Source organism: Hibiscus syriacus, unplaced genomic scaffold (genome assembly GCF_006381635.1).
Source record: "Hibiscus syriacus cultivar Baekdansim isolate YM2019G1 unplaced genomic scaffold, ASM638163v2 tig00110763_pilon, whole genome shotgun sequence".
NCBI lineage: Eukaryota > Viridiplantae > Streptophyta > Magnoliopsida > Malvales > Malvaceae > Hibiscus > Hibiscus syriacus.
Window position 1 is genome coordinate 7,544 of NW_024062851.1, and position 64,431 is coordinate 71,974.

The 64,431-nt window shown below is 33.2% G+C and overlaps 4 protein-coding genes, 1 non-coding gene and 4 pseudogenes across 5 annotated transcripts; 5 read left to right on the forward strand and 4 right to left on the reverse strand.

Annotated features, from left to right (window-relative positions):
- The first annotated feature begins 6,046 nt into the window (after positions 1 to 6,046).
- Positions 6,047 to 8,971, forward strand: LOC120139580 (annotated as a pseudogene).
- Positions 8,972 to 9,907: 936 nt separating this feature from the next.
- LOC120139582 lies at positions 9,908 to 13,396 on the reverse strand (annotated as a pseudogene).
- A 2,211-nt stretch (positions 13,397 to 15,607) lies between these two features.
- LOC120139586 lies at positions 15,608 to 21,134 on the reverse strand (annotated as a pseudogene).
- A 2,985-nt stretch (positions 21,135 to 24,119) lies between these two features.
- LOC120139587 (protein LURP-one-related 10-like) lies at positions 24,120 to 25,984 on the reverse strand. The gene is made up of 3 exons (XM_039154751.1): positions 25,650 to 25,984; positions 25,315 to 25,554; positions 24,120 to 24,260 (listed from the first exon to the last, which is right to left on the reverse strand). Exons 1-3 carry the CDS (start codon positions 25,944 to 25,946, stop codon positions 24,120 to 24,122), a joined length of 678 nt encoding a protein of 225 aa, XP_039010682.1. The 5' UTR covers positions 25,947 to 25,984.
- A 9,384-nt stretch (positions 25,985 to 35,368) lies between these two features.
- LOC120139581 lies at positions 35,369 to 42,013 on the forward strand (annotated as a pseudogene).
- Positions 42,014 to 46,435: 4,422 nt separating this feature from the next.
- On the forward strand, positions 46,436 to 53,503 carry LOC120139594 (mitochondrial proton/calcium exchanger protein-like). The gene is made up of 14 exons (XM_039154756.1): positions 46,436 to 47,119; positions 47,229 to 47,541; positions 48,478 to 48,624; positions 48,714 to 48,802; positions 48,911 to 49,003; positions 49,675 to 49,801; positions 49,926 to 49,990; positions 50,117 to 50,291; positions 50,549 to 50,743; positions 50,867 to 50,914; positions 52,176 to 52,316; positions 52,413 to 52,495; positions 52,635 to 52,750; positions 53,345 to 53,503. Exons 1-14 carry the CDS (start codon positions 46,527 to 46,529, stop codon positions 53,428 to 53,430), a joined length of 2,271 nt encoding a protein of 756 aa, XP_039010687.1. The 5' UTR covers positions 46,436 to 46,526; the 3' UTR covers positions 53,431 to 53,503.
- A 419-nt stretch (positions 53,504 to 53,922) lies between these two features.
- LOC120139588 (probable indole-3-pyruvate monooxygenase YUCCA11) lies at positions 53,923 to 55,080 on the reverse strand. The gene has a single exon (XM_039154752.1). It carries the CDS (start codon positions 55,078 to 55,080, stop codon positions 53,923 to 53,925), a length of 1,158 nt encoding a protein of 385 aa, XP_039010683.1.
- A 3,085-nt stretch (positions 55,081 to 58,165) lies between these two features.
- Positions 58,166 to 58,237, forward strand: TRNAD-GUC. The gene has a single exon. It is a non-coding gene; the product is annotated as a tRNA-Asp (tRNA).
- A 1,390-nt stretch (positions 58,238 to 59,627) lies between these two features.
- LOC120139596 (acyl-coenzyme A thioesterase 9, mitochondrial-like) lies at positions 59,628 to 63,554 on the forward strand. The gene is made up of 5 exons (XM_039154758.1): positions 59,628 to 60,422; positions 60,606 to 60,783; positions 61,934 to 62,403; positions 62,886 to 63,014; positions 63,378 to 63,554. Exons 1-5 carry the CDS (start codon positions 59,778 to 59,780, stop codon positions 63,528 to 63,530), a joined length of 1,575 nt encoding a protein of 524 aa, XP_039010689.1. The 5' UTR covers positions 59,628 to 59,777; the 3' UTR covers positions 63,531 to 63,554.
- Positions 63,555 to 64,431: the final 877 nt, after the last annotated feature.

Consider the following 64,431-nt stretch of genomic DNA (forward strand, 5'->3'; position numbering starts at 1 on the left):
TGTTCGATGGAGTTTCGCAAACATGTGTGCGAACCATTGTACCTCGTGATGACCCAAAACATCGTGCCTTTGATTTTTCGACACTCTGATCTTCCACTTGCACTCTGGGCCATATTTTACACACTTTGCGTATAGGGTTTTCTGGTTGGACTCTGCAACATGGACATCAACATGGCATTTGATGCAGTACTCTTTAATCGCCAGCGTAGCTTCATTTTTTCCTCTGAATTGCACCCCAACTGAAAATTCACCAGAATTATCGAATGATTCAGTCATTTGGTACGGAGGTAAATGTGGCATGTCTGGGAATTCAGGTGCCCTCATTGCATCATAATCTATCTCGTACATGTGAGGAGTAGCTTCATACGGTGTCGGAACTTCATCAATTGCACCTCCACCAAAAATATTTTCGTCGCCGCCCAAAACGGGTTCTTCAGTTTCTTCATCTTCGCTTGAATCATCATGAATTTCTCCCCATCGATTTTCAGCGTCATTATCAACAACCAATTCCGGTATGTTTCTCGTCTCATACTCTGCTGCTGTAGATGTCCCCCCGACTTCATTTACACTTTCCAATAGTGCCATAAAACTGTTCGGGAACCTGTATGTCGGCTCCTCAAACTGACTATATAAAGCCATTTCAGATGGATTTTGAGCCACACCTCTTGATGACCAGGAACATCACATATGTTACGCACATCAACAAATAATTCAATAACTGCTATATTGGTTGACTCATGTAATCCAACCATGGTTCCAATATCATCATCTTCTTCAAGTGGAACTGCAGCATATCTGACTGGGTTAGAGCATATCATAAACCTATACCTCAAACCATCAACTGCAGCTCGAATTTTTCTTTCTATCTTATGCTTCATTTCTATAAATGTGATGTCTTTTTTGAACATCATATTTATTGGTTTTCAGACTGAAAAACTACTCCGACCTCATTTTCCATAATCTGTCCATTATAATGGACAATCGTGAAAAAGTTGCTGCTCATTTTCTCTACAAATAAAAAAAAATTAATTTAGATTAAAAATTAGATAAGATAATTTCATAAATTATTAATATAATAATATACTATTATATTAATGATCAAATAAAATTTATTATTTAACTTGATTGATTGCTTACTAATAAACCTAATAATGATTTGATAATTACTATTAATCTAATGATTTGATATTTAATGATTTAATAATAATATGATTTAGTCATAATCACTAATAATTATTTATTATAATATTTAATGATTTTGATTTGATACTAATCATTTAGTATTATTACTAATAATAATGATTAGTTTGATAATATTTTTATTTTTTAAAAATATCAAACAAATTTGTTAGGCAAAACTGTCGATATACTGTTCTCGAAATAATTATTTCGCGAGATAATGCGTTGTCCGGATTATTTCATTCAATTAATTTTTACTTCTTACTAATATACACATACAATGTAAATTAAACAATTATTTTTAAAACAACACTAAATATTTTAAACACAATATTTTTTAAAACGGAAATTATCTCGCACAAATTAGTTTATATAAATAATATAAACTTACTAACTAACTAATTTACACATACACAACAACAAAAAATGGACAACAAAAAATAAATTACTCACGTCTTTATGCCTTCTTCCTTTACTTTTTTTCCTGCCTTGTTTCTTTCTTCGAATCAATCTGTACGTGGGCAAATATTGTGAAATAATGTCATGTATGTGTAAACAAAATATTTATTTAAACAACAATAGCCCACAAATTAATTTTATATAATCTAATATATTATAATATACCTTAAACTAATAAACTATTTCTTTATTATAATATAACTTAGTTAAAATAACAACTAATTAAGCACTAATTAATTTTTTTATAATATAACTTCAACTTCAACGAAAACCTAATATACGTTTAAAGACACATACAAATTAATAAATATTTTTTATATTTAATAACTTAAACTAAGAAACTAATTAACTAATTTTTTATATAATATAATATATAACTTAAACTAATAAACTAATATAATATAACTTAAACTAACAAACTAATAATTTATACTAACAAACTAATTAACTATTTAATTTTACCCTAAACCCGAAACTAACAAACTAATAATTTCATATATTAAACTAAATTAAACAATAAAAAAATTACCTCACGAAATGTTTGAGCCTTTATCTTCTTTTCTTCTTCTTCCTTTTCTTTCTCTCGGCAAAGTTTATATTTGCCGGTTCTGCTTGTGCTTCTACCCTAAACACCATATCCTTTATATATAAAGCAACTGAGCGTTGGACAGAGTCATTAAATTTGATTGTTGAAGCAAATAATATTAGCATTGTCGTCTAACTATTGAGCATTGAAAGGCTGACAGCTAAATTAACGCTGCAATAACGCAACAACACATACAGCTACGGGTGCAGGAATCTCAGCTATGATGCAACGCATGCATGCAGCAGCTACGGACCAGACCTTGGTCGCCGAGACTCCATGGCGACCTACCGACCACGCCGCCGTGACCTACACCGTTCGACGTGCATGGCCATGCACAGTTCCCACGTCCCATGCACAACATGCATCTGCATGACCATGCACAGCATGCATCCCTCCCCATGCATTCCCACGGCCCATGATTTTTGCAAAATATGCACAGGCGCCATGCAATATACCTTGGAGGTCGCCCGGATTGCATGGCGACTCCAAGGTCGCCTGGATTGCATGGCGACCTCCAAGGTCGCCTGGATTGCATGGCGTCCTATGGCGATCACTGTAATTCACCCCATTCCAGCAATTAATCTATGATGTGCACCATATCGTGAAAAAAAAAATTCGAGAACATTATCTCGTGAATTTACCCATTATAAAATAGTCATTAAATTTTTTAAATTATTACAAAATGACCCTTGAACTTATTAAAATTTATATTTATTTTATAATGTGCATGACTATTTATAATAGTTTGATGAATTTTAGGTAAACTACCTATTTAGTCAGGCACGTATCATTCTGATTCTATTTTGTGCTAAATGACACTAGGATAATTAATGAGTTAAGTAGTTCATGAATTGCTCGAACTCGATTTGATTAAACTTTGATCAACATTTGATTCGAACTATTGTGCTAGGATTTACCTATTATTAAAAAATCATGTTGAGTTAATTTAATTTTTTTTTTTATATATTTTTAATTCCTATTAAATAGTTTCTAATATTTCGCATTCTTTCTCATTATAATTAGGGATGGGCATAGGACCCAAACCCGATGAGTTTCGAATCGATCCGTTCGAGTTAGGTCGGGTTTTTTTTAAAAAAAATGGGTTCACGTCAAGTCGGGTAGGATTTTTTATAGGTGATGTTCAGGTCGAGTCAGATTCGGCTTTAGGGTGAAAAATACCCGACCCCGAAAAAATATAATTTTACCTTATATATTTAAGAATAATTATAATAATACTCCTCTATATTATTTCTTTCAATTAAATCATTATTTTATTGAATAAAAATAATATTTTATTAGGTCGGGTCGAATCATATTCCGATTTTATCTAAAAAAAATCAAGTCGGGTGGAAGGTATATATTTTTTAGGTTGAGTTGGGTTGGGTCGGATGAAGGATATAAAATTTTCGGATAAAATCGGATTGGCCGAAACCCAACCCATGTCCATCCCTAATTATAATGGTATTAAACTTTTACAAAATCGTGACATAATTTGATACGTGGGGCACGATTGGGGGCATTCATTTACGTAAAGATGGAGGTATTGAAATTAGGGATGGGCATATATAGGAAGCTGACGGGTTTCGATTTAATCTAACTTGTTTGAATCGGATTTTTTTTTAACAATCATGTTCAAATCGGATTGAGTCGAGTTTTTAGAGATTATATTTGAATCGAGTTTGGTTTAGCCCGGAGCTTTTTCCGAATTGAAATAGTTTTATTGTATAGTATTTCATGAGATGTTAATTTCATCCTTTCCTAACTCAATTATTTTTTAATTTTATTTGTTCTTAGTGCTATTAATTTAAAATTATGTCTAAAATCTGTTAATCTATCGGTAAATATCTATAAATCTAACAAATGAATGAACGAACAAATAAAATTTAATTTGTTAAACATAAAACAAATATAATATAAAAAATACTCTCAACAATCAACATTTAATTAAATAATTATTTTGATCTTTGTTCTCCTTTAACATTTTACTTTTAAATAAAATGATATCTAATGTCTAACTAAATAATTATTTTAATCATTTTTTCTAATATTTATCTCATACCATTTTTTTCTAATGTTTTAATTTCACATCCTCGTTTGAAACTGTTAGTATATCTTTTGATCATATTTCATCCTTTTTTACTTTTGGAAATTTCTATTAGAACTGTGGATCAAATGAGGAGAGCACCGCAGTTTACTTCCAAGCAGAATTGAAGTTTCTACATGGTGCTTCTCTGCTAGAATCTTGCAACAGTTAGGGCACTAGAAAGGGAGAGACGATTCAGTCTATGCACATATACAGTAGCACTGCAAAACTCTGCAAGTAAGTTAAATATTAGCTGCTACAATCCATTTTTTATAACACTTCTTTTTGGAACTTAATATTGTTTAGCTAAAAAGTTTCTTTCAACATGGAATATTTTGTTATCGACTTCTTTGGGTTTTTTCTCACCTTTTTATCTTTGTTTGTCTGTTACTAATTGATATTTCACCATGAATACGAGAGATTAAATGACATTGTTGCTGGTTCTTTGGCCTACAAGTGTCTAGAGGTGGTTTTATACAAGTTTTAGTAGTTTAGTGATTTAAGGTGTAAGACTCCGTTTGGAGTTCTCAACTCTCATAAAGAGAGTGATAAAGTAGTGTATGTTTAAAAATATTTTAATCTTTTAACCGTAAACATTTAAATATTCTTGTATGGGGGCCAAGGGGAGTCTTGCCCCCGCCAATTATTTTTATAATTATTAATTAATTTAATTTTTTTTAAAATATTTTTTTAATTATCTATAAAATTTTAAAAATATCAATATGTTAAATAATTTATTATTTTACAAAATCAGAAAATTCCAATTAAGTTAGTGTACGAATGAATCGAGTCAGGGTGATGATAGAATCCTTTGAAAATTTTATTTTACATAAATCGAAAATAAATTCATCGTAACTAAAAACTTAATTAAACTTCGTGTTCTTCACATTGTTTTCTAACGGATCTATAGGTGAATTATTTTGAGCAAGTCACACGGGTGGCCCTTTATTTTTGATATGTTTTATTTTGGTCATAGATTTTGGAAAAAAAATAACGTGTTCATCATCGATGTTATCAAGTAATTATATTTTGGTTACTCTACTGTTGACTTTTGTTAGTTTGACATGATATGTTATTAAAAGAGATTAATTTCTAATTTAATCCTTTAACTTTTAAATCTTTGTTTTTCACCCTCTTCAAACAAAACAAAAAACTCAACCCCCCAAAACTTATTCCTTTAACCTTAACTCTAACCCCAAGCATCATCCTTGATGATGTTGCCGCTGCCGCTGCTGTTAGCCACCACACTCCCCTTGTCCAAACCCCAACCTCTTCGTACTCTCGTTATCATTCATCTAAACCTCAAAACACAATAACCCCTCGACTCCCACTAATTTATCACGTCGTCTGTCGCAGTAGAACACATCAAACAAGTCTGTTAGCATTGTAGCACAAGTGTACACAACAACCGAAAGGGGACAGCATTGGTTGGACGAAGTGGGTTAAAAAGTGCTAGGGGTGGTGGAGAAGCTGGGTAAAAGGTGAGTAAATGGATGGAGATTGGCATCAGTCGTCGCATGCGCCTTTTCTAAACCCCAACTCCTTCATACTCTCATCATCGTTCCTCTAAACCCAAAACTCTAACAACCTTAAACCTCGACGATCCCGCAACTCCCTCTACTTTACCATGTTGTGCATAGTAGCAGAGCACATCAAACAAGCCATTGGCATGGCAGTACCGACACACATTACAACCCAAAGGCGAGGGTGTTGGTTAGAAAAACCAGGTCGAATGCGTGATGGGATTGAAGGGAAAAGCTGCGGTTGGCCATAAGATAGGGGTGCTGGAGACGTTAGATAGAAGGAGTAAAAGGCCAGGGTAAGAGCTAAAGGCTGGTGTTCACGGGTTGTTGGGGTGCGACATGCACCATGGGTTAAAACGATCACGACCTGTTGATAAAATACAATGATGTTCCACCCGAGACCCGACCTAATATATAACTTAAAAACCCGATCTGACCCGAAATAATAATAAAAATATTATTTTATTCAATAAAATCAGTGACTTAATTAAAAATATAATATGTAGAGAGGTATTATCGTAATTAATAAAAATATATAAGGTAAAATTATATTTTTTTTCGTGTCGAGTCGGGTCAGAACCCGTCAGGTTCGGTCCATGCCCATCCCTACTTGAACATCGATTGAAGGCGATGATGAAAACAACGCTGATGAGGGTTAAGGTTAGATAACAAGGATTTTTTTTAGAGAAAAATGGATTTGGGTTTTTTTGATTGAAGAGGGTGGAAAATAAATATTTGAAAAAGTTCATAGAATAAATTAAAAATTAATATTTTTTATTAATATGTCACGTTATCGAACTAATAAGAGTTAACAACTCAATGGTCAAAAATATAATATATTAATAATGTAAGTGACGAACATGTTACTTTTCAAAAATCAGTGGCCAACATAAGATAGGCCAAAAATAAAAGGGATTGTTAGTGTAGTTTACCCAATTAATTTTTGATAGTATAACTTTACTTTTATTTCTAATTTGGTCATTTAACTTTAAGAAAAACTCAATTATATCACTAACATCCCACTTTGAATGGTGGGGAATTAAGGGAGGGGGACAAAATCAATACATCTTGATTCCATATTAATTTTATAGTGGATATTAAAAATCAGACTAATATATGATCAAAGATTTTATTATGGTTTTATTAATTTGCGAGAATTTCAAGAAAAATAAAACTAAAAAGAAAAAAAGGAGAGAATGTTTTAATACTAAGTATTGTAAGTAATGGACGTTGATGATCGAACAACGATGAAAAAAAAAGAGATTCTAATTATAAAAAAATGAATGTGAAAATTTTATGAAAACTTCAAAAATAAAAGACCCAAAAAGAAATAGCTTGGCTGTAACATTAAACAATCGGATGACCAATACAAGTGAAATGCTAAAGTTTCATTATAAAATTTAAAAAGCATTTACTTAATTTATATCTAATGGAATTCACTAGCAATAGATAGACTGATTCCTACAACTTCCTACTATAACATTTTTAATTTGAAATAAAAATTTAAAATACGATTTAGGATGGGTGCAGGTGGCTAAAATTCAATCATTCCTATATGATAGCATGCTGGTTTCATTTCTGAAGCCATACAAGTAATCACCAATATTTGGCGTCTCCTACAATCTTCTTCCCCTTTGATCAAATTGTCAGGATTTCCTCGTGAAGATAACGTCACCTAACATTCCATGTTTTTATTGACAGGGAGTTGGTGGAATCATAGAATTGGCCCCAGGTTACTTGCCTGCTGTTTATAGCACCATAAAGAAAGCTGGAGGTCTTTGCATTGCTGATGAGGTTCAGGCTGGCTTTGCTCGCACAGGAAGCCACTTCTGGGGATTTGAGAACCATGGGGTCGTTCCTGACATAGTGACAATGACAAAGGTTATAAATTCTCTCATTTTCTTAGTTATGAAAATCTCCTAGCCACCTCCCTTTGCTAGATGTGCATTATAACAGTAATCTTACTCTGATCTGATGGTAACAATTTTTTTTTAAAAAGAAAATTCAATGAAGTACACCACTGGTCCCTGGAATCTGTTTTTGTGTAGCTTATCCATTTACTTGCATCTAACTTTTGTGCATCGACGTGTTTCTTTTACCACATGGACAGGGCATTGGAAATGGCATTCCTCTGGGTGCCGTGGTAACGACCCCTGAGATTGCGACGGTCTTGACTCGCAGAAGTTACTTCAATACCAATGGTGGGAACCCTGTATGCACCGCTGGAGGGTTAGCTGTCCTAAAAGTAATTGAAAAAGAAAAGCTTCAGGAAAATACATTTGTTGTTGGGACCTATTTGAAAGAGAGATTAACCGCACTAAAAGATAAATATGACTGCAAGAACTTATCCTTTCTCCTGTATATTCTGCTTTAAACATTCTCTAAACCAATGGTGACTGACATGGCTGATTGTACCATGTATGTCTGCAGTGATTGGTGATGTGAGGGGAAGAGGATTAATGCTCGGAGTCGAACTTGTCACTGATCAGAAGCTCAAGACTCCTGCAAAGCTAGAAACTCTTCATATATATAATGGACCAGCTGAAAGGTTCGAGTTCTTCCATTCCCCACAATAATCATATACCGTAGAATGTACTTCGCTTCAAGTTGCTAACAACCTATTTTTGCATTGTTCTAGAAACCGGAGTATTGGTGGGGAAAGGTGGAATTTATGGCAATGTATTTAGAATCACTCCCCCTCTCTGCTTCACTAAGGAAGATGCAGGTAGGCACGCTTCTTCGGATCGGTTATCATAGAGTCGAGTACCATTTGTTTTTAATGAACGATGATTTCTTCTTGCAGATTTCCTTGTAAACATCCCTATTGTAAGTGAAGAAATAATAAATACAAATGCTATTTAAAAATAATGATAAATACAAATAGGTTTCTGCTTCAATAAAAGCTTAAAAGGGTTGGTAGCTATGGTTTGGAAATATGCTATTTATGAGTCAACAACTCGTTGCCTCTCCGGTTGATGTCGTTTAATCCTAACTATTCAATGCCTTTATGAAAAATTATTCACATCAAGGCATTTTGACGAATAAGACCATTTTGAATCTTGCCAACGCATTGCTTGTTTAGTATGTGTTCATGAATGCCTTATGCAGTTGTTTATTGCAATTTTGAAACAGATTGGATAAAATCGATTGCTTGATGTTTAATACTTTGATTTGCTGTTGTCTAATTCGTATGTTCGTGCTTTACGGGTCAATATTAATTAATAGACTGTCACTGGACTACACCCAATTACCCATTATTTTAAACATGTTGGCTTAAATATACGCCCGATCCCTGAATTTGTACGAGGGATGGGACGAGACACAAACTCGATAAATTTTGATTTTGTTGGGTTTATTTATTTATTTTTAAAATACAAATTGATTTGAGTTGGGTTACGTTAGGTTGAATTTTTTTTAAAAAAATAAGTTCAGATCGAATTGGATTCAGGTTTAAGATGAAAATACCTGACTCAACATAAAAAATAATAATTATATCTTATATATTTAGAGATATTTATAATAATATCCTTTTCTTTATTATTATTTTTCAATTAGATCACTATTTTATAGAATAAAATTAAGAATTATATATATATATATCTTGTGTGATTAGAAGATAATATAGGTTCATAATCATTTTTAGCTATTGACAACACACATTTTACAGACACAGTTACTCGAATTCAGGACCTCAATAAAAATCAACACTCTTTTTAACCATTTACATCACTCAATAAATTCGATAATTTTTTCCATCTTTCCAGATCATGTTTCATACATTAAAAGTTATTTGATCCAAACTTTTGTTTATTTATCTATTAATGATAAAATATTATAAGATTTCATTATATGAGCAAACTTCTTAAATTCGATTTGCTCAACTTACAACTCAATCAAACCCAACATTCTTCAAATATCTAGTATTTTATTTCTGAACTGATAGTTAATTAGGTCATATTTTTGATTGAAGACAAATTATTCTTATGGAACTAAACAAAATCATTTGATTGATATATATTTCAATAATTAAATTAAAAAATGGGACCAAATTGATATTTAAATCAAAAAAGGAATCAGCTTAATTGATGAATCACCCGAACTACACAGATGAATCCAAAAGACAATTCCATGTCCATCTTCATATGAACATATTATTACTACAAAATCCAAACATCTCTACTTCCTTTCACCAACCATGCTTTGGGTAGAACTAGAAGTAGTGCTCTTCATCTTAAGTCTTCCATCGCCATTTCCGAGTACATTCAAATCCTCAAACAATCTGTACGGAGGAATATAAGGCTTCTCTGCCAGCATCGGAGTCCCCCAAACATCACCATTGCTTGCGTTCACGGGGAATGAGTTACACATATTTGCACCAGTGAAATAACCTGGAGTATTCGCCCATTTAGGAAGTGGATACCCAGATGTGTATGGATGATACTGAGTTTGTGACTGGAACTCTTGTTGCCCTAAAACCAGTGGATTTGAGTGGTTCTGTGGTTGATATTGTGGTTGAACTTGAGGCTGAGCCCATGGAACAATGTAACTATCGTATGGAAGTGGTCCATGAGGGACCTGAGCTGGATGGTGCATGTTTTGGTGAATTGCAGGTGGTGAAGAATTAGGGGTATGGGGTGGTGAAGCTGATGATGTTGACAATGTCACGGTTAGAACATCAATCAATTCTTGCTCTTTGTGGTGTTTTCTTGTGCAGCTGATTCCGACGGCAAAGATAACGCTTTGCAAAGATCATCAGTGGCAGAACCAGATGGCTCATATGAAGTTGTCACAACCGGTTCATTGACAGGCACAAGAGAATCCTTTGTTGCAGCAGATGTGCTCTGAGATGACCTCGACCCTGTTTTCGAACGCCTGAAATGCATATCGAAAAGTTAACCGATCGAGAACCGAGCGACACTCGTATTCGACACATATTCAGACACACCTAGTCTGTACGATGGAATAGAGGTTAGAATATGAAACCTTCTAGTTAGCTGTGCAAATCTTCTTCGTCTTCTTCGATCAGGCTTCTTGTCACAACAGCAACACTTGCAGGTTGACAGATATTCAACGGCGGGCATGAATTCTTTGCCTCATTTGATTTTTCGATTGTAATTGCTTCAGTTGGCTTGGAGCTTACACTAGTAGTAACTTGAATTGTCAATGGAGAACCTGAACATATGGCATCATGTTTCGCAAGTAAGCTTTGCAGTCCATCATTTAGCTCAAGGCCCCGAGCTAATAGCTTCTCATCCCTGCCACATGATATCCGTTAGGAATTCGAAAACAGAAAAATAACCAAAACGACGTAAAAATAAAATAAATGCGATGCGACTCAAAACGCGTCTGAGTTTGTTGCTAAATCATGAACATCGACACTAACCCGGTATTTGTAAGCATCTGCATTAGCTTTTTTTGGTTAGAACGACATTGGTTGACAAGATCAACTATAACTTCATCTTTCACTGCCTACACATACAAAACAGAAAGATTATCAAAATTAAATGACAGAAAAAGGTTATATTTTGTAAAATTGAATTCCATTTTTGTTGTTACCGAATGGTCCCTAGGGTTTACAGCCTGCAGCATGTCACCTAGAGATACATAGCATCCTTCATAGAGTCCAAGCTTGACAAACTAAGATAAGCAAAAGGAAAATTTTAGAGAAAAACATATATGCAACATCTCTGTAAGTAGAGAAATGTATACCTTAAATTTCCAATGTGAGTTTCGTCAACCCTTTCAGAAGAATTGCTTGGCGTTCCATAAGCAGGATGACGCTTAGCCAGTGGTGCAATGATAGGGACCGCATTTGGTGACGACTCGGGAAATGATACGCCTGAACGCTGACATTTGTTCACTCACATAATTTTACTTCTTTTTTCAAACATTCCACATATAAACAAATATTATACTAGTATTTAATAAGTCTAACAAAAGGGATAGTTAATTGTGTTTTATTGACTCATTGATTATTAAAAGCTACAAAATGATTCTTTAATTATAGTTTATTATTTTGTTGAGTCTTTCGATTATTAAATATTATAAAATGATCATCTGACTATCATATGTTTCAAACTCGTCATTTTTTATTAAAAATTTGACAACAGTCTGAGCTGAACATTAACCTACTGACTGTGATAATATAATATCAAAATCTCAAACGACTATCATATCTCAGTCAACAGGTTAACACTCAACCTAGATTGTCATAATTTTTTTAAGAAAAAAATGACAAGTTTAGAATATATGAATAGTCGGGTGATCATTTTGTAATATTTAATAGTCGATAGACTCAACAAAGCAACACCTTATAATTGGGGACTATTTTTGTATTTTACCCTCATATTTAAGGTTAAACTTTTAAGTTTATAATTTTAGGATTATTTTATACATGTATATATATAGAAGATTAAAATCAGAAAGGATTAAAGGAGATCGGCCGTCTCGATCTCTTATTAAAAATTTTAAATTATCATATATTTTAAATATTTTTTTGTTATTAATTTATTTTCATTCCTTGAATTTTATAAGTTTGTCTCTCTATTAAAATTTTAAAAATTCTTCCCCTTCTCTAACTAAGATTATCTATTTATTTTTCTCGTAAATATCCTCTTATTTTTATTGTTAGTTTAATCTTGCATTTTCACTCATATAATATTTCTTAAAAATATATAAAATTAATTTTTTTTACATAATATAAGTAGACCTGTCTCTCGATAAAAATTGAAAATGAAAAAAATAAAATAAAATTATAACATAATAATTTAAACGTATTTGGGTATTAGCTAGGGTTACCTTTAGGTCTTGACATGCCCAATAGTACTGAGGATGTTCACCCGTACGACCGCCGAATTCCTCCTGCCATGACTCTAACAATCCCAATATTTTATCCCTCACTCTCGTATCTGCCTTCTTTTTCACCATTTTGATCATATCCCGCAGTACTTCTCTCTCATCAATCTGATAATGGACAAAGTCTCCACAATTCTTCACCATTGTCTCCAAAAGCTTCAAAATTAATTAATCCACATGAAACATCCCCCTCTCTCCACAAAAATAAAATATTTAATTTCCAATAATTAAAAGTTACCGTCAGAGCAAGTAATTGCACTTTATAATTCCTGTGTTGCAACCTTCTTTTCACTGCCTTTAAAAAATCCTTTCTTTGCCTGCAAATTCATCACCATGAACAAATGTATAATTCAAAGGGACAAATTTTATAATTTATGAAAATAAATTATAAAAAATATTTTCAATATATGATCATTTATAATTTTAAGGAAGATGACTACCCGATGTATCCCAACATCCATTAAATATATAAATAACTTAACTTTTCATGTTACATTAAATATTTAACATATACATTTATACAGGATAATATATTAAATATAAATCCAAACCCTTTTTTTAAAAAAAGAGATTAAAATATTACCTGGGATTAGAATTAAGAGAATCACAAATATTAATGTTGAGAGTCCAATCGGGAGTGTTTAGAAGTTCGCTGGTTGCCTTGTCGACTGCCACTGCAGCTGAGGATGGAACTGGTTGCAGTATCATCATCTTTTCTCTTTTTTTACTGGTCAATAATTCTGTTTGTTTCCCGAGGAAATTCAAACAAAAAGGAACAACAGCCTATAACCTTCCCCACAAAGAAAGAAAAAAACGCACACCACCTTTTCCTTACCTTGTGTTTGAATGCCTAGAAAAAAAAAATAAGGCCTAAAGAAAAATATAGAAGTGAAATTCTTTCTTGGTCTTCTTTGCTTTGTTTGTAATTAATTATCAGTGAAATAATGCATTTTCTTTATTGCTATTATTTTATTCATATCCGGTGAATAGAAGGAGCGTTTGAATTAATATAATCACACTTGGTTTACATTACTAAAAAAGTTCATTTCCCCCCACTTTTCTATCAACTTTTGGCCATGATCTTATCATAGAAAGGAAATTCTTTTTCCTCGGATTTCTAAAACTTTTGGTTAAAAATTTATCCTCGTTATGTATCGACAATTTATAAATTTAAGGGTAAAATATATAAATAGTCTCCAAACTTTTAGAATTTTGCATTTTAGTCACTCAACTTTTAAAATAATGCAGTCATCGAAATTTTAGTTGGTTTTCAGTAAGTGCCCTGCTGCTGCTGCCGGTAGTTCTTGGGGGTGAAGAATCGAAGCACCGGCCTCGAAAGTTGCACCGCCAATGGAGACAGTGGCCATTCGACCACTGACGACGAACCTGCTTTCGAAGATGATGATGTTGGGAGGGTTGGGTTAGGAAGGAGTGAGGTGGAAGTAGTTGCGTAGGAAGTGGACGACGGAGTAACCGCCGATGCCACTGTCGCTTCCGACGATGCAGACTGTAGACGGAGCGGATGCATCGGTTGATAGGCAGAAGATGAGAGGTTGTATAGAAAGGAGGAGGAAGATGAGGAAACTAAACTGGGTTTGGGATCGAAAGCCATGAACTTTTGATTCTGGGTTTGTTTTGAACTGTTCCTTGTTGATGTTAAAGGATCCAACGGAGGAAATCTCAATCCATTTCCATGGTTACAGTATAAATATATTCATTCATACAGACACTGCAAGCTCTAATCGAAGGCTAAAATATTAATATTTTATCATGGTTGATTGAAAATTTTGAGCTTGGATTTCGAGCTCTATATGTTGGTTCTTTTGCTTACTAGAATCGCCATATAATATTTAGGGATAATGCAACTCCCCGCGTTGATAACTTTTATCAAGGTGTTTTAGTTTAGAGACAAGAAGACTTTTATCAAGTGTTTTAGTTTAGAGACAAGAAGACTTTTATCAAGTGGTTTTAGTTTAGAGAGGAGAAGAAGAAGAATAACGGGGTTAACGGAAGTTAAATGTCACGTCATATAAAACTAATGGAAGGTAACATCGGAACCTTACTAAAAACGAATAAAAAGTTGGATAATTGTATTGCAAGTTTTACAAGTTGAGTGATTAAACTGCAAGTGCCCTAGAAGTTCGGGGACTATTATACTTTACCCTAAATTTAATTGACTTTTTTTTTCAATTCCAGATTTAGATTAATAATAACAAAATAAAAATGTAGCCAAATCATCCCAAAGGAACTTATATACCACATATATGACTCAAAATCAATCAAAGCGACTAAACATAAATTTTGATCTAATTCATACATCTAATTAGTTTTAGTATTTAGTTGAAAGCTTTAAATTTCCAGTTCACTTGTGAAATTAAATAATTTTTATGTCTGTTGAAATTTTAGAACCATTTGAGTTAAAACCAAACCATAATTGTATTTTTAAAATCTTAGGACAAAATTATCAAGAATACAAAATACAATTAAAATCCATCTAAAATGCCAAATTTCAATAAACACAATTAGTACCAATACCAACAATTAATATCAACATTGAACCTTGAGTATTGATATTACAGGCTACATTGTAAAATTTTAATGTTTAAAACAAAAATCTATCTCAGTTCATCATCATGAACTCTAATCATGTTCCTAACATAATGTCAATACATCAAAACTTAAAATACACTTAAATGTCATGTTTGACGATAAAAACACATTAGATCATAATTTGAACATATGATTCATTTTGAGTCATTTTCAAACATATTATGCACTAACACTGCCATTTCATGCATCATAAGTCATTACGTTATTCCAACAAGTTAGATTAATCTTATTCATCATATTAAACATGCCCATGACATCAAGATCACACAAACACATTGATTAACATACTATGTCTTTAATCATGATGGTAAATCAATTATTAAGTTTGTTAAAGAGTTTCATGTGGTTTGTTTCCAAACGAGCTACCACTGACAAACTCCCATCATTTGTTGGGCTTGGCAGTATCACAATTTTGCCTTCCTGGACAATATTTGCTGGCCCCATAAAACTGGGGCGACCCCATCCGAAATCTGTATCATAAATAGACAACCGCACCTATGTATTTATACTAAGGTTTGGGCTGCGGAAAGTATGTGATCCTCTAACCAAACTGCTTAAATCAGACAGTGTCTCAGTGTAATGAAGAGCTGATCTCAAATATTCATTAATCTGATCTAATCGTTCATGGATCCTCTTTATAGTATCGGTAAACGATTCGGTTTTCAGATCACCAGCTTGAGTAATTAGTGCAGTTATAAAGATTGCATTACCGAAGTATCCTGCTGGGAGAGGAGGACTTAATTTCGATCGACCGTCAACCGGAATGTATATCTTGGTAGGTTGATCATCTGAGAGACCCCTGACTTTACTTACACAACGCCATATATGTGCAGCCAGTATGTTGAAAGTACTATATTTTGTACCATTATTTGCACCTGCTTTGGATTTTAGGAGATTCAATTGATCAACTGTGAGCTTGAAGGTGGAGACAATGGATGGCTGAAGATCATCCGAGTGGGAAACCATAGTCTTCAATGGTGGAGAAGGATCATATTCAACATGGTGAAATTTAGGCATCGGTGGGACTCGAGCACGAAGAAGAGTTCGATTGATGAACGGGGCAACTGCAGGCGACAAGCCCCGTGTGGTGTCAGCCCAACTATTGATGAAATGGCGAACCGATGTAGCATCTCCTAAAGTATGTTGCCTGTAACCCCCAGACTGATGCGATAACTCGATCCGATTTGGGTTGTCACATTAGGGCCACCGGAGAGACCCACGTAAAAATAGCGGAAAATTTAAAACTTTTTATCCGAACATGTAAACTTATAAAACCATTTTTCACTATTTAAAAATAAAACAGATTTCCAGACTCGTATATAAAACAAATAAATTACATGCCCCCTAATCACATGTACCATTCTATGAAATCAACGCCGGAAGAACTCCCATACTAATGACGATAGTTGCACTGGTACAATTCTTTTAACCTGCAATGTTGAGTAATAGAGTGAGCTTCGGAAAGCTCAGTAATACAGAACTACCAGATGATGCTGATGAACGTGCAGATACAGATAAATATTTATATCCTTATTGTTTCTGAACATTTACAGACTTTTATGCTGAGCAGAGATCCTACTGATATTTCAGGTGGTAATGGACAATGAGCTTTCAGTTCAGAGAAATATTTCGGATGACTAGTTCAGGAGATCAGAATAGGTTATCTAGTGTGTTCCCAAAAACCATGTAACTTTTCAGATCTTTTTAAAACATATATATATATATATATATATATATATACCCCTATCCGTCATGTACAAAATGTGTATGTTCCCCAGAACCATACAACCCCGTCACGTCCAGTAAGGCCCTAAGCACACAGCCGATGAGCCGACAAGTAAGGCCCTGAGCACAAAGTCGAGGAGCCTCCAGGTATTCTTCTTCAATAATACCCCCAAATAAAACATGTTCCGTCCGTAAACGGATATATCAAAAATTAAAGCATAATTCATGTCAAATATCATATCAAAATCCAGGTCAAGTATCAGATCAGAATCCAAGTCAAGTATCATATCAGAATCCATGTCATATATCATATCAGAATCCATGTCAAGTATCATATCAGAATTCAAGTCGAAAATCATATAAAATATTCATGTGAGTAGGAAACACACCAGAATTTACAGATATTATTCAAAGATATTAGATAATCTTAACAGGTAGAGGAACACATATCTTCTGTATACCGATAGAACATCGGAATTCAGAATCACTATTGGAAGAGTTCAATAACTGACGAAATCATCAGTTATTCAGAATATGACTTGAGTCGGTAAGAAAGAAATGAAGATTCAGGACATTTACATTCTATGTCGATTATTCGGATTTTCTAACAACTCCAGATGAATAGTTCCCAGAACTAATGCTTGTCAACTGGTCAATTCATTATCCTTTCAGGGTATTTACTTTTTAATATCAAAAATTCTTATCTATATATCATCTTGGAATCATCGCTGAATAGATCTTAAAGAAACTAACAAATATACCAATGCTCTTAATTTCATTTCCACGCTTCCACGATATCATGAAATGCTGTCGTGCTTGATTTGTAGTTCATAACCCATAAGAACATTACATCATGTATGTTCATTAACGTTTTCAGACTCATCCAAATCACTTATTTAATCCATAGTCATTGAGGTTACTTATTTCACTTAGCAGTCAAGTCTATTTCAGATACTTCGGGGTTTTCCAAGGTAATTCAAACATTTCTGAATTTCGGATACATATTGTACTTCCGTTCAATTCAATTTGGTCTTCGTGGTTGATTTGTCTAACAAATATCAAATTCTTACTGTTGAATGCGATCTAGAGTTGAGCTGAGCTGAATACTTCCAAAATTATCATCGAGCCAAACTTGAGAATACAAACACACATTCAAGTGACATCTATATCGTTCAGGTACTGATATAACTAGCATTGGTTTCTCGGCTTAATATGTGATCTGTAACTTTTAAGAGCAGTACCACATCCATGTTTATTTGGATTCCTTAATTAATCCAATACATTTCCTTAGTATATGCCATAAGGGTATTTTGGTCATTTTGTGTTCAGTTTATTCCAATCATTACAGCTCAAGGATATCTAATCATTCCTGATCTTGGTGATATTCTTGAGTCATTTCCATTACAGGGGTATTTTGATCATTGTACAGATTCAGTGTAATTTAATAATTTCCTTCCGTCTGATCTTACTATTAAATTCAATCTTATCATTTATTTCAGTCCTTTCGAACAATTCCGACAACAGAATAACCCCGACAAATTATTCTGCAGGTATTTACTCATAACTCGGATATTTTCGGGTCAAGTGTCTTCTCAGATTTTACAAACGGAATATCAGGAAATTTTCCTGCACTAAATCAGGATCTTAATAATCAAATCCGTACTTAATCAAGTTAAGTATGAATCCTCTAAGTATTTTCTTATTCAGGGTTAACTCAGATTATTCTACCTCTTAAGGGTATTTCCGTAATTTCTTAACCAGATAATTTCGATATTAGCTCTTAACGAAAATAATTATAATTTAGAGATCCTATGATTAATTGCTTTCCCGAACATTCGCTGATCTTGAAATTATTCCTTAACAAACTTCTAGTATCTTGCACGAACCCTTTTTAGCGATAAAAACCAGTTATCCAAATTTTCTAAACAAAACTATCATTTCTTATGCACATCTGTAATTATATTAGATCAATATGTCCTTTCAGAGTTATTAACCAACTTCCAGGGATAATTTTGACATCTTACAACATAAGGGTATTTTCGTAGTTTTACCCTACCGAAGTATTCTCATAATTTCTCATCCAAATACCTTTAACATTTAACCTTTGATGATATAAATATAAGTTACAAATCCAGGGCTGATTTCTTTATCACCAATTACAAACTTGTAATTTAATTCTAACAATTCCTCAATCTCTTATAATAGTCATCTAAGCCATATTCAGTTATCTACTTGCTACCGTATTCGTATCAAATTTAGATATTCATTAATTACACATATGAGACCAAACATTTCCATTCATGCATTTACCAATACCAACATGTTTTATAAAGCATAAAGAGGTAGTAAAGTATTACCTCGATTTTCGTACAATACTGATCGACCATAAAATTCCATTCGAATGCTCTCGATCTTGAAATCATCTTCCAATATTTCCTCGGATTCATACCAACAGAAATTACATAAAAACGGAGATTAATTATGAAAAATGGATCGAATCGGATGATAAATCAGTGAAAAACAGCTAACCGGGTTAGAATTTGGCAAAACGGGCTTCGGATTCAGATTCAGGACGTCGAAAGCATAAAATATGACTTTTCGAAAATTTGAAATTTTTGGTCAAAATCAAAGTCAACGGTTTTGATTGGCAATTTCAAGGCCTTATGGTCTGGATTTCGAAAAACGAACTGCGGAATCGGATTTGGAACGTCGAAAATGTCAGGATAAGTATACTCGGTCAAAGTCAAAGGTCGTTTAATGCTCGGTCAAAGTCGGTCAAAGTTTTGGTCAACAGTGGTCAACGCCGATCAACAGTCAACGCTCAACGTGTCGAGTCAAGTTATAACCGGTCATTTTTTTTACTTCCCCACGCGCAGGCGCGTGGGGTTGCGTGAACAGTACTCTGATGTCGAAAAAAATCCTAAAAATTATTTAAGCGATTTTGAGATATTTACAAAGCTCGGTTCAAATTTTTGAACGGCGGAGAATTCGATTTCAACGAATCGGAAACTTTGACCGCTTCACCTCCTCACGCGCCGCCGTCGACGGAGACCAAGGATGACACCGGCAGACTCGGAACGATGCAAAGAACACGATGGTACGGGAGGTGTCGTAAACGGATGCTCGGATCGTCGTGAATCGATGAAAATCCAATTAAAATCGGGTTATTACCAACGATACTTCCGACTAAAATTAACGACGAACGACAACGATTCATGACGAAAGGTTTGAGGGGTTTTGTGCTTCGCTCGACAAAGAACACGATGGTGGTTTCAACTCGTCGATCGGAGGTCGGACAACGAATAGATCGCAGTTAAAAGTTGGGTCAACGGGAGAGAAAAACTGGGAAAAATGAATTCTGCTGCACAGGAGGGGTTATAAATTCTCTCATAAATAAAATGGTTAAACTATGAGTTTAGTCACTGAACTTCCTGTCTTTCTTAAAATGGTCTGCCAACTTTGAAATTTTACAATTTAATCCTCTATTTCCTTCCAAATTCCAATTAAATTCACCACTTTATAATTTCTTAAATTTAACCCCTAATTAGAGTGTTACATTGCCACCCAACTCCGAGACAAACCCCACCACATTTGAATTTGGTTACCTGATAAAGCATACACACAATAAATCAATCAACTATTAGTCATATAATCTCTTATATCTTTTTGCCTATAAAATGCTTACAGATTACCTGCAACACAAGAAGAGAATAAGAAGAAATTCCTCCAGAATAGTCAACCTCAGGAACTAATCGAAGAACTTGAGAATTATCAATAAAATCACCAATCAAATGATCCATAGCTGAAAGAGTTTGAGCTTCAACGAACAAAACTCCTTCATCGTTGCATGATATTTCAAGTCTTCCATTTTCATCATATCCGAACCTTCCAGCAATAGGGTAAAATGACACAAGAATGTTGCTTAAAGCCTCCTTAAGCTTTCCAGTATCAAAGAAATCACAAGACCCATTTGGCTTATAATAGTATACCAAAGGTACGTGGTATCTTGTAATCAATAGATCTAAATTGGAGTTCCATAGACTTTTTCTGCCAGTTTGTTGAGCAGGACGAACTATTGCAGACTCCTTTAAGCTAATCTCCATAGCTGAAAATTAGTTAATATAACACTAAGAATCAAAAAGAATAAATCCGAGAACGAATTTTTCTTAAACGGGAGAGCGTTAAAATCATTGTGTAAAGCAAAAGTTCTTCTCAGAAACACTCCTTCCAGAAATATTAGAATCAAATTGAAATGAGATAATAAACAAAAGAGTATGACAGAAACCATACCTTTGATCGTAGTAGAAAGAGGGTTAGAAATGAAGAACAAGCATGGAGATGGTAGAATACAATTTGTAGAGGTTGGACTGCCGATTATGAAGTCTTCAACATATAAGCTTATTTTATAGATAAAAATTCATCAATCAAAACATAAAAATAGATTTATTACGTTACACATCCCTAAACTATGAACCTTATTATAAGTCAGTCTCTAAACTTTTAGTTATTCCAGTTTCATCCCAAACCTATGATCCTTAATCTAAATTGGCCCTAGACTTTTAAATATTATAATTTTATCTTCAAGTTATCTTCATATTATAATACATCCTATGTTAATAAAATCATTAAAAAATATTAACTACCATATAAACATTAATGTATTATGAGTTAATTTTTCAAATTAGTGGTAAAAAAAGAAAACTCAAACATGAGTGACTAGTTATGCAGTTAAGCCAAAATTAATTAATAATATCATATTCTATAATTAGATCTAAGAGCATTGTTTGAATTAGGATGGATTGCCTTTTAAAGTATGTAAAACACAAGAGCTGGGGGGCCAAGCCTAGCATGCCAAGAAGCCAATACACAAGACCTATATATGAACTGTCAACAATCTTATCACTCGTAATATATCCTTATGCTCATGCACGACTGGGATACGCAGTAAGTAAAGACCTCACCCCTCCCAATCACCTGTCATAGGTCTTGAATCAAACATTGAGTGTTGCAAAACAAAACAGAAAAATCAAAGTCCGAGATTAAACTGAAATTGAGGAACATATAAAACCTTCTTAAACCAAAGAAGAAGAAAGACGAATGTTCCCTGAATAAGCAACAGGAACAACTGAATTATCAGGTAGAAGGATCGTGACACCTTGAATTGGAGTCAAAGAATCAAAAGATCTTTGATATAACAAACATGTCTTGATACTCCTGAGTCTATAATCCAACATTTGTTAGTATCGAATGAACGCAAGCTATTGATATAGGAAACAATCTTGCCTTGCATCGAAGGATTGATAGAGGTAGAAGGATGGTCCAAAATTGGAAGCAGACTGTAGCTGATTGGTAACCATGGCGATAAGGTGCTGACTCTGTTTTGTTGTCAAAGAATCACTAGAAATGACTTAAGAAGAATTATCAGAGGAAACAACGGCATTTGAATGAGCCAATGATGGATTCTTGGAACGAGCATGATAACCAGGCGGATAACCATGAAGCTTGTAGCATTTATCTCTGGTGTGGCCCAACATGCTATAATAACTACATTGTGGTTGAGATTTCTTTGTAACCGGAGAAGCTTTAATAGCAAAGGTAGCTTCAGCAATGGGAGAATTGACAACAATGGAACTTTGATTTTCTTCTTGAAGAATCCAAGAAAAAAATTTAGTTATGGAAGAAAAAGAGTCCATTAATAAAATCTGGGCACAAATGAGAGCGTAAGATTCATGAAGACCCATTAAAACTTGCATGTTTAACTCTTTTTTTATGTTCATTTATCATCTTCTGAACACTACCACAAACAACCGCTGTCGTTAAATGATAAAGAAGATTCGCAGCAATGTCCTTCGAAACCGAATTCAAGATCTAAGGGTTAACGAGATTATTAGCACGTGTCCAAGCATTGAAAAGAATTATCGATGTAGAAGCAAGTGCAAGAATGGATCCATCAATGAAATCAGTCTTGTTCTTGGCTGATTGAGCCGTCAACATACAACGTTTCCAACTGTTATAATTGTCATTGGTGTGGGGTTGCATGACCAGGATCATCCCTGGATTATCAGATTGATAGAGGTAGTAGGGATTACCACTATTGTGGAACTGATCAGAAAGACTAGAACTATCGCCCATTGAAGAAAGAAAAGAAAAGTTGCAGAGAAAGCTTAAAAGCAACCAACAACTGATATCATATTACGATAGATTTGAGAATGAAGAAGGATTTTATTCATACTTCAATAAATGCTATAGCCTATAAACATGCATCTACAAATCTATAGAATCTTACTAAGCTTAACAGTCTAGTTACAGTAAATAATTAACTTGTAACTAACCCTACTAAACCGTCACCATCCTTAACAGTCTCTCTTCTTCTCTTACACGATTCATCATATTCAACTTACTTAAAAAGCAATCGGCTGCGACTCTCTGTATACGGCCACCATTACCCCCACAGTCTATCATCAACAGTTTCCCAAGCCGTGGAAACTGAAGAATCAATCAGACAATGGAGATTTCATCAAATTTATAATGAAAAAAGAACATAAAAGAAACATCCAATGTTAGAGAATCGAAGAACAAAAAATAGTAGGTAGTGATACCATAGGATATTTCAACCACAAACCAGAAGACAAAAATAAAATAAGTCAGTAGCATATGATAGAAAACTATTTGAACGAGATTAATACAGTAGTATACAAACAAGAATGTCGTTTCATGGTTGTTTTTCCGTATGGCTCTGGAGTCTCGAAATCTTTTGAAAGAGAGAGGAGGGTTCGAGCAGAAGGTTGAAGACGGTGATTTTTTTTTGGGAAAACAATAAAAGAAGATGATTTTCAAGATGTCATGTAAAAAATAAAATAATGATTGTCTTTCAGTATGATTTTATTTTAATTTATTACAATGTTTACATTAACGTCCACCAATGAGTGATGGATTATTTTCAAGTATTTATTATCCATCGTGATTGAAAAACAAAAGACAAATAGCATCATTAATCCATTATCTCGTGGTTAAACAATATTGACATCTTTGACCACAATTTAAAATCTACCCTCATCCAATTATAAAAAATTTCAACATCAAGATTTGAGGTTAAAATTCAGCCGTCGCCATTGCGATTTATTTCATCAAGAATCACCACCAGTGCAATGATGAATGCATAATCAACATTAGGGTATGCAGTTATTTCATAATTATCTGCGTTGATAACCAGGCTTTTTACACTCTGACTTTTGTGCATCTGCATTCATGTCAATAATATGCTTAATAATAATTCTTTATAGTAATAACATAGAAGTTCTAATCTTCTGGATATAAAAATTAGAAATGATTCAATCATTCAAAAAATACTTTAATTAATGAGATTGATTTAATAGTGAGAACAAGTTAATTACCGAATTCTTAGAAACTATTGATTTTTCTCTAAAATTTCAATTTAACTTATATTTTTATAGTGAATTTTGAATATTAAACTTATATTTGACGAATTAATAATATACTATTTTCTATGTTATCATTGAATTAAATAATAAAAAACATGAAAATTAAAAAAATATATATACTATTTTCCTTTGAAATTTTATTTTTCTAATATATTGATCCAAATGTGAGAGAACAATAATACAATTTATCCTTATTAAAAGATCGAGGACAAGTATTTTATTATTTTCTATCATGTGTCATCAATTTTTTTCTAAAAAGTAATAAGATGGTTTATATAAGTTTTTAGAATTGTCTGCTATATTATATTAGGATCAAATTAATAAAAAAAATAAAATTAAAAGTTCAGAAGAATATATAACAAAAATTTAAAAACTGAAATGACTAGACTAATAAATGTCAAAAAAATAATCTTGTCTTAATGTTGAATCGAAATTAATATTATATTTTAGCAATTGAATTTTAATTAGGCAAAACGATATATTTACCTTTTATGTTTACAAAAATAATCATTTTGATCATTATTTTTCTATTAGTGTTTTAGATCTTAATGTTTTAATTTTTTTGTCAAAAAATTCTTAAAATAAATCGTTAATTAATTAACAATCAACACATATTAATGACATAACATTTCACATGTGTTTAATTATTTATGTAATACATGTCAATATAACTATTTTAGATGATATACAAATTATTATTTTAAATGATTTTAGTTTAGATGACCTAATCCGTGTATATATATATATCACTTCATCACTTGGTATATTTTATTTATATCATTATCTTATTAATTCAAAGGGCTTTACGTTGATTATTAATTCAATTACCACGGCGATTATTAATTCAATTACCTCGGCAATGATGGTATCTCCATGGAAAACAGTGCAGTTACTGCGACACCAGTTCTCTATGATCTTGAAATCGGGGCGTGATTCACTCGTATTGGATGCCAAGAAAATATCTAGCGACGTCGCCGTCCTGGTTTTCATCCTCCGAAGAATCAAAGACGATTTCTTCACACTGAAAAGAAAATCAACCGCTCCCTCGCTTTCTCCTCTGAAAACTTTCCATCTCCTATGAACACTCGATATCTAACCAAACAACACTATATACATATCATAAATATTCATTTATTTGACTTCAAATATCACAGTTTTCTCAAGCAAAAAATGGACGCAAATTTTACCTTCTGTCTGAGAGAAACGAGAGGAATTCCAGCGGCGTCAAACAAAACGCGACGATTATGAACGCTGAACAACTTATCCCTAACCTTGAAAATAGGGTTACCATTATCGTCAACGATATCGAGGTAATTTTCAGCAATTGTAAATACTGTTTGTTGTATTTTGAGTTCCACTGGGTTTGGGACAATGAACTTTTTACCGATCACCACGATGGGATCACTATCCGCCGTATAGAAATTGGCTGGGGATGTCGCTTCTGACGCTGGCGGTGGCAGCTCCTCTCCGATCGCAGCTGTCATTGGATATCGATCAATCTCTTGTTCAGAGAAAATCAATGAGGAAAATCTATAGAATATTTGGTTCGGGATTGACAATCATATACGTATTCTGGATCAAGTTCAATTGCCGTTCACTTCTTTTGTTTCGAACGAGATCAAACTTATCAGCCATGAAATTTTTGTTTCAACGCTTTCTCATACTAAGAAACAAATTAGACTTAACCATTTTGTCTCCTATGAAGAAAGAGAGAGAGTGTTGTGAAATTCGGGTTAATTTCCACCAATAACAGATTCACCGTGAAAACTATTATCTAGGTGACTAGTGTGAAAACGATTGTACTAAAAATCACCCCAAGGTAGATTCCCAGGAAAGAGGAGGGGTCACAATGGTCCCTCTTAAAACCCACTTTCCTTAGACAGAACTACCAAGACAAGTAATTTTAATAGGACAATAATTGACAACAACTATACCCGACAATAGCTATTAAATAGACATAAAAGAGAACACCAAAATATTTCACTAATAGAGGAAATATTACAAAGAGAGAAAGAATACAAATAGCCTTTAAAATAGAAGAAGGCTTATATTTGTGGGATAATTAACTAAGGAGGAGGAGGGCTTTATTTATAACAAAAGAATTTCCCCTCCTCCTTATACACAACCAATGTGGGACTTTTGCCAAAAACCAACAAATCTCCACCTTGGCAAATTCCACACACATCTCTAAAAAACAATCTTTTAATTTGTAACAATATTGACCAAATCTAAACAATGTTTAAACTTGACCGCAGTTACCACTTTTGTCAACATATCAGCAGGATTCTCAGTGGTCCGAATCTTCTGGATTATGACTCCACCTTCTTCTAGAATCTCTCGTACAAAGTGATATCGAACATCAATATGCTTCGTCCTTGCATGGTAAACCTGGTTCTTTGCTAAATGAATAGCACTCTGACTGTCACAGTGCACTTTGATGTGCTTTTGTTCTATTCCCAATTCACCAAGCAACCCTTGAAGCCAAATTGCCTCCTTCACAGCCTCTGTAACTGCCATATACTCTGCCTCTGTAGTAGACAAAGCCACTGTTGACTGTAAGGTGGACTTCCAACTGACTGGTGCCTTTGCAAATGTAAACACATAACCAGTAGTTGATCGACGCTTGTCCAAATCACCTGCATAGTCTGAATCACAATACCCAACTACACACTGACCATCTTGTTTGTCCTGCTGAAAGACCAAACCAACATCTACGGTGTTTAGAATATACCGCAGAATCCATTTCACAGCTTGCCAATGCTCCTTTCCAGGATCATGCATATACCTGCTCACAACCCCAATTGCCTGTGAAATATCGGGTCTCGTACACACCATTGCATACATCAAGCTACCAACAGCTTGCATACGGAACCTTTGACATGTATTCCCGTTCTGCATCATCCTTAGGTGACATGGATGCACCGAGCTTGAAATGAGGAGCAAGAGGTGTACTAACTGGTTTGACATCTCATTTATGCCAAAACGTTTTAGTACCTTCCTCAGATATTCTTTCTGAGACAAACAAAGCCTCCCAATTTCTTATCCCTTGATATCTCCATGCCTAGAATCTTCTTCGCTTCACCAAGATCCTTCATCTCAAACTCCCTGTTCAATTGAGTCTTTAGTTTCGCAATTTCTGTCTGACTCCTGGAAGCTATCAGCATATCATCAACATAAGAAGAAGATATATATAGGATCCGTCTTCTAGCTCACGTAAATACACACAATGATCATATTTGCTTCTTGTGTACTTCTGCCCTATCATAAACTTGTCAAATCGCTTGTACCACTGCCTTGGAGATTGCTTCAATCCGTACAACGATTTTTCTAATTTGCACACCATCTCTTCTTTTTCAGCAACTTTGAATCCATCTGGCTGAGTCATGTAGATTTCCTCATCCAAGTCTCCATGTAAAAATGCAGTTTTTACATCCATCTGAACTAGTTCCAAATCCAACTGCGCTACCAAAGCCAACAAAATTCTGATGGAGGAATGTTTTACAACTGGAGAAAATACTTCATTATAATCAACTCCCTCCGTTTGAGCGTAGCCTTTAGCCACCAATCTTGCTTTGTAGCGGATGTTATTCTTGTCAGGAAATCCATCTTTCTTTGCATATACCCACTTGCACCCAATTGCCTTCTTTCCCTTCGGAAGACTAGCTAGTTTCCACGTCTGATTCTTTTGAAGGGATTGCATTTCTTCATTCATGGCAATCCTCCACTTTTTATGTTCTGAACTTTGAACTGCTTCATTAAAAGTGGCAGGAACGTCATCAATTGCAATTGGTGATGCAAAGAGACCATATCAGCATAACGAGCAGGTTGTCTAATGGTCCTCTTTCCCTTTCTGAGTGCAATTGATTCATGTTGCTGTGGAGGTTCTTGGGTCTGAACCTCTTCTTCATCTGACTCTTCTTCTACCATAGGAGAGTCAACATCATTTCTTTACTGGTTGGGACAAATTTGCTTCCTTCAAACTCCACCTTTTGGGAGTTCCATCTGTCTGCTCCAATTTTTCTGAAGTCACCTTTCTCAACATGGTAGATTCATCAAAGGTAACATCCCTGCTGAAGATTATTTTCTTTGTTTCTGGACACCAAAGACGATAGCCTTTCACACCAGAGGTGATCCCCATAAAAATCGCCTTCTTTGCTCTTGGATCCAGCTTTGACTCCTTAACATGGTAGTATGCAGTGGAACCAAACACATGTAAGGAATCATAATCTGTAGCAGGTACTCCAAACCATTTCTCTAATGGTGTTTTACCACCAATAGCAGTCGATGGTAAGCGGTGACAAGGTGACAAGCATAGACCAAAGCCTCAGCCCAAAATTCTTTGCCTAACCCAGCATTAGACAACATACACCGAACCTTCTCCACTATGTCCGGTTCATACGCTCTGCCACTCCATTCTGTTGTGGTGTACCTCTGACAGTGAAGTGCCTAACAATACCTTCCTCTTCACAGACTTTCAGAAATGGATCATTTTTGTACTCTCCACCATTGTCTGTACGGAGACGTTTGATTTTTCTGCCTGTTTGAGTCTCCATCATTTTTTCCATTTAAGGAAAAATCCTAGCACCTCATCCTTTGTCTTCATTGGATACACCCAAACTCTCCGGGAAAAATCATCAACAAAGGTGACATAATAGTGTGTTCCTCCCAATGAAGTTGTCTTGGAAGGCCCCCATACATCTGAATGAACATAATCCAAAATACCTTTAGTATCATGGATTGCTGTTCCAAATTTCACCCTCGTCTTCTTCCCTTTGATGCAATGCTCACAAAAAGCTAATTTGCAAGCCCGAGCACCCTTCAATAATCCTTGATCTATCAGTATTTCAAGGATTTTCACCAACATGCCCCAAGCGCATATGCCATAACCTGGTTGCTTCTGACTCCTGTTCATCAGTAGAAGCTGCCACTGCTGCTGTCCCAACAATTGTACTACCCAGAAAGTAATACACATTGTTTCTTTTTCGGATTCCCTTCATTATCACCAGTGCACCAGAGATAATCCTCATATCCCATCTTTTGCCCTCACTTCTAAACCTTTTGACTCTAAGGTTCCCACAGAGATGAGATTTCTCATTAAATCTGGTACATAATGGACACCTGTTAAGGTTCTGATTGATCCATCCTGATTCCTCAAGCGAATTGAACCAATCCCAAGTGTGTCAAGAGGGGAATTATTTGCTGTGTAGACAATTCCACCTTTTAGTTCTTTAAAATCAAAGAACCATTCTCTATTGGGGGTCATATGGTGGCTACAAGCTGAATCTAACAGCCATGAACTGGAACAGCTGGTTGATGGCGTAGCAGCGAATGCGAAATCTGAATCTCCATCATCATACTCGACCACATTTGATTCTGAGACAGCCTTCCCCTTTCAGGTTTGCCTTTATTCTTTAGCTTGGGACATTCTTTCTTCCAGTGCCCTTTTTCTCGACAAAAGCACATTCATCTTTGCTCAATCTGGACTTTGACTTCGATCTCCCTCTGCTTCCTTTATTCTGACTCTTGGAACGGCCTCTAACAACAAGAGCTTCTGCTTCGACACTTGTGTTTTCTTGTTTGTCTTTCTTTCTCAATTCATAACTATACAAGGCAGCAGTTACTTCACTGAGAGACACATCAACCTTCCCATGAAGTAGAGTAGTTTCAAGATACTCAAACTCATCAGGAAGTGATCCCATCAACATCAGAGCCAGATCTTCGTCTTCAAAAGTCACGTCCATATTCATCAGATCAGTCACCAGCTGATTAAAGCTAGTAATGTGATCATTCATAGTGGTACCTGGTACATAGTTGAAGCGGAACAGTCTCTTTTTCATGTAGAGTTTGTTCTGACCGCTTTTCTTCAAAAATTTCTCCTTCAGTGCCTTCCACAATTTACTTGCAGAAGTTTCCTTAGAAAATGCATACTTCTGCTCTCTAGAAAGACACGATCGAATAGTACCACATGCCATTCTATTGATCCTCTTCCATTCTTTCTCCTCAACATCATCTGGTTTCTCTCCTTCAATAGCAATGTCTAGACCCTGCTGAAATAGGGCATCTAGAACCTCGCTTTGCCACATGCCGAAATGACCGGTGCCATCAAAAATCTCCACTGCAAATCTAACATTTGTCACAGCATTTCTTGCCAAAATTGAAGATGAAGAAGCGTCTGCCATTTCTGCTACAAATTCTATTTAATAGCTGCCAATGCAGAATGTCAATTATCCCAAGGAAATTTTTCTGACGTGGAAGATCAGCCTAAGCCGCAACCACAGAGCATACTAAAATAAACCAAGAGCGCTGATACCAATTGTTGTGAAATTCGGGTTAATTTCCACCAATAACAGATTCACCGTGAAAACTATTATCTAGGTGACTAGTGTGAAAACGATTGTACTAAAAATCACCCCAAGGTAGATTCCCAGGAAAGAGGAGGGGTCACAATGGTCCCTCTTAAAACCCACTTTCCTTAGACAGAACTACCAAGACAAGTAATTTTTAATAGGACAATAATTGACAACAACTATACCCGACAATAGCTATTAAATAGACATAAAAGAGAACACCAAAATATTTCACTAATAGAGGAAATATTACAAAGAGAGAAAGAATACAAATAGCCTTTAAAATAGAAGAAGGCTTATATTTGTGGGATAATTAACTAAGGAGGAGGAGGGCTTTATTTATAACAAAAGAATTTCCCCTCCTCCTTATACACAACCAATGTGGGACTTTTGCCAAAAACCAACAGAGAGAAAACAAAAGAAAATGACAAGAAATAACTCCTTTCTTTTTTATTTCCCCCCAAACAGATTGGTAAACTAACTTAAAAAATAATTATCTGATGATGTTGTGGTTTGGCGTGAATTGATGGTGACGATGGAGTTTCTCCTCGCTAAATTTAGCGTGCGGTGGCTATAGGAGAGGGATTCGCCGTTGATTGGCTACTGATTTGGTGTTTTCTAATATTGATGCGTGTTGGAATTTTTGAAGCTAATTCCACAATTTAGAGTTGAAATGATTCTAATATTCCAAGAAAGAATGGTGCAGATGAACTGAGTTGTACTTACTGTGACATGGGCTGGTTTGGTAAATTTATTATTGTCCTGTTTACGGATTTGATTTTTGACTCCGCAATTCCTTTGACCATGTCAAATAAGGATTCAAAACGAGTATATGGGTGCGGGAATTTGTTTTCCGTGGATGTGGATAGGGGTGCTTATGGAGTGAGTTAAAACAACGAGTTGGAAAATGTTTAATTCGATTTGAAAATTGTTTGATTCGTGTTTGATTTTGATTTGTAATTATTGACAGTCTTTTAATAATTTGATTATCTGTTATGGTATGATTATTAATACAATTCGATTTATTGTATCTATTTTTTATTTAAATTTTTAGATGCATTTTTAATGTTTTCTTTGTATGACCCTTATGTGATATCAAATGATTAATTTTTTGTGTTAATGGTTATAATAATATGTTCTGAATATATGTTTATTGCAAAGTTGAACTTTATTATTTTAGTAAAATTGTCGGCTTCTATTTGCATAACAAATATATTATAACCATAGTAACAGTCCACAACACTAAAAACTAATATATTATAATCATTCTTAAAAAATAGTACATAAACAATCTTAAAAGTAAGACAAGTAATGTCTTGAAAATTATATAAAAAATTAACGAGTTATTCGTAAATTATTACTTGAGTTGAACCTTATTCGATTTAACTTGTTAAGATTTTAAATTGAATCGAACTTAACAATTCTAAATTCATAAAATTTCAAATAAATCAAATTTATTTTTAAATGTTTAGAATGAAATAAACCCAATAATATTTAAATTCGACCAATCTTACGGGCCTACCAATAATACTACTCCCTGTTTTTGTTGTACAGGACAGTCAATGCATTTAAGCTATATTCAATGAGTACACCAAATCATTGTTTGGTTGACCCTCGGTTTATGCGAAATTAAATTTTATTAATGTAGGGACCATTTGGAATTCATTTTACCCTCACATTTTAACTGTGTTTTATTCCAAACAGCCATTCTGTCTCTTTTTGCGTCTCTCCTTCCGACTAAAAAATATTTATTTAACATTTTTCATATTAGATTTCACTTTTTTCTTCAATAAATGGTAACCTGTGTTTAAAATTCGAACAGAATTTTATGTTAGTAAAGATATGCCTAATAAATTGGATGGTTGGTTTGATATGTGGTTTTTTATTAGAGATGACAACGGATCGAGTTATATCAAAATGTTTGTCAATTTAATCAAATATATATACATTTCACTAGAATCTAATTGATTTTAAAAATATATATAATTTATTTAATTCGACTTGACCCGAACTAAGAAGTATATTTATTCCATCCAAATTTGATTTAACTCAAATTTTTAGAGTACAAATCTAATGTGACCGACCTTATATAAAATAAGAACATAATTAAAAAATTATAAAAAAGAACATTATAATAATTATTCATAAATTTATATAAAAATTATATTATTGGTAGGGTCAGATAAACAATTTCACTCTCTAACCGAATCTAACTTTATCCTTAGATAAAATTCAACTCGATCCGACCTATCTTATCAAATTAAATCAAGTCTAAATTCATCGATTTTAAAAAGAATGACATCGTATGTTCTATCGTTTGTCAGTGGGATGTCAGATGTGTTTTAATCTCTTCTATGAATTGTCAGCATCCTTTGATTTTATCTATTAAATATTTCACCACAAACTGAAATGAAAGTGAAAGAAATATGGGTTAAAAATATAAAAAGAAATCATATGAATTTATATTAGAAAAATAGATACACACCGTACGTGTTAAATATATATACAATAAATGTAGGTTTAAAATATCATATTTAAACAATTGAGAATTCACATATTTAAATAATATAGAATTTGATAAGTTTATAAAAATTTTAAATCTCACATTATTTAAATATATATATTTTTAAGTGTTTAAATTTAATCTTTAAATATTAATTTAGTAAGTGATTGAACGTGTAATATACACGTTGTTACTTGGCTCGTGTTAAAACTTGTACAATTACATATCTTTGACATGCATTGCACGTAATTATTTTTGGAAAATATAGCAAATTTTTTTTTTACCTCATTTTTTCCATTTCAGCTCTACTTTAAGAGTTATGACCGGTTTTGTCACATCAACAAAAAGCACTTCTTGCAAAAATTATTATATATTAGATTTATGTGACACAAAAAGATGCCAATCCAAAAATAATGAAAATAGATATCACATTCAAAATTATCGAAATGATGTCAATAAGAACAATATTCGAGTCAAGTTAGGACAATTATAGGTAAAATTCAACAATGAAACGGTAGCGGAAGCCTAATATATTAAGACATATGCAGCAACATTGATAATACAGATACATCGAACTCGTATGTTGGCGTGAATAGACATCAAAAATGTTTCAAAAAATTTGTTACCATTTGCAAGAATCGACAAAGAACTGCAAATCGTGCATGTAATGTGTTGAAGGAGGTAGTCCACGAGTAGGAAGAAGTCGCAAACGCCAACCATCATGCTAAGACAGAGAAAGAAGGCATCACAACCAATGTGGAATAGAATAACATGGATCACAATCAAATATACAGATCACATGTTGCAACATAAACTCAGATAACAAAATGCTACAATATCAGTAAAACAAATATCACGAAAATAGACTTAATGCCAAAGTGGAATATGGTTGGGCATGAGACTCGAATTCGATGGGTATTGATCTAATATGCCTAATCGGATCTGAATTTTTTATTAAATTTCGGGTTTGGATCGGGTTGATTTTTTAGAATTTGTATTTGGGTCGGATCAAGTTCGGGTTTAGGGTGAAAAATATCCGACCCAAGAAAAACATATAATTTTACTTTTATATTTAGGGATAAATACAATAATACCCTTCATATATTTTTTTCAATTAAATTCCTATTTTATTTAATAAAACAATATTTTTAATAAATAAATTATTCTGAGTTGCATCAGATCGGGTTCAGATTTTATCTCAATATTTCAGGTCGGATTCGATTCTTGTGGAGGGTGTATATTTTTCGGGTCGTGTCGGATTTGGATGTATAATTCTTGGTTCCGATCGAGTTGACCAAACATTACGTTTCAATTCTGTTTTAGTTATATGTTGTTAAAAAATTAACAATGATGCTAACATGATATTTTTAAATTATTTTTATCATGATATGACATTATCTTATGATGACACATTAATATAACCGCTAATTTTTTTAAAGACGAGTGATAAAAATATAACCAAAATGTAAAGTTATGTATGATTTAAAATAAAGAATAAGTAATTATTTTTAGAGTTAATGAATAAAAATTTCGGTTTATATCTTTTCTCTCTTATCTTTTAAATTGTTGTGTTAATACCCATCACTAGTAAAATTTTCTTTTTCTCCCCTAAATAAAAATTATTTCAAAAATAAAATTTAGGATGAATATTATAAATAAAATAATTAACCGAAAAAAATATATTTCAAAATTAATATGGACCTATCTTCAAATACGCTTGCATTGATCGTTGAATGATTTTCAAGATTTTATTTTGATTCAATTATTTTTTAAATATACGTAAAATTGTATTTTTTTTAATTATTTATAATTAAAAATAAATAAAATTATTGATTTGATATTATTTTAATAATAATACTAAATTATTTTATAATATCATATCAATATTTTCATTAATTTTTTAACAATAGACGATTAAAATAAATTAAAAATAATAATTGGGGTGATAAGAATGGAATCTCGATAATTGTTAACTGACTAAGTTTACCAATAAATTAATATTTCGAGGAACGCCATTTTCGCTGATTTCGTCGGTCGAAAAATGTAAACCAGAGTGACTGAAAAAACAAGGCCTTTGTTGTTCAACACCAAAAGCCAAATTCCACCAGGTTTCATTTTTCTATTTTAATTGTTCCTCTGCGCCTCGCTCGGATCTCAAATAATCTATTATAGCCTTTCATCATCTCCTGTTTCAGGCTTTTGGCTTTAAACTGTCTTCCTCTTTTTCTCCCAATTATCGTACGAACCCAGAATCTCCCTTTACAATGTCGCTGTTCTGATGATTATTATCTGAGTTACTTGCTGTTCCGAAATTTTGCACTTCATTTCTGTATTACCCTTTTGTTTTATCATACGAAAAGACCATGGCAAACTTAGCAGATCAGCTAAATCGGGGAATCTCCCGCCAGTTTTCTACCGGGTCGTTAAAACAGAGTTTCAACCGGCAGTTCACGCGGCAGGCATCACTCGACCCTCGGAAGAACAACCAAAGGTTCAGCTTCGGGCGGCAATCGTCGCTCGACCCAATCAGGCGGAGTCCCGTCCATGATGAGATGGCGGTGCCGGTGAACCTTGACACGACCATGCAGCTGCTGTTCATGGCGTGTAGAGGGGACGTCAAAGGAGTGGAGGATTTGTTGAATGAAGGCGTTGACGTTAATAGTATTGATTTGGATGGCCGTACTGCTTTGCACATCGCTTCTTGTGAAGGCCATGTTGAGGTTGTTAAGCTTCTTCTTGTTAGGAAGGCTAATATTGATGCCCGTGATCGTTGGGGTAGCACGGTACTCTTCTTCTTCTTCTATTCCTTTTCTCTTGTTCCTTCCTTTAGTTGTTCAAAATCGAATGACGGGGAATAAGACTTATTTGGAGTTTCAATTTTAATATAATTCATTTATGTTATTTGGTTTTGTTAATAAAATTTATGTGTTTTGAAATAGGAAATTCAATGATTTTGTGCAAGTTGGAAAAATTATCTGCTGCTTGGATTTGGAAAACTAAGATGAATACTTTAGGGAGAAAAAAGAGGCAGATAAAAGCGCTTAAGTTTGAGATTTAATGTCAGCCTAGAATTCTAGTTCTAATTTAACTTCCTTGATGATACTGCATATGACATATTACGTATCAAATGCAGTTTGATTTATGATGATGTGAATGCTATTGAGCATGCTAGTAAATTTTTTTTTGTATGGACAGGCAGCTGCGGATGCCAAGTACTACGGAAACATGGAGGTCTACAATATTTTGAAGGCCCGTGGGGCCAAAGTTCCTGTATGACATTAAACTTTCCTCTTCAATCTAAATGTCATTTCTGCCTATGATTGCAATTCATGCATGAATGATGATTGATACTTACATCTATGCTATGATATTAGAAAATCAGGAATACACCAATGACAGTTTCTAATCCTCGAGAGGTTCCAGAGTACGAGCTTAATCCCCTGGAGCTTCAAGTTCGGAAGTCTGATGGTATAACAAAGGTATGGTTCTCTTAACTTATTTTTACTACATTGATTCAATGATTCTTTTGGAAATTCATGTATGGTTCAATGTGAAAGGGGATCAGGTTGATCTGCTGATAATATCTTATGTTTCATGTAATCTACTGGGAAAGGATTAGACTAAGCTTCTTTTGCTTGATTTGGATCTGTTTTCTGTTCACTTTCATTTTCAAGAGGCATTATGCTTCTTGCTAGATTAGTGAGCATTTTTCTTAATTGCTTTTAAGGTCGATAGTGGTTTTTTGACATTATATGGATGTCACATGCATTCAATTTTTTCTTATAGTCTCTGCATTTTCATAATTTGTTAAAACAATCTGTTATCTTATATTCTTGGTGGCAATCCATTTTAGATTGCCAAGACGGACTCAAGATTGAGGTTTCTCTTTAATTTCACGATACAGCTTGGAACTTTAAAATCATATATAAAATAGTTGAATTTCTTCATAATTTTACATGAAGAAATGTATTTCACTCTCCATTATCTCCCTCAAGTTTTCACCAAACTGTTGCTCCTTTGAACAAACCTTTGTTGTAACTGTGACGGACCGACTTTTAGGCAGCCACAATTCTTGTCTCTGGGCTTGATGCACACTGTACGGATTTGCAGGCTTGCAGCTTGATGAATTGTATTTATCATAGCTTCAAAGTTTAGAAGATCTATGAGATGCTCTTTGTTCTTTTTATATTCTTACACACACACACACATATGTACATGTGTGTGTGTAAGAATATAAAAAGAACAAAGAATATATATATATATTGATAGATTGTTAACATTCATAAATCACTTGGTAGGGATCATATCAAGTTGCAAAATGGAATGGCACGAAGGTTGCTGTAAAGATACTAGACACGAATAGCTATTCAGATACTGAGATCATGTATGCAATTAGTTTTCTTTTGATGTGTTTGACTTATGTGAATCAACATACATATGTTGTTTACATTGACATTACTGTGCACATTACTTTGCAATGTACACTTTCTTGGTATTCAGTGCCCCTCATGCGTCATGCTGCGTGCTGGTTCTTATTTAGATATCTATGCAGCAATAAATTTGTGTGTTTCTTATCCTGTTTATATCCAGAATTACACATATCCTTTTTTGCCACTTTTATGCTTGTTTTTATGGGCCATGCAAATATGTTTGTATATGAATGTTTCAAAAGGTTGACTAGAGAAATTGCATGATTTCCAACATGCATATAGCTCAGGAATTGGGTAAGAAACAAGTGTGTTTTCTGTTTTTCTTTCAGCAAATAAGTTATACGGTCTAAATTCCAACAAGAAGAGACTAAGTGATATTTATTGGGAGCAGCAATAGCCTAATATAGCTCTAGTTCTGATAGAATTAATACTGTACAAAGCTGTTGTAAAGCAACTTTCTAACAGCCTTGTACTGCCACTGGGTACTAGACTGATTGGTGTGAAAATTTTGATGTACTTTTTACCAATTATGCACTTTCATTCATTCATATCACTTTCCTCTTTTAGTTCAATTAAGGAATATGCCTCTGAGTTCCTTCAATCATTTTTATCTGGTATAATGGCACCAGCTGTACTAAATGCATTCAGTACAAATTTTGAGGCACATGGTTAAGTAGATGATTTTGCTGTCTCAACTTCTACGGAGATTAGCACATCTTGTTTTCTGAGAACTGTATGATTTTTCTAATTATCTTTAAAGGATGTTAAGATTTTTTTTTACCAATTTTCTTGCGGATATTAATACAACCATAAATATTTATATGAGTGTGTGTGTAGTCTTTAACAGAAATGATTTCAAGTATGAGCTAACTCTGCTAGAAAAAGTTTGACATCCTAACGTGGTTCAATTTGTCGGAGCTGTTACACAAAATTTCCCCATGATGATTGTTTCTGAGTATCCTACAAAAGTAAGCATCTCCCCCCCCCCCCCCAAAAAAAAGCTCTTCTTCTTCATGCAGCTTGCCCCTTGACTATCTTGCTTGTATTTATGTTCTGTTAAATTTGTCTATTTTATCCTATTTGTGCATGCTTCTGCGGGAAATATTAATTGAAGAGAGACACGGCCATTTATATAGAAAGGAAAAGTGAGATGACTAAACAATTAAGGTTTCCCCATAGGCCTAAAAGTTTTCTCCTGCGTGGTTTAGGTGGTGTCGGAATTTAAAATGCTTAAACAGAACAATTGACACTAGGTAGTGGAAAAGATTAGGATGAATGTGCATTTTGTAAACAAGATCAATGTATATTGCCTGTGTGGTGAAATGAAGAATTGAGTAGCGACTTATCCATTGCCTAGAGTGGCTCCCTAATTAATGAATTTAGCCTCAACCATCTTCAGTTATTTATTGGTTCAACTTTGTTTTCTTTGTACTGCATTTCTACACTATAGCTTTTTATATGTTTTACGCATCCTTGCAGTGGTGTGTACTTTAAGCTTTTCCGGTATTGTTCTTTATTTGGTTATTGAAATGTGTTCTACGCCAAGATATTGTACCATCAACTTAGTTTGCTTTGTGTAGAGAAAGTATTTAGTGTTTTACTCAGTGATGTTCTTATTTTAGGGTGACTTGGGAAGCTACCTTCAAAAGAAAGGGCGTCTATCACCATCCAAAGTCTTAAGATTTGCTCTTGACGTTGCCAGGCATGCTCTTTCTTTGAATTATACTTCAAGAATATTTTTTATTATTGTCAGTTCAATCACAATTAGTCCTATTTTTCTCCTAAGCTAAGCTCGGATGTTAATGTTCTGAATATGCTTCTTGTTCTTCTATCCTTTAATATCCTTCATTAAATAGTGCATGGAACTGCTTCTAGTATTTTATTTCTCCTGGTTATTCACTTTATTGACTGTTATTTTCTTGATATCAGGGGAATGAATTACCTTCATGAGTGTAAACCAGAGCCAATTATTCACTGCAATCTAAGGACAAAGTAAGGCAACCACCGCAGAAGTTGACATAATGCTTGCAGAAATGGCAAGTGATAATTCTTTATTGTACTCATTGTGATATACTGTTCTTTAATAATGGAAATTTGGTAAGGTTCCAGAAACATTTTGATGGATAATGGAGGTCATTTGAAGGTATCTGGATTTGGTTTGTTGAGATTGACAAGAATAGCACCTGACAAGGCAAAATTAGCATATCCAAATGAACATTTTGATCCAAAAAGTACGTTTGTGAAAAAAGAAGAAAAGAAAAAGAAAAAAAAGAAAATGTTTTCTTTGGATGTGTATAAGTAGGATACATGACTAATAATTTGGTTTTTCTGATTACAGATGTATACGCGGCACCTGAGCTTTATAAAAATTTGGTATTGGATCGAAGTGTTGATTCATATTCCTTTGGTGTCATTCTATACGAGGTACATGGTTTTTCAAAAGTCTGTTATCAACCGACACACATGAAAGTTCCATTCTGACTAAAGGCAGTTCAACTGCCTCCAATAGTTTCATTCCTTGTTTCTTGCGGACATCTTGCAAATAATGAATGTGATTTTCTTTTTTTTACAAAGAATGGATGCTCACCTGCTTCCCACATTGTGATAATTTCTGCTGTAATTCTTTCTGCGTGTGTGCGAGTTTGAGTGAGATTTATGAGAATGAGTAGTAAAGGTGGGGAATTTTGCTCGGGGGTTGAGGGAAGTTTGTTCAGACAATTAAAGCATCTTTTTTGTTCAATAATCGGTATTAACCACTTTTTCTGTTTTGTTCTTGTATGAATTTAGATGATCGAAGGAGTAGTGCCTTTTCATCCCAAACCTGCTGACGAGATTTTGAGATTGATGTGTTTGGAAGAGAGAAGACCATCATTCAAGTCAAAATCAAAAAAGTTATCCTCCAGATTTAAAAGAGTAAGTTTGGGCTTTGAGATGAAAATGTGTTTTTTGACCTCAAGTTAGGTTATCGAATTCATGGCTGTGTATGTTTGTATAGGTTGTTTTATGTTTCTTACACTTTTAATTGAAAAGAAAAAACTCGGTTTGCGTTTACGTCTTTCTTTTCAGAAGAAAGAAGCACAGTGCTTCCTTAGCCTTATCTTGCACAGCAATATGCACATAAAAATACTTGAAGCTTTACTACATTATAATGTATGAACAGGTTAATTGAAGAATGTTGGGCTAAAGAACCTGTTGTTAGACCGACTTTTTCAGAGATCATTGTACGATTAGACAAAATAGTTGCCAACTGCTCAAAACATGGGCGGTGGAAAGACGCTTTCAAGCTTCCATGGTATGCTTTTGTTACCAATTTTCACTCTAGGACAGTTTTTATATGTTACATGTGAATGAAATGTTGTTAGAATTCCTCGTCATATCATGATCATGCCCAAGGTTTACTGCTAAGGCTTCTATTTTGAGCTTCAATTTATCTTTGGCCCCTTGAAATATTTAAGGCTGTTTCTGTGCTGGGTTTCTGATTAAGATGCCGTCTGAATTCTGATTGTTATCCATTCGTCGCTAGTACAGTGAAAGGATTATTTACTACAGAAGCAAGTTCCAATGCCATTTTTATTTATCGTACAAGAATAGTTAGGGGAGGGAGGTAGAAATCAGTTTGGTTTCGGTATTGTGGATTGGAACTTGTATGAGTAACTTCATTATGTGGGAGTTGAAGCCATGTAAATATCTGTAGACAGCATTTCCATGCATGTGCCTATAGTAGTATCTTCTACATGAGAAGTTCAATTTGCAATAGACAAGTTCATTCAAACATGCACACACATTATATATTTATTACGTAGAAGTTTAATTTTGATGCACACATTCACACACGCCTAGTTAACAAGCAAGGGTTGAATGGAGAAAACTTGTTGGCGTCTCGTTTTACCAAAGAGGGAGTTTGTTTCAAAATCAGGACATAACCTGAATTTTCTGATAATATCTTGCTCTTACTTCCACGACCGAGTAGACCTGCATAGGATACAAAAATATCTTGTACTGAGAAAATGGAATCTCGCATTTAGTTTTTACAGCATTAGATCCATAGATAAAGATTCCTTGATAAATGCTGTTATTCCATAATTCTGAAGTTTCCTTCATAATCTAATCAGATACGATTGACATTGGATTCTTTGCAGGAAATAAGGGTAGGGGAAACAGAAAATCGGATGAAGATTTCGAGGGAATTTGATATCGGATGTTTGAAGCTTCATCGTATTAAATATTGTTACGTATAAAATCCAGTTTAAATTATTAGAAGCAGACAGAAACTGATTTTCATTTTTTCTGTGTGTCCAGGAGCTGGAACAGATCCTGTGAAAAATTACAAATTGAGATAATTAATGTACTTATTATGGCCTTGACAATAAAATTGTAGTTTTAGTTTTGAAAATTAAATGTTTGAGTTGCTTTTATAATGCTTTCAAATCTGGCCTTTTTTTAAAAAAAAATGGAACTGATGCGTCTCAAGTTAAATTAATGGAAAAAAAAAACAAGATGATCCTATTAAACTTGACGAGCACGGATAAACACCGTTAATGATGATCACTATTAAGTGAATTTATTGAACGTTAAATTATAAAGTATTAAACGTATAATTATAAATTAGTTAAAAATCTAAATGTAATTTTATTAAAATACAATATTTATAAAACGTTAGTTTTATAATCTTATTTTAATTATAATTATATCACATATTCATTTAGGAAATTTATAAACCACCACTATTGTCGTCCTCGCTACCTTCGTCATCGTTGTCACCATTGTCGTCATTGCCGCCACTGTCATCATCGTCGCCACTGTCATCATCGTCGCCACCGATATCATCTTTCACCACCAACGAACGATGAATATTAAATCGACGGCACAAGATGATGCTGGCGATAGCAGTGGCGCGACAGAGGTGGTAACGACAGTAGTGACTTCAAAGCTGTGAGAATAAATTAGGGTTTATAAATTTCTCAAATTAATATTTGATATAATTATAGTTAAAATAAGATTATAAAAATTAATGTTTTATAAATATTGTATTTTAATTAAATTACATTTAAATTTTTAACTAATTTATAATTACATGTTTAGTAATTTTTAATTTAATGTTTTATAAATTAATTTAATGATGTTCATCGTTAATCGTGCTCATCTACGCTCGATGAGCGTTGTAGAATTTAAAAAAAAAATATCACTTGTTTAGGTAATATTATCATGGTGAAAAAAGTAAAATTCAAATTATATTGTCAATTTCTCTTCCAAATTAAATAAATGAATAAAATTTATAAAATTATTAAATACTATAAGTAAAAGAATTTAATTTTTGTGTAAATACTTATCTAATCCATAATTTATTTTATATTTTATCTTTATTCAACAATGCAATAGCTAACTATGATTTTCAGTTAGAATTTTGCAAATAATGCTTATTTGTATTTTTTTAAAAAAATATTTAATTTGTAGGGTAAACTACATCAGATACCATTGAAGTTTAGGCGTTGTATCGTTTATATCATTGAACTTTCAATTTTACCAATTATATCACTGAACTTTGACTTTCGTTTCAATTATACAACTGAACTGTTAAATCGTTAACGACACGATGAAGTGGCTGATGGTTACTGACTACCAATGTAAACAACTCACCAAAACGACTGTCGTTTTGATCTGGCCTTTAAATCGTATAATTGAAACTAAAATCAAAGTTTAGTACTATAATTGGTAAAATTAAAAGTTTAATGGTATAAACGATATAATAGTTAAAGTTTAGTGGTATCTGGTGTAGATTATCCTAATTTATAATATACACAATGCATGGGCCTACGATATATACTTAAGAAACATTTCACCTAACAGTAGGCATTATTATTTTCAAGTACTTAAGAATAAAGATTATATTTAATAAGTTTCTAATTTTATACTACTATTGAATTAATTTTAAAAAAGACATTATTTGTAAAAATCAAACAATTTCAGTTGTTAGATGATGGTTGTTATCCTTATATGTTTTAAGTTTACGAATGTCGTTTGTAGGGGTATTTGAGAAAATAAAATATTAAAAATAAATATTAAAAATTAATTAATAGTTTGAAAAAGAGATAATTTTTATAAGCTTTAATTAATTTATAATTTATAAATAATATGATAATTATATATTATTATTAATCATTAATTTTTCTAAAAAGTTACTTTGGGAAACTACGGTAATAGTCACTGACTTTTAGGATGCTTTCACTTTAGTCTTTAAAATAAAAAATATTTCATTAGAGTCATCGTCGTTAAGAAAGTTTCATTTTGATAATTGGATCATTAAATCATTAATGACAATTGATACGATCCATTAAAAGTTTTTTAAAAAGTTGTATTTGTTACTCCTTTCATTTTCGTTTATTTTGTCATTCGATAGTTTTTCCAATTGAAAAGATCACTAAACTATTTCTCTATTGCTCTTTCTTTCCTTCGTTTCAAACCCGTCGGAACACCTTTCAATTCGAAAGAATGTGTAAATAATGAGGGTTAAATTAGCTAACCCTATTCCCATAGGTAATGGGATAAGGGGGAGGTAGGGTAGTAGCTGCCCCCAACGCCAGGTTAAGAGCAGCTTCCGTGAAAGACCTCCGTTATGAATTGCCCTCAGTGGGACTCGATCCCACGACCACAAGGTTAAGAGCCTTGTGCTCTACCAACTGAGAGGGTTAAATGTATAATTATATTTGTTAACTGACACATCTAGTACTTTATAAAATGTTAACGATATGTGACTTCATTAACATAATTTAAATAGTTAAATAGTTTGATTAACAAAATTAAAATATTGATGTCATATTAGAATCCTCAATTAATGATCATATGGTGTACTTTATCAATGTGGTATTTTTTTTTGTTGGCCTTCTGTTTCTCAAGGTTTTGTCTTAACTAATTTGAACCGACCTGAGTCACACACCTGACTGTGGTAGGTGAGTCTACCGGTGGGATTTTTTTACATACACAATGATTCGAACTCGAGACATGCTTAAGCAATATCAAATCATTTACCACTTAAACCAACCCGTTGATTATCAATGTGGTATTTAAAGACCGTAAATGAAATAAAATTTTGATTCAAAATAACAAGTTATAAGTGAATTTTTCTAATAATTGATATTCTTTTATTAGATAAATTTATCCAACAATTTATATTTTATCTTGCTAAATGAATTTATTTACTCATTGATATTGTTAGTATCTTTCATCACAATAAAAAATAGATAGATTATATGTTAGAGAAGTGGGTGTTGATATTCTAAGTACAGGGTTGAAATCTTAATAAAACCATCTTTATCTTATTGTATAAAAATATTATGTTTTCAAAGGTTTAATTAGATGGAAAAATATTATGTTAAAAATTTGTGTACTTTTTTTAACAACAAATGTTTTACTTTAATTAGATGGATAAAATTTGATACGTTTTACCTATAAAAAGGAATTGTTTATTATTTAAATATTTCATAATTGTACAAATTGAACAATTTAGTAGTTAAAGAAATTATTATTATTTGTAAATATCTCGTATTTGAGTATGATGTCTGTAAGGATGATTGAACGTTCATTATTAAGTGATTGAAAGTCTTTTAAAAATATATTATTGTGTAACTACCTCGTATTAATAAAAATATAAATAAATTTAAACAATAATTATGTTAATGTATTTTTATTTTTTTCTTAATTTTCACAGTGATCTGTTTAAAATATTTCTATATTCTTTTTCCCACTTACCAATGCCAAAAACAACAATACGGGTCAAAAGCAGCAGCCATCCAGTCAAGATAAAATAGTCAAACAGATCGACGGTTCACACTCTCCTTAAATACACCGGCGTTGCAGACTAATTTTTAACTATAGCCATCCCCCTCTTAAACCCTCCAATATTTTCCCGCATATAGTTCCCGTGCCTTGTTTTATTTTCCTTTTTCTTGCATTTAAGCTCTTAATTTCCTTCATGTGATTGATCCGAAATATTATAATCTTATCTCTCGCATGAAAACTGTAAGTAAAACGTCTTTTTATCAGCAGTTCATTTGTTTCTTCTTCTTGTTGAATTTTGCCGCTTCCAAGTTTATTATTGTAATGTTTAGTGATTTTAGTAGAATCCGTGATGAGTTATGAATATCGGATATATGTTATCGTTATCTATATTTCCCGTTGTTGTTTGGATTGTTTTCCTTGATGCGAAAAGAGAACTGAAGTGATATGAGAAAATAGTCGATGAAATGATTACCGACTAATCTATTTTTTTTTATTTTGTGATAATAAACTTATGTAGTATTCTGAGCTGTTCATGAATTTTTTTAAAGAAATTTTTATGAACTGTTAGTAATTCTTTCTTCTTCTTCTTTTGTTATTTTATTTTTTATATAAAAAAAGAGAGTTTAGATTTTTCCTCTATAACAATTTTTGACTTTTTAGTTACTTGTCCTTTATTTTTTAATTATCAGCCTTGAACAGAATAAGAAGTCTATTTTTACTTGAGCAACTCCTAATCTTGACTCCTTGATTGATGCGATGCGATTCAAGGATTAATTATAATTTTCTTTTGGATATTGACATTATTCTTAAGTTTTTTGTTTTACGATGTTGTTGGCCTTTGTAGCATATCGTGATGAAATAATACTGTCTATGTATACCAAAAATTTGTTTATTGTTCATCCTCTGTGTAGGTATGTTGTTCTTTATTTGAAATGTTATCTCAACCAGGTTAATTGAGTGGTTGTTCGAGAAAGTTGAATGTCCTGTTGAAAAGAAAAACAATCGACAATGGCTTCTAGAGCAATTTTAAGAAGGAGAAGATTTGTTTCCAATTACCTGAATGCGTCGTTATGCCCTGTCCAGACCTTCCAGTTTCTTGGCCATCCAACTCAGAAGTTGGAATCACGTGGTTATATATCCAGTGTGGACCATCCATCTGAAGATATTAATCATCCAAAGAAACCGGATGTAAATTCAGTTGCGGAACAGGGTTTACTGGGTTTTTCAGGATCAGGATACTTTAGTTATAAATCTCAGGGAATCTCAGTTTTGAGTCCTGGATGTGGAAGATTCCAACTCAATTCTCCATCGAGTGTCAGATTGATGTCATATTCTGTTCGGCATGCCTCAACAGCTACTGCTAGACAACCTGAACCCGGTAGTGGTGATGAGGGAAATGAAGAATTGGTTGCAAAAAAGAGAAAGGAAGCATCTGCGGAAGAATGTGATCAAGCTGTTGAAGGTTTGAGTACTGCTAAATCCAAAGCCAAAGCTAAACGCTTGCAAGATTCTCAGAAGGTTGCCAAATCCATTTTGCAAAGAGTATGGGCCGCAGTTCTTGGGATTGGTCCTGCTTTAAGAGCTGTAGCTTCAATGAGCTGGTAAAACTTTATCCTTTTATTTTTTTTTCAATAATATAAATTACGCAATTAACATGATTCATATTGATTTTTGATCTACTGCATATTTTTTATTCTATTGTTTTTACAGGGAGGATTGGGCAAAGAAACTTGTTCATTGGAAACATGAAATCCGCTCTACTTTGCAGCACTACTGGTTGGGTTTTAAGCTACTTTGGGCTGATGTGAGGATCAGCTCAAGATTGCTGCTAAAGCTGGCTGGTGGCAGAAGTTTATCTAGAAGGGAGAGGCAACAACTGACTCGAACTACTGCCGATATCTTTAGGCTAGTTCCATTTGCAGTTTTTATCATAGTTCCATTCATGGAATTTCTTCTGCCTGTTTTCTTGAAACTTTTCCCTAACATGCTGCCATCTACTTTTCAAGACAAGATGAAAGAGCAGGTAGAGTGGAATTTTTCAATTTTTGCTTGCTTTTCTGGTTAATTTGATTTATAATGCTTTGCTGTTCAAGCTATATTCTTTAAGTTCTTTTGCCTCTTTTTGGAAACTCTCGTGTTAAAGCCAGAACCATTGATCTTTGGTTTATCTTTATTCATGATTCATAACGTTGGCGGGAATGAGTGCATCATTTTCTTTGTCACGCTTAACGGTATTTTTTATTTGTTTAGTTTTCTTTCAAAACAAGAGTTTGTTATTCACCATAATTTTATTGTGGTTGCATATGTGAAAAATAATGCATTTCATGAAGTTTTCTGATTATTATTATTATTGTTGTTGTTGTTGTTGTTTATTTGAAGAAGTGCTGATGGTTCTTAATACTTGATTGAGAGCATGTATGTGAACAAATATTTTAGAAAGTTTTATGTTCACCTTGAGCTTCTTATGTTGATATGAATGAGTTTTTAACAGATGGAATGTTGAAGTACCTTGCCCAGGAGAAATAAAGAGGGAAGTAAAAATTATAAGGAAAAGGATCAATAACATAAAACATGACGAGGTTATAATATCAAGAATAATTGATAATATTTATTGGGCTATTGCTGATAATTTGAAGTAGAGAGATATACATCAACAGGGGTAGGCCTTGCTATGTGAATCAGGAATATCTTAAGGTATCCTTACTTCTTATTGCATTTAATCACGGGTAATCTGCAGAATATATTTTTTCCAGAGAAATATTATTTAGACAATTGAATGGTCAGCGTTATTTACGTTATGTCCTACATTAGAGAATTTTGTGGTTTTGGAGAAGTATTATCAAATGAGTGCTTTAGGTCTGGTTTAATGTTGGTACCATTTCTTTTTCTGTGTGTGGCATGTCCCTGCACCCCTCCCCCTTTTTGGGTAATTCATATTTCTCAGTTGCTGAACATGTAGGAAGCACTGAAAAGGAGGCTCCATGCAAGAATAGAATATGCCAAGTTTCTTCAAGATACAGTCAAAGAAATGGCAAAGGAGGTTAAAAATTCAAGGAGTGGAGAAATTAAGCAGACCGCTGAGGATCTTGATGAATTTTTGAATAGGGTAAGATCCTATCTCACCTATGGGTTTTCTAGCCTCTTTTCCCTTCTATGATTCACCTTTAGAAATTACAATATTGTGATATTTTGCAGGTCAGAAGGGGTGCTGGTGTATCTAATGATGAAATTCTTAGCTTTGCTAAGCTGTTTAATGATGAACTCACTCTAGATAATATCAGCAGGTCAGTCGTAAATATTTTGTATTTGAAACCATTTGACTACTAAATTTAAATTGAATTGTTAATTTAAATGTTGTGTGACTTTGTCATGTTGTATTTTTCCTCTACCAGGCCTCGATTGGTAAATATGTGCAAATACATGGGGATCAGCCCTTTTGGAACAGATGCGTATTTGCGTTATATGCTTCGGAAGAGACTCCAAAGGTAAAATGTGTTTATCCAATCTGAATTAACTTTTATGTACCTTGTTTTGGAAGAACATATCAATGGAATTTGATGCATGCAAGAAGCGTGAATGGATTGTATCAGATCTGCTTATTGAACTTGTTTCTTACTGTGGTTGCCTAAGTGGTTTATTTTTCCTGACTTTTTTTCTCTTGATCTTTATGAACTCATGAGAAATGTTTTGCTTTTGTGGAGATTTCTACTTACTATTTACTGGTGGTTCTCTTTTACCACTTGTAAAGTTTAAGCTATTTAAGTTTATCCCTTAAACAATAACTTGTGGTAGTACATTTTAAAACCAAGAGGCTTCATGCTAAGTGTTTATTCATTTATATAGTTTTCTGATTCAGATTGTGGGGAGGGGGTGGTCTTCATTTTGAGAACCCAGTGATACTGATTTGGAATAATATGCCATATCTATAAAATTTGGAAATTTAAATGCATAGGCATGTCCCCTTCAATTCTTTCATTTATATAAGGAATATGCTGAAACTAGATACCAAGTGCGGTTTTCTTGGAGTATATAAGGCAATGAAATTTTTTAAATATGGTTTTATCTGTGTATCTCTTTCCTTTTTCAGTACATTTTAAGTCATTACAAATGTTGTTATTGTTACTGTTTTCTTATTATGGTTTTTACTATATTTTAGGATTAAGAATGATGACCAGCTGATTCAAGCAGAGGGGGTGGATTCCCTATCAGAAGCTGAACTTCGTGAAGATTGTAGGGAACGAGGGATGCTTGGAGCACTCTCAGTGGAAGAAATGCGTCAACAGGTGTTCGTTTTTATTCTGGATTTGCACGACTTCATGTTCCTTCAACTACATTATTTATGTATTTTAATTGCAATAGCAACTGCATTTGTTGTGATTCCTTAATATGATTAATATCTGTGTGCAGCTTCGGGATTGGCTAGATTTGTCTCTCAATCATGCAGTCCCATCTTCCCTTTTGATCCTTTCAAGGTGATTTGAAGTTGTAATTTTGTTGTCTTTCTTCAATGTTTTGCTGGCACTGAACTGTTGATTCTCTGTGCTATTGTTTTTTTTTGTGAAACCCAGTCTTAATTTCTGATGTGATATCCTCTGTAGGGCATTCACTGTATCAGGAAAACTGAAGCCTGAAGATGCTGTTCGGGCTACGCTTTCTTCTCTACCTGATGAAGTTGTGGATACTATTGGTGTTACAGCTTTACCATCTGAAGATCCTGTTTCAGAAAGGAGAAGGAAGCTGGAGTACCTTGAGATGCAGGAAGAACTGATCAAGGTTGAAAAAGGAAGATGTTTTATATTATTTCATATGATTAGATTCCTCTACTGTAGGTTCTTTTCTGTTTTAAGCCAACTATGCGGTTCAGTTGACCCTGCTTGTTGTGAAGGAGTTTGTTACGATCGCAAGGCCTGCAAATAGAGGCCTTTAGTCTTGACGTTTTCTGCTTAGCTTTAAAAAAAGGCTCAAAAGCAGCTTTCCAGGTGTGCGGTTCTTTGAATTTCATTGATTGTTTTAAATTGGTACCTTTGTAGGACGAGGAAGAGAGAGAAGAGGAAGAGCTGGCAAGGATGAAGGAATCTAAAGCTCAACAAGTTGATGTGGCATTGAAAGAGATGACTATCCCAACGGCTAGAGAAGCACAAGAACAGGCTATAGCAAGAGCAATGGAAAAAAGAGACCAGCTCTGTGAAATCAGTCGTGCATTGGCTGTTTTAGCTTCAGCATCTGTAAGGATTGGACTTTAAAAGTTTCTTCTGTGACAGTTGTTATTTTGATTCCATTCTTTTGTTATCTTCCTAGCATTGCCACCTGCAATGTATATTTGACTTCACTTTTTCCCTCATATGCAGTCTGTGAGCAGAGAGCGTGAAGAGTTTCTTGGTCTTGTCAATAAGGAGGTATGTTATAAACTTGATATTCGTTTATTTGGTTAACCCAAAGAACTCCATGGGAATCGTGTCAACATATTTTTTTAACTAGTTATGAAGTCAATGAAGCTAGTTTAATAGAATTTTCTAGGGTTCATTTAATAGATAAAACATAGTATTTGTGCAATGTCATATTGTCATTTTCTCATTCTTTTGGTCTAGATGTTGTAAATAGGTATGAGCAAAACTTGATTCGACAAGAAAAAAAATTGTTTTTTTTTTAAATTTCAAGTTATTCAAGTCAACTTGAAATTTTAGTTAGGATTTTCAAAGTTCGAATAATTGAAAAACTGAAAATTAAAACGATGCCATTTTGGTCTTTAGCTAAGTAATTTGATTATTTTAGGATTTGGTCGCTAATTTCTTTGTTTCTTCAGTTCTTCCTCCATTTTAAGTTCGTTTTTGACCAAATTTGAGTCATACGATCCTCAAACATATCTAGCTTCAATTCCACTTTTTCACAATAAATTTCCTCTTTTTCACAATTTAGTCCCTTATTTTGCATGATTTCCTTGTTTCTTCAATTCCTCTTTCGTTTTAAGTCCATTTTTGACCAAATTTGAACCACATGCTCCTCTACCACCGTAGAATACCTATGTAACTCTAATTCCTCTTTTTTCAATTTAGTCTCTCAACTTTAAATTTTATTCAATTTGGTCCTCCGATTGCAACATTTTGCAAATTCTTTCTTTCCACCAATGATTTGAATCTTTTATACTCTCATCAATAATCTGTACTCTGAATCCATTCTTTGAAAGAATAACATTGTAAAAATATTATATAATTTTAGATGATATTTGATTTATTAAATACCATTAAAAATCTTACTTACATTTGCGGAAATTTTTCATATGAAGAAGTATACTATACGTATATGGTTAGAGATGGTTTTTTTTTTTTAAAAAAATTGGAACCAATTAGTCTTATGACATTATAAACAATTACATTTAAATTTGAATTGAAACTCGAACAAATATATTCGATTTGACTCGAATTTTATAAATTTGACTCTACTCGAAAATTTTAAATAATGTTTGAATGATAAAATGGTATTCAGAAACTCGAGCAACTCATTTTTCCACACTCCATTTAATACTCAACCCTAGTTTTAAGTACTGACTTTTCAGTTGTGACTTACTAGATTAGCAGAAAATGCATTTGGTATTTATTTGCAAATTTTTTAACTTGGAAAATCGTTAAAGAATGATACACTTTCTAATTCTGTTGCCAGATAGAACTTTATAATAGCATGGTAGACAAAGAAGATGGTCAAAAAGATGCCATTAAGGCATATAGGGCTGCAAGAGAGGAAAGTGACCACTCTAGTGAAGTGTCTCATGGTGATGAGGTTTCTTCAGCGCTTATTGATAAAGTAAGACTTATTCAAGCCCAAGTTTTTCTGGCAATTTATCTCTTCTTATCACATATGATTGAAATAATAGTATTTACCATTCTTGCTGCTCATTAGGTTGATGCTATGCTCCAAAATCTTGAGAAGGAAATAGATGACGTAGATGCAAAAATTGGTGATGGATGGCGAGTACTTGACAGGTGAAAATTTGTTTTTCGATTCTTTCCTTTTCTCATTTTTTGCTATGCCCTCAATCATCAAACGGGGCACATTTACCACTACATTAGTTACTGCAAGTTCTATGTAGTCGGATTTGTGAGAAATGTTCTATGCCTACAGGGATCATGACGGGAAAGTCACTCCCGAGGAGGTGGCTGCTGTTGCTCATTACTTGAAGAATACACTAGCGAAGGAAGGTGTGCAAGAACTCATCAGCAATCTTTCGAAAGATAGAGGTCAGCTTCACAAATCCTCTTCCTTTTTGCTTTAACTTTGTCCTAATAAATAAATAGACAGGAATATACTTCTCGTTTAGGTAAATGTTTCACTGTTACTATAAATTTGGCTTGGTACAATGCATATTGCTTTCCCTTCTAGGATCAGTAATTCCGACATGTAATCCATTTCTGGAAGAGCCTCTTATTCTGCTTTAATGGCTGTAAAATAGTTGAAAAGATCCACTTCATCCTTAAAGCATTATGATTAAGCAGAAAATGACTACTTATGCGTGTCCTCCACTTCCGCAGTTAATTGTCATTGGGTGAAACAGCTTTCTTACTATACATTTATAAGCGTATCATCTTAACAATGGACAAGGTGAATCCGTATCTCGAGATGATCGAGAAAAATATTAATTTAGCTCAATCTGGTTGGATTTATTAGTCGTTCATTTTATGTAGCATGGAAAAGGGTAATTTTATGAAGAAAAGAAACATCTTAAGTTACCTAAGAATTTAGATCGTATCACTTTTATGTTTGTTAGGGTGAATCATTTGATTTGATCTGTTCACAAGAATGACAATAATTATATCATTGTTTGAATGCAATAGATGGAAAAGTTCTGGTGGAAGACATTGTCAAATTGGGCAGTCTGATGGAAGACGACAATAGTGCCGAGGAGGAAGGAAGAATGTAGAGATTATAATCCATTTTCGAGTGAGCTCCATTGTTTATGATAGGTGTAGGTGGTGGAATGCATATATTTCTTGGCTTGGGGTTGCAGGCATGGAGGTATTGAACTGGATAAAGAAACCTGGGATGAAAGAGATGTAAAAATTATAGGTTAATACTAGCAGTTTAAGTATCAAAATAGAAAAATAAGTATATTTTAAATTTTGCAACTTAAATTGTTTATTAACTTTACTTATAAAAATATAGAATAATTTACTAATTATAAATATTATATCCTACTGAAAGATGTATTAATTCACAAATCATAATTTAAAAGATGTATAACATAACAAATCATAATTTATAAGTTCAACCACAAATATAAATATATAATTATTAGTGTTAATCAAATATACAACATAAGGTTCAGGTCTATCACTGTATTTAAGGTGAAAGAACGAAGAACCATCAATATACAAATACAATACCCCATTCTATAAGTAGTACGCATTGTTCTTTACACCAAACCAGCAGGAGAAAGCATATATATATCCCTTGCTATATTTTGAGCATCACTTGAAATGCCTTGCAGCCCTCTTCTTGAAAATCCAGCGTTGTATATCCCATTTCCCCCTTTCCAGTGATCCGGAAAGCCTTTTGTGGGCATCCCTTTCTCATCAAAACTCCCATAGTTTCCCTCGAGCCAATTTCGGACCGTGCTTTTATACCCGGTGGCGAAAACAATAGTGTCGAATCGAGCCGTCTCGTCGTTTGTGAACGCAACATCTTTATCTTCTATGTGTTTAATACCCGGCAAGACTTTGATTTCTCCGGCTTTAATCTTACTAACGGTTCCGACATCGATGACTGCGGACCGACCGGTTATTTGCTTGAGATGGAATGGACCCTTTCTTGGTCTTTGAATACCATATTTCGAAAGCTTACCATATTTCAATTTACTAGCGGCCACTGTGATTGTGTCCACTACTTTGACTGGGAGGCATTGTAACATAATCATTGCCATTCTAACCATCTCCTTGGTTAGCACATGTACTGGATTTCGAATCACAATGGAAGTGTTGGCACCCCAGTTCCAAAGATCATAAGCAATCTCCATGCCGGAGTTGCCGCAACCGACGACCAAAACGTCTTTGCCTCTATATTTCCTTCCGTTTCCGTATTGGCTGGAGTGAATGCATTCCCCTCTGTAGCTCTCGAGACCGTTGATACTGGGGATCAAACCTTCGCTATTTTCCCCAGTGGCTACTACTAGAAACCTCGAGGTATACACTTCGGACTCGGTCGTGTTTGATGCCGTCATGTTATTGACAACAATCCGCCATTTCCTGGAATCCGAATCGTAAACCGCTGACTCGACGGATCGGAGACATTTCGGGGTTATGCCAAAGTGTGAGACATAGTTGTCCAAGTAATCTAGGAAGCCGTTTTTGGGCACATAAGTTGGTTCATTTGAGGGGAAGTCCATGTAGGGGAGATGGCAAAACTGCTTTGCCAAGTGAAGTTTGAGGCGATCATAGGATCTTTTCTTCCAAAGAGAAGCGTAGCAATCCTCTCTTTCGAGCACAACATTGGGGATCGAAAGGCGGTTCAGGCAAGCCGAGACAGCTAGGCCGGCAGGGCCAGCTCCGACGATAACAACCATGATTTCCTCCATGCTTTACTTGAAGTTTTATTCGTACACTCAGATATGCGTGAGATAAAATTTAAGGATACACTGAATACTAATGATGATCAAATTTTGATGTACGATAAATGGTATAGAACTCATGTACTTAAATACAATCAAATGTCTGTTCAAAAATAATCTCTGCAGCTTGTTATTTTGTTTGAAACCAATAAATTAGGTACTCTAAACTACGTCTAAATAATTCTATTAGTTTGGAGAGAACAAATTAAAAAAATAATTAAAAACAGTAATTTTGGTAGATCATCGGCTGTGTGGAATTAGCTGGGTAAATAGTTATTTAACTATATTTTGGACAAGAGTGAATTTGTTTGAGTTGCTGTATTTGTTTTTGCTTTGTGTGGAAAATTATGGTTATTAAAATAATAGGACATTTCAAGTTAGTCACATTCAATATATATATATATATATAAATTTAGACACCATACTTGAATTCTATGAAATTGTAATTACTACTCTAATAATATAAATGAATGTATTTATTAATAATTCTAATTTTCTAAGTCTAATAATTTTAACTTTCTAAGTATATTTGAATGATAGAGTGTAATCGCATTTTAATTTCCTAAGAATGTTTGGTAATATAAATTATAATTATATAAACTTATAAAATTAAATAATGTAATTACGTGTCATCTGAACGTAAAACATTACCACAATTTGTTATTCACATTGTCATAAGTGATGATACTGTTCTTGTTCTTGTGTCCCTCCATCTCTCTCTATTATTATAAAATAATATTTATTCAAACAAAATTTTAAGTTCTTAATAATTTTTACCAACGTAGTTACATACTTTAAAGATATATTTTGTGAAAAACATCTTTCAAGTTTTAAAACCACTTTTGATTTCTTCTGAAGTTAATGATTTAAATGTTTGATTTTAGAGTGATTTATGGTTTTAGAATTTATGTTTATGTTAGGGTTCATAGATTTTATGTATTAGAAATTAGAATTTAAGTTTTAAAACCATATTTTTTAGGTTCTTCGGTCTTCTTTGTAATATCCATACCATTATGAATCTGAAGGATTTTAGACAACCTATAGAGTCGCTATGTAACATTTGATCCTGTAGATTTGCATGTCAAGTTTGAACCTAATTCTATTCTTTTTCATTACTATTGAGTGAAACTCATATTCTTATATTGTGAACACTTACAAAAGCCGGTATACAAGACCAATGTGTCTTTTGTATTCGATATTGACATGTGAACATAAGGCTATGATGTGGGAGAATAAATACTTGAGAGCTTAAAAGAAGTCACAACTGCATCACCTAGCTTACATATTCACCTTGGAAGCATTTGCTTCAATACCTTCAAGAGATCACGACATTTTTGTAATACAAAACAATTCTTGTATACGAGGAAAACCTAAAACCAACGTCCTAGTTGAAGTCACAACTTTCTTTTGTAGGGTTGCTACTAATTTCGGATGAAAAAAGTGATTGTTTTGTGTCCAAATAAGGCTTCACCCCTAGTTTTCCAAAAAATCTTATCCAAATGATAATATATTGTTTTAATCATGATAATTATGACAAATGACACGTCCCCTTTAAGAATGAATTAATAGCCTCGATCAAGTTGGTGGCCTTGATCGTATTGATATCGTACATCGAAAGCACTAGTCCACATATCTTTTTTTGTTCTAATGATGTAGTTAAAGTCCTTGATTTTTTTTTTACTTTCAACTCTTATAGAATATCCTCAAATTGTTCTAATATGAGTTTATACGCTAATAAATAAGTATCAATCAATTGAAAAAAACCCTATGAAAATGTTACGCGGAGTGAAGTTGAAGAAAATTATAAATACTCATAAATGTAACAAGTTATCGTTCATATTTCCTCTTATATTTTTCATGATAGTTTGTTGTATTATGTCAGGTGTAATAACGATTCTTCGCATGTAGAGAATGTCACATGTCACCCAAAGAGTCGATTATCATTTTGATCCCAGCTTATTGACCTGAAATGAAGCATATATCATTTTTTTTATAACGTGTACGTGTAAGTTTATGAGGAAAAAAGCCTAAGACTTCATATCTTTTCCTCAAAAATGGCCAAATGCAATTGAAAATGAGTTCTAATTGTTGTCATGGACAACTACCAATAATAAAAATTACTTGTATTTTTCATGTAAGAAGATATCATCGATTTTTAAAATTGGTTTACAATATTAAAAAAACATTAATGCATTATAAAAAAAATCTAAAACAAATGATAGAATCGACAACGTTCTTGAATCACTGTATCATTATAGTATGCATTACTAGTTTTGAGGTACACTTATCTTAAAGTTGAATTTTTACCCAACTTAGCCAATTTGGTAGTTTATTATAAGAAGTATATGTTTCTATTTAATTTCCTAATAACTTGTACTTCATAATTCATATTTTTTATTATTAAAAGTTATAAAATAATTTTCTAATTATAAGATTTATTTATTTTTAGTCTTCTGATTATTAAAAGTTACAAAATAGTTACTCAATTATTTATATGTTCTAAAATTATATTTCTCTAAGAAAAATTGATACACGTTTGAATTGGACATTAACATGTTGATTGATATATGATAAAATTATATTTTAATAATGTATATTGATATTGTTGTTGCTTTCAAGCATGAACTCACCAACATAATATTTCAATTTTAAGTATTGGTTTGACGGTATGATGTATGTATAGATTAGATCTATAAAATACAATTTTATTATCAGATTTTATCATATCATCGTTGTTATGTTAACAATCATCTTAGGTAATCGTTAATTTTTTTAACTGACAAGGATGAGTTTAGAACATTTGAATAGTCAAGTGATTATTTTATAACTTTTAATAATTGAAGGACTTAATAAAACAATACCCTATAACTAAGTGATTATTTTATAATTTTTAATAATAAACGAATATAACAAAAAAAACACTCTCAGTAGATTATCTACGTACTTTAACCAAAAAAACTGAACTAATTTAAGTTCGAGCAAAATTAATAAAATCCTTATAATATGCTAACTTAAAATGATTTTAAAGACAATTCCAAGCGACTCTCATCAAGTCGTTGTAGTATAGTGGTGAGTATACCCGCCTGTCACGCGGGTGACCCGGGTTAGATCCCCGGCAACGGCGTTTTTCTTTTATTGTTTTCCAGAGTTACATGCAAATTAAAAAAGTGCTAATTTTTTTGGTCGTTGGAGTTGAATTTCGGGGATGTTTGGTTTTCCGAGACTGGATTATTTAATATTATAATTTTAATCTATAATTAAATCGTTAAAAATTAAAATATCTCTCTTTATAAAGAAATAGTAAAATAAAACTAAAAATCAATTTTAACATCCTTTCTTGCAAATTCTAATAACTTTTGGTTCAATTAAATTATTGTTTTTGTTTAAAGTTACTATTTATTTATTTTATTTAAAAAACATTATTTACATATTTAAGACAAATTAGGTTTTTGTGAACATTGCGCGTGTATATATGCGTTTACTTTTTTATTAATTAATAAAATATGTGTATTCAATAAAAATATTATAAAACTTGAAGAATTCTAAATAATTATAAAATACCAAAAAAATTATATTTACAAATTACAATGTTTAGAAAACAAATATTTAAGCATTACAAATTAACTAAATAATTATATAATCATAGTAGTAAATAATAAAAGCTTCTCTAATAAAATAACTTTTTTATAAAATTATAATTATTTTTAAATTAACTAAAATTATTTAAAAAAAATTATAATTAATAGTAACATATCATTATAAAGTGAAACATTTATATTAGATTATATAATAATGATATTTAATATTTTTAAAAGATGTTACATTAAATATTTCTAGTAAATATTATATAAAATACATTAAACAAACTTAGTATTTTTTAAATTATATTTCATTCTTTTCTATTATTATCATTAAAATAAAAAAAATAAACTTATCAGCAAATAACGTTGTTTAACTCAAAAAAATATTTATTAACGTAATATTTGTCTCTGATTATTACGTTAAAGCGATAAAAGGGTCATAAAATAACTCCACATGATTCATTCAATAAAAACATTTTTTAAAAGGTAAAAACAAATTGTGTAAAATATAAAATAAAATTTTTATTATTTTAAGGGACCAATACTATTTCGAGTAAATCCATAGCTCTAACCTTAAACTAGACTGTAAAATTTGACATTAAGGCCCTATTAAATTTTAAGTTTTGCTTTTTAGTTTTGATAACCAACGTAATTGACTGTAATATAAATTATTATCTATACTCATTTTTTATTAAGTAAAGATGTCAAGTAAGATAATATAAATATCATTGATCATTCTTTCAATTAATAGATTTTACTATAAAAATTTAATTTAATTATTTATATGATATTTTTTTATTTTTTTAATGATATTACATTATCTTAGTAAAATTATTTTGTTGAAAATTTCCTTTTTAGCATTTCTTATGAAACTTTTTTATATTTTCTTCCTCCTTTCATCAATGTTCTGTTCAGACCCAACCTTCCTATACCCTCCTGAATAGGAAAGCTTTTGCAATGTAACGAATGGAAACTCGACACGACGATTAACTCAGAAACTATCCTCCACTTTTACAGTTTCCTTCAAACCTTATGATGGAGTTTAACAGCGCTTAACTTCTCTCTGAATCAGAATCTGAAAACATGAACCCTTTGAGAAGGCCACTTTCTCACCCTTTCTTCAGATTCAACAACTCCAGATCCTCGATGAAAATTACTTGTCGAACCAATGAAGCATTCACTTCCCAGAGTCCCATTTTTAATTTCAAGCTTTCTGGTTCAGCCATGCCGGTTTTCACCGCCAATTCATCTTCGTTATCAAGGTTTAATACCCACTTCCCAAATTCACCGAAACAACCAAATCCCACTTCCGAGGCTCGAACTTCTCCACTGATCAGGACCTTTTGTGTTAAAAAGACTGGAGTTTCTTCTTCAAATGATATCCCTGTTGTTTCCACTGTTAGTGGACCGAATCAAGGCTCTCGGCCTATTGATGCAGGGTCTTCAATGAGGAAACCAATCAGTTTATGGCCCGGAATGTACCATTCTCCTGTAACGAATGCCTTATGGGAAGCTAGATCAAGCATGTTTGAGAAAAGTTTTGATGGAGCTCAAGATTCACAAACTGAATTAGTTGCAAAACCCCCTTCAAAGAGCAGGACTAGTATTGCTTATAAGTTTTCTTCTGATTATATACTCAGGGAGCAGTATAGGAACCCTTGGGATGAGATGAGGATGGGGAAATTGCTTGAGGATCTTGATGCTCTCGCTGGAACCATCTCATATAGGGTAAGAATTTTAAGAATCTATTGTAAAAAATTTATAGTATTAATGTATTAATGGCTATATTAAGCTTGTTTGAGTTTAGACTGATGACAATAGTTCTTGAAATGAGGTGAAATATATGCATTCTATGATGAGCTGGTACCGAATTTCATACTTTCTTTAATTTGTTGTTTACTTTTGGAGTAGCATTGTCGGAATGATGATGGTGCAACAAGGCCTATATTGTTGGTTACAGCTTCTGTTGACAGGATGGTTCTAAAAAAACCGATCCGTGTTGACTTCGATTTGGAAATCTCCGGGGCTGTTACATGGGTTGGGAGGTCATCAATGGAGATTCAGCTGGAAGTAACTCAATCCACACCAGGTAGTGCAGAGTAAAGACTACTTAATTCCCCCCCCTGCTTTCTTGCATGTTCTGTGGATGGCTTCAGATAACTTCCATTTATATGTGTGTCTTTTTGTTTCTTCTGGTTCTAAATATGTCCATTATCCTATAGCAATCATATTTAATAAAATATAAATTGACTGTTTTCAGTTGAGTTTGCAGCGAGATTGAGTTGATGACTGTTCTGGTACATCGGTAATCTAGAAGTTGTTAGAGTTTGAAAATTGTTTTTGACTGACATATCTTTATTTGTGTCTTCGATCAAATATTTTTGCTGATTATATATACTTCACACTTGATGTGCTGTTAAAGGTCTTTCTTCTTGGTTGTAGATGCATACTTTTGGCTTATTTTGATCATGCAATTGTTGATTGATTAACCCCAAAGGTCAATAGAAGGAACCTGGAGCTAATATCAGATATTAGGATGTAACAGAGAATTTTGTCTTGTTGAGATCGATATGAAAGACTGCCTTATCCCCAATTTTGCCCTCATTATTTGTCCCTGTTGATTCAGTAAAGAAAACCATGTGCTGAGCTAAGGTGCTCAAGAGCTTATTTGCAATTGGCATAATAACCGTTTCACATGAACTTTTGTGCTTCACAGCTAGTTTCAATTTTGAGCTGAGGGACCCATGGTCATTCCTTTTCTTTTTTTTCTGGTTTTGGCATTCGAACTGGATGAATTTTATCATCTTTCGAAGATGTAGGCCTTATGTCAATGTTCACAGTTGTTTCTGCTATTTGAGTCTACTTTTTCTGGGTTTTTTCGTGACCAGTTAATTCTCTGTAGGACGCTTACATCTGTTTCAACTATCTGTGTTATAGACTGGGGATATGTATACCAAATGAATTGTAACATTTAGATATAGCATACTCAGATGCTGCTGAGTGAACTGATTTTTACGCTTTTCACTTTCTGTGCTTCGCATTCAAAACCCTCAAATTTTAGTGATATCCTCTTTCACATTGATTGATTTTCTCGGAATTTCGGGTTGTGTGTCTGAAATGAAGATGAAGTAACAACTAAGAAGTAAAACCTCCTGAAAAATTGCCAGTTGAGTATATTCCCTTGTTAAAATTTATTTTAGGACTCAATGATATATATGATTTTTTTTTTCATTTTTTAGATTCTCCAGATCCTTCGGATTCTGTTGCTCTTGTGGCAAACTTTACCTTCGTTGCTCGTGAGTCCAAGACTGGAAAATCAGCTCCGCTTAACCAGATATTGCCCGAAACTGAACACGAAAAATTTCTATGGAAAGAAGCAGAAGAGAGGAACAAAATGAGAAAGCAGAATAGAGCAGCACAAAAGAAGGATGTTGATAATAGAGATGATGAGCGGCTTAACGCACTGTTGGCTGAAGGGCGAGTTTTCTGCGACATGCCAGCATTGGCAGACAGAGATAGCATTCTTATAAGAGATACTTGTCATGAAAATTCATTGATGTGCCAACCACAACAAAGGAATATTCATGGTCGGATATTCGGAGGTTTTTTGATGCGGAAAGCATCTGAACTGGCCTTCTCGACTGCTTATGCCTTCGCTGGTGCTGCACCTTGTTTTTTGGAAGTTGATCATGTTGACTTCTTTAAACCTGTAAGTAGCTAGAAGCCTAGAACTATTAAGTTCTAAATAAACCTTTTCAGTAAAAAATCTTGACACCACATAAAGTGGACCTTTTTTCCCTTCAGATTTGGATAGCATGTCAAGTATAGCGAGGTGACCTCGCGTTGTGCACAATGATAATTAATGTCGTTAATTGTGGTTAAGTTAGTGGTATTGGTGAGGTTTGAGACTGGAGTTTCCCACAGTAAGAATTAAGATATGAGAATATTCTTAAATAGGCTGCCTCAGTAAACTTCCTTGCGTAAGTTGAAGGTTGAAACGGTTCGAGCAATATTTAAAACTTTCAGAAGAAACTAATACATGCTGTTGTTTATAATTCGATGCATGCCTTACCGATGGATTCATTATGTAGAAAGCTGTGCTGATATTTACAGTGAAATCTTCCGTTTTATTTATATATGAAATGATCAAGGCAACAAGACTTCTCTTAATGTTTTTTTTGGCTAATGCAGGTGGATGTTGGAAATTTCCTCCGTTTCAAGTCTTGTGTTTTATATACAGAACTTGAGAACCCTATGAAACCTATGATAAATGTGGAAGTTGTAGCTCATGTCACAAGGCCTGAGCTAAGGTGTAGTGAGGTGAGCACCGGAAACTATATAAGTACGAACGAACGAACTTTGTGTAATAACTGTTAGCTAGGTTAAAGCATCATCCGTCATTCTTACTAGCTGTCATAGCACATTAAATCGTGTTACAGTTACCATTGTTCAGGACCCTTTCTGTTAATGAAGATAACTAATAATAGGATTCAACAAAGTTGTGTGCATAAAAATGGTTCTACATATGGCATGCACTTTGATCATCTTATTTGCTCTAGTTGGAGATGCAAAATGATAGCTAATACCTTCCAAGTATTGTGTTCTCTTATGCAAGATTTTCATTTAGTGTTCAGTCCGGGATCCGGTATTTATCGTTGGTAGAATATTGTTCAACTTGAATAGGTATCCAACAAATTCTACTTCACATTTACTGTCCGGCCCGAGGCCATGAAAGAGGGATTGAGGATTCGGAATGTTGTTCCGGCTACTGAAGAGGAAGCTCGACGGGTGCTTGAACGTATGGATGCTGAGAGGTCCCAAGAGGCATACTTATGAAGACTCCTTGTTAACATGAAAGAATGAATGTTTTAGGCATCTTGTGGGGAGCAAAAAAAACGTATTTTGTTTTTTGCAAATTGATTTGAATCGTTCTCTGTATCTAAAAAGAACACCTGAGTCGATATGTAATAAACTCAGTGCTTATGATTCAACACAGTTTGATGAGATAGCGCTGAAGCTTGGATCAAATAAATCTTTATTGAAATACTAAAATCTAAAATTGAAGAATAATTATTAGAATTTTAAGAGTTCTTCCCCCCCCCCCAAATAATTGTAAAAAATTAAGCACGAATGAAATAAAGAAATATGAAATTAGGCTTAGGATTTGATAATGATCAACCTTGAAGAATTATTCTATATTATATATAGGTTAAAATTGTAGTTAATAACTATTAATATAATAATATATAATATTATATTTTTATGTTACTAATATATACTAAAATATAAATATAAAAATAATATTTATTAATTTTAAAAAATATTATATAATATTTAAAATATATTTACAAATTTTCTTATAATAAATATTAGTAATTAATAGAATGTATAAGTAACAATGATAAAAATATAATTATATAAATTTCCTTAATTGCATCATCATTTTTCGTTAAATGGTTGTAGTCAGTAACTTGATTTATAGTATTTTAGTAGTTTAATGGTTTAATTAAAAATAAAATAACTTAGAAAAAAAACTATGCGACGGGTAAGCTCCCGCACAAATTCCTGTTCTCTAAAATTATGCGACCTAAATCAACCTGAATAATCTAGATAAAAAAAACTTAGAAAAAAATGCGGGAGCAAACAAAATTTCGAAAGAAAAATGTCTCACACACAAGAATAAAAGAATTTGAGAGAATACTTAGTTTTATTCCTTAAAAATGAAATAAAAAATGAG

Coding starts and splice junctions, on each gene's coding strand:
- LOC120139587 (XM_039154751.1), bottom strand. CDS start 25,946: ATGACAGCTGCGATCGGAGAGGAGCTGCCACCGCCAGCGTCAGAAGCG. Junction 25,555..25,649: donor TCGTTTCTCTCAGACAGAAG/GTAAAATTTGCG, acceptor TTGTTTGGTTAG/ATATCGAGTGTTCATAGGAG. Junction 24,261..25,314: donor GAGATACCATCATTGCCGAG/GTAATTGAATTA, acceptor ACATGAATGCAG/ATGCACAAAAGTCAGAGTGT.
- LOC120139594 (XM_039154756.1), top strand. CDS start 46,527: ATGGCTTCTAGAGCAATTTTAAGAAGGAGAAGATTTGTTTCCAATTAC. Junction 48,803..48,910: donor ACTCTAGATAATATCAGCAG/GTCAGTCGTAAA, acceptor TTCCTCTACCAG/GCCTCGATTGGTAAATATGT. Junction 50,915..52,175: donor TTGGTCTTGTCAATAAGGAG/GTATGTTATAAA, acceptor TTCTGTTGCCAG/ATAGAACTTTATAATAGCAT.
- LOC120139588 (XM_039154752.1), bottom strand. CDS start 55,080: ATGGAGGAAATCATGGTTGTTATCGTCGGAGCTGGCCCTGCCGGCCTA.
- LOC120139596 (XM_039154758.1), top strand. CDS start 59,778: ATGAACCCTTTGAGAAGGCCACTTTCTCACCCTTTCTTCAGATTCAAC. Junction 62,404..62,885: donor ATGTTGACTTCTTTAAACCT/GTAAGTAGCTAG, acceptor TGGCTAATGCAG/GTGGATGTTGGAAATTTCCT. Junction 63,015..63,377: donor CTGAGCTAAGGTGTAGTGAG/GTGAGCACCGGA, acceptor CAACTTGAATAG/GTATCCAACAAATTCTACTT.